Consider the following 72,089-nt stretch of genomic DNA (forward strand, 5'->3'; position numbering starts at 1 on the left):
CTGCTACAGAAGCTGTGACCTGTAGGTGTATTACACCTAAATTAATGGCAAATAATTCCAGCCATGATGGTAGTGTTTCAAACAATAAAAAAAGTTAGAAAATGGTGAACAGTTGTTACCCATGTCTAATGGAGGGTAGAAGGTAGTACTGGGTTAATCTGCACAAAAAAATGTTGAGTATCAGGAAAAACTTTCTAACTAGATAGTTAGAAAAAGAATGCTGTGAGAAACAGAATGGTAGTGGATTTATGTGGACGCTTCTCTAGAGAACAGGCTCAGTGAATGTGTCAGGAAGAATGCAGGCACACTTCATATTCCAGAAATGTAGCACTCCAACTACTTGACCTCTCCATTCTAACTGTATATTTCTATGTCTGTGTCAAGAAAACTCAGGCACAGCATGCTGCTTAGAATTATTTCACATCTATTTATGCTATGGCATAATCTGGGGTTTTTACTGTTGTGACTGATTGCAGATTTTAACTTCACGTACTCTGCCAGCACATTCAACATCTTTACTACCTAGCTTCCCTCATCTGCTCTCATCTTATGTTTTGTTATCTCCCTTATTACTTCTTCTGTCATTCTTCTGCTTTGCTGTAGGATCATCACTTCTTTTCATACTCTCTCTAGCCCTGTCTTATTGTATTTCCACTCTTTTTATTCTCCTTGCCTAAATAAATAGAGTTTATAGCATTACTCTGCTCTCCTCACTTTTGTCCTTTCTTCACAAATGATTTTGAAAAAAAAAAAAAAGCATGAAATGAAGCATGCCATCAGTCATAAGGCATAATCTGTAGCAAACCAGGTTTCATAACTTTAATGATCTCTGAATTACTGGATTTATTTTTATTTTCATAGACCCATACAGTAATGAAATTGGAAAAATCTTCTAAAGCTCATCTAGTTTATCCTCCTGCTGGTAGCATGTCCAACTAGATCTGGTTCCTCAGGGCTTTAACCAGTTGAGGTCTGAGTATCTCCAAAGGTGGAAATATTCCTCCACCTCTGTGGGCCCCTTCTGTAGTGTTTGACTATCTTCAAGGTAAATCTTTTTCTTCCTTTTATCTAGTTGGGATTTCCTGTGTTGCAACTTGTGTTTGTTGCATTTTATCCTGATGCTGTGCATATTCTAAGCTGTGTGCAGCTGCAGCACACAGGAAGGTTTAATTGCTGCTAATACTTTGTGTGGCACACAGTTTGCATGAAGCAGCACATAGCCTCCATTAAACTCCTCTCTTCCTCTGATAAATACTTCTTTCCAACAACCACGACTATGGTTATGTGTGACTGTAAATAAACAGTCCTTTAGTGCAAACAGCAACTGTAGCTTTCATTCTGGGATAGGGACACTTGGATCAGAATTTATTCCAAATGATTTTTCAGAATTTCAGAGTGATCTCTCATCATGTCCATCATTTGACACTTTATCATCAGAAATTGAAAAATAGACCCTCTTAGCTGCAGAATAAGATCTATTTATTTAGTTGAAAATATTTTTGAAGTGTTTTTTCCCCCGGTGTAATACAAGGTAAAAGTTAGAAAGATCACTAAAAGCATCATTAAGAGCTATCTGGTTACAGAAGCTGGTCATGGTTTACCAGAAGGCTCACTGATTCATGCACAGCTCAGTTATCTGCGTTAGCATCTTAGATGCTGTAATTTATTTTTAATTTGCTTATCATTACTAATAAAATCACACAAGGTATAGACATTAAATTGGAAGAAATTATGTTTGTAGCTCTTTCCTAATTCAAACTTTTCCTCACTGGAATCCACTTATCCTTCATTTTAACATGTAGTATTTACAACACTAATCTCACCTAATTGTTTAAGGGAGAAAAGATTTCCTGTGTAGTATTTTCTTCTGAGAAATACTCTTTGCTTACCAATAAATTCTTGTTTCAGTGCGAGAAGGTTCTACAAAGAAAAAAAAACAAAGAAACAGGCACAAGTTGTTTTAAGGGGTATTTTCAATGAAAGCAACCCCATTTCCTTCTCTGGGAAGGGTGGTCACAGCTGTCACTTACAAAGAGCAATCTGATCCAGTCAGATATACAGTAAATACTCAGCCTCAGACATTAGCAGCCAAGTTATCAAACCAACTAAAAGCAAGGATAATTCAGAGGCACACAAGAAACAGAAAGAAATCCTTATTATATCCTCTCTTGAAAGATTTGAATAGTTGCATTTTGCAACTTAATATACATGTTTCTACACATGGGTCTAAATTTTTATGGCCTGTTATGACACACTTAAGTATGCATCTGTGTGTGTGTGTGTGTGTGTGTGTGAAAACTATAGGTATTATAGACATACAGTGCAAGTACTAATGCGGTTTTTTTTCTAATCTATTTGCAAAACCTTCAGAGTTAAAGTTCTAGAATACCTGCATTGCCTAGAGATCAGTCCTGAATTGATTGAATGTGTTCGTATGGGCTTCAGTCTATTCTCTTACTTTCTTTCCACTTCTACTTGTACTTTTTAACTAGTAGCTGGTTGTTCTGAGGGACACACAGTATCAAGGGTCTGTTTCCCTGTTAGCTGTGCAGGCAGGCAGATCACGATGGTCCACTTTCTGTTATGCAATCCAGGAAAACTCATACTCTTTATTCTTTGGCTTATAGGTTCACAGATTTATTATTTTTTTTCCCAGTTTTCTTTATCATCCCAAGAAATAGAAGCAAAAGAGGTCTTCTAGTTGCTTCAGGACATCAAATCTGAGTATTAGATGTCAACTCTCTGGTATGAAATAAAAGGTTTCCAGGAGTCTACTCGTTCCTGCTTTCTGCTGTGAAAGAGATGAAAGATTGAAGTCCAGTCTCAGATTTCTTTCATCAAAAAGAAATTAGAGAAAGAAGCAAACCAGTTTTATAAGATCCTTGGGACTGTATTGTACCTGAGGGATTAAAGGCTTCCTATGGGGATAAAAACTACATGTACATCCAGAAAGTACTTACGCCCTGCTTTGGATCAGGGACATTTACAATGGTTGGTTAAACTTCATGTTTTGGGGAAATCCCAAGAGCTTTTATAGAGACCACGTCAGTAATGGATTTATGGCAGTACATTTCCTACATTTTCCTATTGAAGTTGGATGGAAATAAAGAAATGCTTCCCTTTCAGGTCACAGAAAAGTGCTGATATTACACGTATTATGAAAATACCTTCCAGTGTCCTTTTATCTTCTAAATTTGGTGGCTTATGCTTTTCAAGATCACATAGTTTGTAGGTTGACACATTGTGCACCTCTTACCATACAGCCCCTATTTCTCTAGACTCTTGTTTTTCACTCAATTTTTCTAACTTTTCTTACGGTTGTTATGGTTAGATAGGTTATAGAGGGGACTTCACAGCAGTTCAAATATTACTGAAAATTTACAGGCTACATTTTCCCTAAATAATCAAATAAAGCAAATTAAATAATCTGGAAAAAAGCAGAAATAGGCCTGGCAGACAGCTAGCTTACTAGTTTTCTCCTATAATTGAATAATATTTATCAAATAAGCTTTGTATATATTAAAAAACCAAGAAACATTATAGACTGTTAAAATACCTATGCCTGTTCTCCATTAAATATTTACTGCCTTGAAAAGGTAAATGGTGTGCATTAGCACTTCAAGAGCAAAACAATAATTTCACAAACATTTCTATAATAAACACTTGTATCAAGGTAGATTTTGCTAGCATGGTAAAAATAGGAATAATTATGCTTATTCTGTTTCCAGTTTATTTTTGTCTATATGTCCTGGTATCATTAAGACACTTTTGTGAAAAGAATCAATAGCAGCAGCTACAGAATCCACGTTACAGTTTAACAAATAAATGAAATAGCATGGGGGGGGTGCAAAAAGACTGCCTCCACCACTGCCTAAAGATGTGCACACAGCCATAAAAATAGACCCTCACTTTCCCATCTGCCATTTGATGATCAGAATTCCGTATGCTAATCCTTGAAAGGGAGTAAATACAGACCCTGTGAAGGCTAAAAGGAAGTGCTTCATAACCAAGACCCTAACACAACACTGAAAACCTACACATTTTGGCAGATGTCTCAGCTAGATGATGATATTCTGGGGGAAGGAGAGTGCGTTCACAAAAGGAGATTTTAGATTTCCAAGGATTTTAAAGATTGCATGTGGTATTTTGAATTAGGAAGGAAAGGTAGCTGAGCAAAGGTGGATTCGGGGGGAGGAGAAAAGTTCTTTTTTTACTTGCATACTGTCCTCTAGGCAAAAGAAAAAATGTGTTAAAAAATGGGGGTTTCGTCTACCTACTTCTAGGTAGCTGCATATGAGTTAACTCTTTTAGCACCATTACAGTTAAGAGACCTCTTCAACACAGGCATTGGAACTTAGGAGTGAAAATACATCTAACTGTATATAACTGTGTACTTCAAGATGAGAGAGTTCACTTTCTGGACCTTTCCACTGACTTTCAACTACAATGGCAGAATGAACAACTAGCTGCTATGTAACCACACCTACACTGTGGACATGGAAAGTTAGTTAGTTACCACGTTGTCAAAATCATATCTTGCAACATGCCAAATCTAGTTGCTTTATGGATAACAAGAATGCAATGCTTGGGGAAGACTTTTATGCTCCATCAGCTTTCGATTCTCTACTCTGACCTGTTTTCACCTTTACAGGAGCACTGGTTTTGGCTGGGATACGTGTCATTTTCTTCATAGTAGCTCATGTGGTCGGTAACACACCAGTGTTTCAGCTATTGCTGAGCAGTGCATACAATGCATCAAGGCTTTCTCTGTTTCTCATGTTGCCCCATGGGGGGGTCTACAAGAAGTTGGACAGGTACACAGCTGGTACAGCTGTCCTCAGCCTCAATATATGTTCAATACATTTCAGTATTCTTAATATCTGACCAGTGTGGTAGACTGCACTGGCTACCTGAATGACTTGTAAATGTAGTCTCCTTTCAAAAATTTCTGCTGGTAGTTGATATTCTGGCCCTGTGTATTATCCTGTTGGTAATATACTTACTCTTGTAAATAGAATTAGTAGACCAGTCAGCTGCTATAGGAAGCAGGCATTTACTCTCACCGATGAACTCAAGAGGTGAAATCGGACTTCAGCTGAATGTGGAGAAAGATGATGGATGAAAGATGATGAAATAAGAAATCTGAAAAGGATAATTTCACAATTTAGCTTAGAACCTTTCAAGTTTTGTGTATTAACATTAAAACAGTATCTAGAGTCCCACTGTCAAACAACCAGTAAGGACCTGATGAAATCCTTGGTCTTTTAAGAGCTAAACTTTGAGCATAAGTGGTTGGACATTTTCATTGTATACCATGGGGAAACAATGCAAGAACTTCTGCTGCCTTATTTAGTGGCAGACAGCTTCTGAATGTATTGGTAAAAATCAGACAGGTGCTTTTCATTTGCTCCCCTTCAGATAAACTGAGATGCCTCAGTTTTGCATTAGGTCACTCCAGGTTTTCACTGGGAATAAATTAACACCTCAAAAGAGGAACAGAATGGAGGAGTGATCACTTTCCCATCTGCTAAATGGCACCTATGTCTCTGATTTGCCACTACAAGTGATCATTTTTGTCCTTATTTTATTAATTTACCTTGCAAGTTAACTAAAAGTGCAACAGTGAGTAATACCTTTGGCAAAGTAATTCTGAAGAGTGTTACTGTTGATTAAATCCTATCTAATGATGAAATAGCTTCATTCAATTAAATCCTCTTTCGTTGAACTGTTTCAACTTTCAGTGTTTCAAATTTCAATCTGTGCTCATTTAAATGTGATGTTTTGCTTTTAAACTTGTAACCCAGGTTGAAAAAGTCATCTGAATGGGGTGGGGGGGGAAGCTCAAAGGTTCACAGCCTGCATAAACCAGCACAACTTGTGGCACACTAGAGCTAGTTCCTTCTATTGCAAAAGTCCTGTAGATACTGTGTGCACAATACTCATCATTACCGCAGGTTTTGCAGACTGAGAAACCCTTTGAAGAGGCAGCTCTGCCTTTTTTCTTTCCTTCTTTCTGTTCTGACCCTCAGGTATTAGGAGCAGGCAGAGAATTTTCTTTCCTGTGATTTCTGTCACCACAAAGATCTTGCCTTTGGTTTCAGAAATTGCTTCCAACTCCTTGAAGAGCCTCACATTTTTCTGTCAGTTATCGCTGTACGGCCTACAGTTAGAAAATGACATTTATAGTTTATATAAATGAAATTTACCCATTTTCTGTCTATTTATGGCTACTCTGCTTATTTTATTTGCATTTTATTCCTGCATTAACTCCTATTTGAAGAATGTATGTGATATTTAGGGAAATTTTACTGCTTTGGAAACCATTTCAATATTTAGAGGTGTCTGAAATATTTTTTTATTAGACTTCTGTAAAAGAAGACCTTTAAAATGCAATTGGTGTCAACCACCAAGCCTCGTGAGTCATTCTGGGCCATTAAGAAGCAGACTTATCATTTCTCAAGACAACATTTTTGAAACAGAGCCCTAATTCATAGATTATTCAGAAAACATTAAATAGCAAAATAGTCCTTTCATCAGCAAAATAATTCCACTGTAAGCAATGTGAATTACATTTGTTTGTGTGCACTTCCATGTATTATTATCATTCTGTTTTCTAGCTACTGTTTTATTGCTCAGTTTGGTACCTTGTATATTCTCCATATTAAGTTTTGCTGAATTAGTTCTCACCCTTTGCCTTTTTCTTTCCCTTTTATTTGCTCTGAACTTTTCCACTCCCAACCCCACCCTGCCAATGAAACTGTTCATAAAGCTCAAGGGAACTGAGCAGGACTTGGCTTAAGACTGTATTCACATTAGTTAAGTGGAAGGAGGCCTGGCAGTATTTTCCCAGTCATACATCAGCTCTTTTTAAATAACTATTACCCTTATACAAATGCAATATATGGAGGTGTTAACCATGAAGCTTCCTTATATTAAGCAGTGTTTAAATATCTTGATATTAAAAAGAAAAAAAACCCAACCAACCCCTATATGTAGGGTTCTAACTGTATTTGAATACTATAATGCATTCTTTGATTATCTGAAAATTGTAATTGGTCTCTCTGTATCAATTTGCCTGTAATATCAAATCTTCATAAATTTGTGACACTTCCTATTTCTGGCTCTGCATTTCTTTGGGATCAGACTAAAAACATCCAGATGTATATCCAACCTTATTTAGGAAACTTGCAGAGGTTTCCCGAGGAAAAAGACTTGGGGATAGTGATGAATGAAGAGAGGGACATGAGGCAACAATGTGCACTTGCAGCCCGGGTGGCCAATCAGATCCTGGGTTGCATCAATTGAAGTGTGGCCAGCAGATAGAGAGGTGACTCTCCCCCTGTAGTCTGCTCTGGTGGGACCCTGCTTAGAGTACTGAGACAAGGAGGACACAGACCTCTTGGAGTGGGTCCCAGGAAGGGCTACGAGGATGACCGGGGGGCTGGAGCAACTCTCCTATGCAGACAGGCTGAGAGAGTTGAGGTTTTTCAGCCTGGAGGAGAGATGGCTCTGGGGAGGCCTTACAGCAGCCTTCCAGTACCTGAATGGGACTCACAGGAAAGCTGAGGAGGGACTGCTAGCAAGGGCATGTAGCTTTAGGATGAAGGGCAATGGCTTCAAACTAGAACAGGGGAAGTTAAAATTGGACATTAGAGTGAAGAACTTCCTAAGGGTGGTGAGACACTGGCACAGATTGTCCAGAGAGGTGGTGGAGGCCCCACTCCTGGAGGCATTCAAGGTCAGGCCTGATGAGCAACCTGATCTAGTTAAAGGTGTCCCCGCTCACTGCAGGGGCGTTGGACTAGATGGCCTTTAAAGGTCCCTTCCAACCCAACTCATTCTGTGATTCTGTGAAACATGTTTTCACATGATAAAAAAGGAGAAAATAAGTTTGTGTGTCTTGTGCAGCTTGGAGTGTGAGTTGGTTTTTTTCTAGATACCTTTAGCCTTATTTCTGCTGTACACCTCCACAAGATTTCTTCTGCATTGCTACCACCTAATGGTCATAATATCTTGTCTTAACTTTAATGGCAGCAATTTTGTCTTGCTCATGTACAGCTTTCAGACATAAATCATACAATAGCTTTTGTCTTTTTATCAAAAAATAAAATAGTAGTAAAATACTAAAACTACTGCCAGACTTTCATCACCTAGTTTTTTCCTATTTGCATGGTAAAGTCTTTTTTCCTCAGTGTTCCTGAATTTCTAATGATAGAGGGTTATGATTAATTTGCAGATAGAATAACCCTTTTCTAAATGCACACTACTCAATAAATGAACAAGCTGCTTACAGTAATTAAAGTAATGTCATCCTGTGCTCAAATTGCTTGTGCTAATAAAGCTAATTGGCAACAGCAAGCATTAACTGTGATTAGTCATATGCATCTAATGTCATCACCAGTGCCTATAATTTTCTACACAGAGGGAATTTCACATCTGTTTTAAATCACTTGTCTGTTGTCTGCATTGGTGTTCTTCCCTATATTATTGTACCAAAGATTCTTTTACTACAATAGATGACAGAAAAGTTGATTTCCTTTTTCAAGGAACTGCACATTAGAGAAGATATGAGGCATTTCCAACTCACTTATTCTGAAATAAGTGTTTAATTTCAGCTAAATTAATACATTTTCCTTCTTTTGCATATATTCCCTCTACAGGATGTAGATTATTTGCAACAGAACATTCATCTAATCAGTTTATACCACACGCTGTATTTCACAGTTAAACAGATGAGTCACAAGATCCATTTTGTATTTGTTTTGGAAATTTGCAAGAAATCATTGTCAGGAAGACAAACTTTCCAATCTTTTTCACCATTTATTATAGACAAACTCTTAGTTGAAAGTAAAACAATAATTATTTGCTGTGTCAGTCTAAAAGGGCAGATATTATATTATCAAGAATCAGGTGGCTGAAAATGCAGCTTTAGAGACCAAAATTTACTACTTACTTTTCTGCAGCAGCCTTTTTCCTATTTGAAGATCTCCTCCTCCTTTCAGTTTTCTAGCAGCAAACCAGTAATTTATTCAAGTGTTTTTCATGTTATGTTTACTAGATCTCTCTAACTCACATAGCTTTCTATGTTCTCTGTCCAAATGAGTACACGTATTTAAACATGAGAAGGTGTTCTCAAGTTCTCCAGCTGAGTTTTTATCTTTCCTATGCTGGATGGAGTAACCATTTCACATGTCACTCTCCTTGCTACACTTCCTACTTTGCTTTTATCCACCTGCTGGGAACTACTGATCTATGTTCAGCTCTGTTTGGCCTTATGCCTCACAGCTTCATTGACTGCATAAAAATGCAGAGCTATCGTATAATCTCAGGACCAGTAAAGGCAAACAAACTGATCTCAACTTACACAGAGATGTGCATAGATAAAAGTAAAAGGAATATCTGCTCTTTGAACAGCTCTGGTAACCCCTTTTTGTTTCACAGCAATTTAGCTGGCTTTTTCCACTGCAGATTTCAGGTGTACATCCATTACTCAAAAAAGTCACCTAGTTGCTTGCAATTTTTTTTTAATCCCATTTCAGAGTACAAACAGGTCTTGACTTTTGTTCATCATTCTTCATTTTCTTAGAGTTGAGTTCCATTCTTTTGGAACTGACCACGACATAGCTCAAATGAATTATATGCATCACTCTGACCCACCCCTGTGGTTAACGTGACATTAATACCAGCAGCCTCACTCTTTCACATCTTCACAAAGTAACAGTTAGAAAAGATGTAAAGAGCCTGATCCTTACCCACAGCAAGGCACAAAATTCTTAATCAGACTGATTTCTTGGATTGGTTTTGCCTATACAGACCACAGATGGTTTTGTTGTTTGCCTTTGGGGGTTTTTTTGAGATCTGGTAGAAATCAAAGATACAAACCTGAAATCACATCTAGAACTGCAGGTATTAATTTCCATTTTACCAGCTGGTAACACAAACTTCATGATAAGTTGCTTAAGAGATGTGAGCAACTCATTTGTGAGCTCAGAGGATGGTTGTCATATTGGCTCACCTTTACATACACTTCTGGACTTCAAAAAATATTCTCCACATTTTAGATGGCTCATTTGGCAAGATCTTCCCATTTCTGAGAAGCCAGAGTGGTCCAAATAGACTCCAGAGATTTTTATGATAGCTGGGATAACTTTATGAGTACCCATCTCCTTTGTGCCAGCAGCAGTGCTTGTGTTTATAAGAAAACATCCTCCTGTTCACTCGGGCACATAGAATCGCTGTCTGTGAAAAAGTACCCCAAGTTTTACCTGCCTATAACCAGGGGTACTGTGTTTTTGCTTTTAGAGCTCATCATCACCACTAAAAACCAGTTCATCCTCTCTATTGAATATGGTGAACTCAAGAAACTTACAAGCCCTGCCCAGGGAGCAGAGTTAGGACTCCAAGAGTACTGGGCATTGAAGCTTTGCAAGAACATGCTACAATTGAAGTCTCCAGGACCCAAGTTTAGATGTTCTTTCACCTCAGTTACAGAAATACAGAGACACTACACAGTCAGTGCCACCAATGAGATGGACCATTTCCTGCCATAAGATTCAAAGAAAAATCTTTCTGAAGACAGATTAAGAGATTTGGTATGATGAAATCTGATGCAACTACAAAAACCTGTATTAAGACCTCATGACCCGATTATGAAAAACCATTTAACTTGTAACCGAAGGAGAGGCAGCAATGAAAGGAAAAAGTGAAAGTTTCTTGTGTTTGTATTGAGGGATTTTGAGTGGAGACTATGCAGCAGTTAGTAAAATATTGCTTACAGATTCACAGAACAGTCAGAGTTGGAAGGGACCTCTGGAGTTGGTATCATACAACCCCCCCTGGCAAAGCAGGATCACCTAAAGCAGGTTGCACGGGATTGTGTCCAGGCGGATACCTTACTGAAGCCAAGTAACTCTCTCCACTTCTCTCCCCTCAAGTACCCAGCCCACCATGCCATCATAGGTGGCTCTCCAATTGCAAATCCATGCAGACCAGTCCCGATAATCTTCTTTTCCTCCACATGCTTAGAGATGACAGCCAGCATAAGCCATTCCATCACCTTTCCATGGATGGAGGTGAGGCTGACTGGCCTGTAGTTTTCTGGATTATCTGCCTTGGCCTTTTTGAAGACTACAGTGACACTGGCCTTTCTCCACTCCACAGACACATCTCCTGTTCTCCATGACCTTCCAAAGCTGATGGAGAGTGGCCTGGCAATAATATCTGTCAGCTTCCTCAGGGAAGCTCTGTCACAAGTCTAAGATACTGGGTGTTGTCTAGGAAACTAATACTAACAACAAGAGTGGAAAATAAATTAAAACCTGCATTTTAAAATTAATCAGAATTTACATGCCTCAGACATTTAACTTGTATGGTGCTGCTTGAAGTTGTAGGTTACTCAGTTCCTTGGTATTTTTCCTGTGACTGTGAAGGGTAAGATCAAGAAACAGTTGTAAGTTTTGGGGGTTTGGGTCTTTTTTTTTTCGTTTAAAAGCTTTGTAATTCTTGCCCTCACTTTAGATTTTACATCCTACAGTTATCATTTGCTGGTCTAACAGCTAAGTAGAGCAGTAAGGGGCAAGGTGACCTGCCTAAGAAATGTAATACACCACTACTTACGTAACTGAAGTCCAATGTCACAGACTACCAGTTGAAATTTCATTTGTATTTATTGTTCTTCTGACTAGTATGCTAGAAATTTGCAAGTATAATTACGAAGCTGGTCTTTCTCTTGCCTTCCCCAACGCAGATACCAAATCAGTCTATGAACAAAAGGCTGGTGGGATGGGAGTACAGTGTGTTTTAAGGAAAGAAAACCCAAATCATTTTTGATAAATGCATCACTCAATTGTAGTCAACATAACTATGTGGCTACATGAACCAGCCATTTCCCTAGCCTTTCCCGATAATCACTGGAGATACAGGTTCCTCTAGAGGAACACTTGCAGCTCAGGAACGCTGCCTTCCCAAATAACCACCTCCCCAGTTAAATCACTTATTTCAGGCTGAATAAATATGAAAAGTTATTAATGGATGGGTATAGACAATCTAAGTTTTACATGCTAAAAACACAAGCTAAGCCTTATGTCGACAGCACAATACCAGCAATTTACAAAAGAGTGTTGTCATTCAAATGCATTTTCTACAGCAAATGTTTCACCCAAAGTACCCAATTCTGACTGACTCAGTTTGACAACTTAAGAGAATTTTTGCTGAGGTGCACAGAGTACATTACAAACTCCATGACAGAACATTGTGGCACTACAGATCAACCATTTTTGGTTTTGATTGGGGTATTGACCCCATTTCCAGCCCCCCCCCCCCCCCCCCCCCCCCCCCTATGGGGTAGTCTATACTAGTAAGATTATTTTTGGTGTACTGCATTAAGAATTTAAGAACTGTTAAGATAAAATTGTCCAGTTTCTCCTTCTTTCATGACTACAAGTCACAGATTTGTATTAGTGAGCACGGTGTGATGGATGCAATGTAAAGTTTTACTATGCTGTTTATTAGCTATGCTCAGATATGTGAAAAGGGGGCAGGTTTTGACCTATGCAGTTTTTGAAAGGATGGCTATGCCTTTTAGTATCATATCAACAGCTGTTTAAGAACTCCAGATCCTCTGAAGTTGTAAACCTTGATGAAAATAACAAAAGCTTTCATCTCAAACCCATTTAACCATTCATACTTTTATTTATCACCTGTAATCTATTACAAACAAGTTCGTATCTTTAAACTGAACAAATATCTTCCTTTAAAGATAGTGACAGTAGTAAAATATATTATAGGAAATGTTTTAAGAGTACTTTAAATCCTTAGGAAAGTGGGTAGAAACGCACAGTGGGAAAAAAAAAGCCACCAAACCAATTATATGGGATGGGACAAGTGGTCGCCGTTTCCCTTCTGGTTACAGTGCAAGTCGGGTGTGTAGCTTAGAAGGTTTTGAAATGTTGACTTCAAAAATGTCTTCCAAAAGGAAGATACTGAACTTTGCTGAGCCTGAACTTCTGCAGGGTGTGAGGACCCTGCAAATTAACTCATGCTGAGCATTGACAGCGATGGGGGAGGGAAACCTGGGGACACTGCCACTCCTTGAAGTATTCTGCAACATCTTGGGCATCAGATCTCAAGCCTCTTTGCACTGCCCAGATGCCAGTTCTTACCCCTCTTGCAGTAGACAGGCCTTCTTCTTGTCCTTAAACAAGCAGGCCTCAGTGTCCCGAAGAGGACAAATACATCGTATTTGGATTTCTACCATTCTGCCAGTTTTCAAGAAGGGGGCAAGGGGAGGAAGGAGAAAAAGAGTATCTGAAATTATGCTGGATATAACTCAGAGGACGAATCGAGCTATTCACATAGCATACGACAGACCCAGAGTTCAAGCTGATCTAGCATGCTTAAGCAGGTTACAGGGGGTGAAGTCCCCCCCTGAACACACAAACCCCCACAAGCCCACACCTAGGGGAACAAGATTGCACGAAGTTTGAGTCTAAAGCAGTAGATACACTTGCATTACTAGAAAAGTCCTAATCATTGCTTAGAAGTTATATTTCACATTACTACTACAAATAAAGTAAGCAGTTCTGACCTAGTTCCTCACTGTGGCAAACAAAATTAAAATGCAGCCTACTATGTGGTATCCAGTAAGTGTGATGCATCGTACTGTCGATATTGTGATAGACTTAATTTCTGCTTTTGCAAAACTGATTTCAGATGCAAGGCACAGCACTTGTATGGGTAGCTAGTAGGCTTAAGATAAGATATAAAACTTTTCTTCTTGATCATTTAACTCCTCAGATATTGAGTAAAAACAGGGCTTTGTTTTAATTTCAGTTAGATATATGCCACTTGTGAATTTTAGACCTATTATCCATTATAAATTGCACTACTAGAACAGTGTGCTTGCTTGACTGCTACTAGTAAGTTACTTTATCCTGATCTGTTAAAAGCTGTCAATAAACATAACTAGCATTCACCAGAGGCAAGTTCCTGGGCTGAAAGTGAGCTGTGGGAATGAAGTGAAATTCCAGTCACTGTTACACTGACTTGCAGAAGAGATGTTCCGAATCGCTTCAGACACACATGCTTCTTCACTTATCAGCCTTCATCCCTACTTAGCTTTTAACATCCACGAAAAAGGAACATATACTTCACAAATGTCAAGCGTGTGCAATTTCTGCAGTTCTAATAGTAGACCCAAATGTCAGTTCTGCAAAATTCTCCATGAGACATCAGGCAAAAGAGAATGCCAAATAGAACACTGCCAGTATTCTTAATGCATGGAAAGCAAGAGCTACTTGTTCTGTAAAAATAATTCCGAAATGGAATCATTTATCTGTCACCCTATTTGTAATTGTCATCTTTTGAATATAGGGGAAAAAAAAACCCCACCTTATCTCCAGTAATGATCCTTAAGGCCTGCAAGAAATTATCCTGATGATACAGCTTTTATGCAAAAGGGATACAAGCCTCTTACAATGAAGTGCATTAGGCGGCACTGACACACGTTCTGTGCTCTCCTTTGCTTCTCAGAGCAAGGGTAGCTTGTTTCAAAGTTCAAGCACTATACAGGCAGTGTAGTCACTACAGTGTTTCATCAGTTCCATCCACACCCGCTACAGAAGCTTCTACAGCAGCAGCAAAGCCTTGAGCAACCCCTGCACATATATTCATTACGCTGAAGACCTAAGAAATGCATGTTGGTTTAGTAACAAACATCATTACCTTTATTTCTCAACCAAAAAGCTGTAATTAATAGAAAAGCTTATGCTTATTTTTGAGTTTCTAAAACATTAAGAGGTTTGTAGCACATACCAAGGCCATACATTGCTTACAAATAAGAAGTCATTCTTGCCCCGTCACCCTTTCCGCTCCAAAGTCAAAAAAAGCTTTTTTTTAATACGAGAACATACATAGATTGTCAGAGGTAGTAGTATTCAATCAGAGACATAACTAGTTTGGATCAAAGCTGGAGTAAATCAGAAGTCCAGAGGCCATATTAGGTCCTACAGCTAGGTAAGAGTCAGTGGAATACCTTGACAAGATATATATATATATATATGGTTGAGTGTTAAGACAGTCTCAAAAAAATCTTAAAAATTAACCAGTTACCCTATCAAACATGCCATATTAGAGTCTGTTATTTCGTTACATGAAAGTGTAGGCTAAATCTGCAGTCCTCATAGAAAGCCTAGGTGGAGAGATGTCTCAAGACAATCCACGTCAATAGAAAACTAATAACCATGTAATTTTCATTAAGCAGCAATCAAATTTTGAGTTTCTGAATCTTCACATTACAGATGGTCAGACTTCAGTACATAACACTCAGCCCACACCATTAGCATAAATTCTGACCTCGTAACAACAGCTTATTCAGAGGATTCAGTTACTGTGTGCATCCTGCTTCTTTCTTCTAGTGCAACTCCTCCTTTTCCCCTCATGATTAACTTTTTACAGGCATCATGGTCATGAACTATTTGAAATTCTCACAGGAGCCCAAGGCCATTCAGAGGTACTTGTCTGCAGCAGTTTATTAGTGGGCAGGCAGTTAGCCAGCTAGAAAGACCGAACCTTTTTCTAGCTCACTTAAACATTACAATGACCAAAGATGGAAGCAAGCTTAAGAACTCCAAAGCCCCTTCCCCTACCCCCTCTGCTTGACCTCATTTATCTGCTTGCTTGCTTTCAAACCAGTATCTTAACAAGTGCAATAAAGATGATCTTTGTATTTTATTCTGTTGCATGTGGACATGAATTTCTTGCTCCCAGCAAGTGTTTCAGTGTAACAGAGTGATCTAGTTTCTGTATGAATCTCTCACACTAACTCAGCACCACTTTCCTTACTGCGCTCCAGACACTTGGCACAAGAATGCTTTCGGAAGCACCAGCCACCCCTCACTGAAGGAACTGGTTATTTAGTCATTTAGAACACAGTCTGTAATTTCTCATGACACAAAAGGGTACTGGGAGAACAGTTCAGATGAAAGAGCACCAGGCACCCTCATACGCTTAACATAATCACTAACCTGCACTTTGGTTTTTTACAGTGAAAAATCCTTTTTCTGACATACCCCATCCTACATCACAAATGAAAGCTCCCACTGCACATGCCTACCACATGAAGAACGTTGCAGATGACTCTACTCTGAAGGACAAGACCGTTCTGTGGAGCCTGCCCAGCTGACATGGGGATGGCTGGCAGCAGGAGGTTCTGCACGCACCATCTGTAGCCCCTGTTCTCTGCACTTAATGTGAAGTCAGGGGCAATTTGTGCCTCCAGCACAGACCAGGAAGCTCCTAATCAACAGCAGGTAACCAGCCAGACGAGTTTACTTCCTTTGGACTGTTCTGAGGATGCATGAGGCCACTCCTTGGAGTAGCTAGAGCCGTGTTCCACCACAGGAGACGCCCCACCTTTCTCACACAGGGCGTTATGATGGTTTACATCTGAGCAACACCAAATTCAAAGCTGCAGTAAATCTTTCTCTGTTCTTGAGGGCAGTACTGGTAACACTTGCTGAAGCTGATAGATGTCACCACTGAAACGCAATTAAAGCGGGACAAAGCAGCACAGTAGTTAACAGATTAACAGTACCTGTGCAAGCTTACAGAAGAACCACTTTTGGCTGAAGGAGAGAGTATTAATTCAATAATTACAAGTTCTGGCCTTGGTTTCCAGGAAGCCATAAACACATCACCAGAACGGCTCAAATATATAAAATTGTTTGACTGAGAAAAGCAGAGAAATCTTTGACCAAAGTTAAAAGTTGGCCTCAGAAACCAGAGGCACCAGTGCCTCCTGGTGTCAAATGACAGTCAGGCTGGCCAGAGACTACTGGGTCTAGATGTGCAGAGACAGGAGCTCAGAAACGCTACTTACTGGGGTGCTTCAGAATGGGCTGTACCACACGCACAGGTACACCTGTCTTCCTAGCACTCTACAGTTCACTGCATTTAGGAAACACAGCATGCATATTGTAGATGGCCATGCTAAGAGAACATACCTTGTACGTAGTTTATACAACTCAGCTAATTGCCTTTGGTCCTTGCACATGGCAATCAGCATGTGTGATTACACAGGAATCACGTAACACTTGAAACTATTTAGAAGTCACCCACTACTTCCTGAGCTCTGAGACTCGCTTTTAGAGTACTTCAAACTAGACACACAGAGTACCAGTGGAGGAAAAAGAAGAGCTGCACCCTTCTCCAGCCTTTTCAGCTTTTCAAGCTACTTATTTCTGATGGGGCTACTCAGGAAACCAGGACCCCACTGTCCCATGAAGATCCCAATTCCTTGTTACTACATTTTCTCATGAGAACGTACAACTCACTCCAAAGCAGAACTCTTCTCAATTGACAGCACATGCCACAGTGACTACTGACCAACACTCTCTAACAAACAGCATTAGTGTTTCTGTAAAAATATAGCAGGAGAGGTGCTCTGGAGAACTCCAACCACCACAAAAACAAGGTCACTTGAGTTTTAGCAGATTGTGCAGGCTTATTTTACTGCCAATCTGGTATTAGATCCAGTAGAAGATTGTCAACACTTTGTAGCTTTCACATGAAAAAACAGTAAAGAGGGATTTTCCAAATAAATCTGCCTTTTGTAAGGAAAAGCAGGTTTTTATTTGCAGTGTATGCAGTCAAGCTTCAAAGCCCAGGTCTTTATTACCCAAGATGAAATTATAACAATCTTTGACAGATAACTGGAAAGGGAATCACATCCCACCCCCTAGTTAAGACAGACAGGAAAAGTAGCACAGACTGCAAAAGCAGTTCCAACACATCTGTAACAGGTTCAGGTTCTCTCTGACAAAAACCCAAACCCATCATCTCTTTGATGCCCTTGAGAATCAGCCTATCAACCACAGACTAAAGCAGTGAGACAATCATCAATAAACTTTACCTGAGCAAATGGACAAGCTGAATCACGTGAGACATGAGCGAGAGAACTTCGTCACGCACAGCTAGGCAAGATTCAGTTCTCTTGCTATGGATGCCAGCAGCTGATGATGGGAAAGCAGCCACACCACTCAGAAGAGATCAGATTGAGAAGGTCCTTAAAATCAAAACTACAGTACCAGGCTACTGCCAGAAAGGTGAACTAAGGGGAATCCTGCCTCATTTTGCAAGGTACTCGCCAATTTAGAGAAGATAATGCAGAAAAGGTTCCCCTCTCCAATGGAAAAAGATGCATCAAACACGAAGCCCAGACTAACCTGAGAAATTCTGAAAGACCCTACTAGCAAAGAAAGCACATCTAAAGTAAGCTCTTGCTACTACTTTAGCTTGTGGTAAATGAGTAAGGAGATGCTGACTTCCCTACAATGTCAGTAAGTGTAACTGCACTCGTCACAGGCTTGGAACAATCTGAACCAGAAAACCAAACCAGGTCTGGGCAAGTCTAAAGGTTTTCAGGAACTGTTGTAGCTAAAGCAGGCAGGAAAATGCTTCTATTTTTAGTTCTGTTGCCTTCATCTTCCTCAATTCTGTAACCTTACGTATTCAAAGAGTAAATGGAGCAGAATCCTTACCTGTTAGGAAGAGACAGAAACTAAAATACCAGTTAAAAACAAAACAGAGCCATTGCTGCTGCATTAACTCTCATTTTCCATCCTGGTTTGGGAAACAGTAAGACACTTCTAATGAAGCATTTACACTACACTGGAGAAAGCGCTATTTATTCTGAGACAGCCAGTTATATACAATAAACACTTCCTGATATAACCATGTAAGACATGTCAGAAAGCAAGGTAATCTCCAAGGAAATTAAAGCCAATTTATACAGGAAGATAAGTTTATAATGAATAATAGTAACAACCTGATTCATCTTCCTCATGAGTCTTAACTCCTCAGTGGATTTCACAGAGAATGAACATCACAGTAAGTTTCCACAGGAGTATGCAGATGACAACAGAGAACTCACTGTCTTCAAGAGGTAGATACATGACTTAACAGGAACAAGGAGGTCGATTTCACCAAGAGCACAGTCAAGGTAGGTTGCATTTAAATGATACAAGATGGTTTCAACCATCCTGTTTTCTCAGTGACTACCTGTCTACTCACTGAACAGGAAAAACGCTTGCTTAATAACAGCAGCAGCAGTCAACTGCTTACACTTTCACTTAAATGGAATAACTTTGCTGTAAAATCTAGTACAAGGCATACACTTATAAATAATGGTTGGACTGGTCAAGAAGGCATGAATCATCCACTCTGACGGGTAACAGAGACAGGTCTGAAGAGATAATGAGCTACTGCATATACTGATTAACTACCCATTTTGCAACGTAGTCTTGCTTGAGTAAAAATTATTTACTGGAGAAGTCCTGAGGGTTAATTCACTGCCCTTGATATCAACTGACATCATTACTCCTAAGCTTCAAGTGACCAAGCGTCCAGCCATTTCAAAGAGCACTGTGAAATGTAGCTATGTACAGTGTACGTGCCATTCAAAGCAAGCGTATTTCATCGTAACTACTGATAAATACACTGCAGGAAGTAAAACCTGTACAGAGGTATTAGACTTCTGTCCATCTCACAAATGCACTAAAATAGCTTTTAATGAAGATGACAGATTCCACTGCATGCCAGTCAAATTGGATTAAATGGGCTGGGTAACAACCATTCGGAAGAACTCTCCAAGCATGTACAAAACCTTCATAAGCTTATGTGCGCAGTGAAGTGTTGGTAAGCACACAACCTACACCTCCTCAGAACAAGCTCACACTACATCAAATCTAGGTTAAATCCTGGGCTTAACTCACCTCCCACATAAGCTGTTAAAACTGCCAGTAGAACCCTTAAGACAACTGGAATCAACATTAGGTAAGCCAACGTAGTTTTTACCTCTACTGCACCCGTTAATTACATGGCAAACTACACTGAAGGGTTCATTCCACTTACCACCACTTCTCTCACCTCCACTCAACCAGTATCACCCATCAGAAATGGAGGAAGTGGGACAAAACCCTCCTCCCCCTTTTCAGTTTTGATCTCAGTATGAACTGGATGGCAGATTAATACGATGATTAACAGAAGGAAGGCCACCCTAATAGAAGACCTTGTTGAACTGTAAGCAACAGGGCTGAAAAACAGTTTCAACTGATTTGCTGCCAGTTATCTTCTTCACTTTTCCTGGCTATGTAGGTAGCAAGGGACAAACAGCTCCACTGGAAAGCACTGAGTGTCAAACTTCAGTAAGCCAACACACTGCTCTCCTATATTTGGGATTTCTACTTAGATTGCAATTAATGTGTTGGAATCAGTGATTGTGTTGCCAAAACACTGTTCAGTAACAGATCAGAAAGTGGTAAAGGACAGCTACCAACCTTAAAGCTTATACACAAAACATTTTTGGTCAAGCTGATCTGGAATTAGTTCTGAAGAAACAACTTAGGAACAACTTTATAAAGTACAAATAAAAGGGCAGCCACTGTTACCAATTCCACCTACAACACTGTTTTTTTTCCCCCTCCATTTTCACACAACTGACCAGCATATACCAATTAGCAATGATGAGCACCACTGAAGTTTGCTGCAGAAAATGCAAGAGGAAGCAATAAGGGCAATGCTGTTATACATGTGTGGTTTGGTTTTTTATTTCTGTATGCAATGTAATGTTTAGGCACGTTGCTTGGGACGCCTTCTAAAATAAATCATTGGCCATTGTTTAGAGTATCCTTTTGGATTTAAATACTGGTCAGGAAAACAAATGATGTAAAAAATAAATGAATAACTATTACAGAAACAAAATGGATTTGCATCTAAAAGTGCAGGAGGTGAAGTACTTTAACCCTTTCACCAGACTATGTGGCAATATACATTATATTGCTTCTGTTTGTTTGAGAAGGCTGTTGGAATTTTACACTGACATAGAAAATTATAAATTACACAGAATTAGTTTCCATAATCACTATATATATATACACACAAACCAGCTGTGAAAAAACTGGTTTAGAACATACAAATGAAAGCCTCACACAGATCAGTACAGTGAAAGTAACAATTAACATGCTCTGCTGCCAAAATTTGTATTAAAAACACTATATACCTTTAAAATGCATGTACTGTAATTACATTAGCAGCATGGGCATTTCATTTACTTGACTTGTCTAAAAGGATTATAGCATTTTAAATATGCAGATTGTTCTGAAATGTTCCATTCTATAATGCTTGGTATTAAACTAAATCTTGGTGAATGGGTTAAAAGGCAGGTGAATCACTGAAAACACAACAAGCCATGTGCACTTCAAATATTCTAGTGTTTCACCTGTAAGGTATTGTTTCAAGCAAACAAGACAACAGAACATATGGCTTTACAGTAACATCAATTTGTCAACTAAGTTGTAGCAATAAATACTTAAAATCTCTACCAATAGACTTACATTTTTGATCTGCTTTAAACAATACAGAAAACAATTACCAATTAAAAAACCTGTTGTAAAATGTTGAACACCAAAAAATTCTTATTTAAATCACTTTTGTAAGCTAAAACAACCAAAATAACATTTATAGGGCATTTCTGTTTCAGAAGAAACATGAATTAATTTTCTTTTCTTTTTACAAGGTGAAAAATGTATGAAAACTTCTAATACTTTGGTCACACTAATCAAATAGTTATGTCTCAAATACATTAGATTTGTGTATTCACTTTTTTATAAAACTATTCTTACAGCCATTTTAACTATAGTAACACTACTGTCATCATTACGTGGGCAGCAGGATCTTATTTCACAGGCCACCCATTATTTAGAACAATACAATATAAACATACGCAAAAATTATTGGTATTTCTCAATGTGCAATATTTTTACACTTATGAATTTCTGTACAATGTCTTAAAATCTAGAATATAAATGTTGCTGGTCCTGATCCCTTGCGAAATTAGTGCAGCAGTGACTGGCTTCAACAGGGTCTAGATGAAATCCTCAAGAAACACTCAAACACCTGGATATCAGTTCATTTTCTTCAGCCAAGGTAGCAGACATCACATATCATACAGGGCCATTAACAGATGCCTCTCCTAAATGGGTGTGTTGATCAGTCCTAGGAGGCCAAAAACAGATATAAGTGTACAAGAAACATGAAGGGTCCAAACCAAATACAGGTAGGTGCAAAACAACAAAACCAAACCCCACCAAAACAAAAAACCCAACTAGACCATGTGGAAAATGACCCCCAAGTTGAAGAGAGGACATTCAAGCTAACAACATGCTCATCCCATTTATTTTCTTGAGTCCAGCGTTTCTGGAGTCCTCACTAATCAAGCATAGCACTTTAACTGAACACACCACTGACATGTTTGATCTTTATTAACTGAGCAGCTAAGTGACCTCTAGAGGTGTGGTCTCCCCAAGAGAATCACTAATAAAAAGCTCATTTCTGATACTTCTCCAAATCTTAGTCTGTGAGGCAAATGAAACACTTGGGAGTATTTAAGGTTGCACTGGAAAGCAAGCAGCTGATACAACAGGAAAAACAACACTGTTTTAAACTGCTTTAGTTGCTAATCTAATCTACAAACTGCCATTTCACAAATACTTTGAATGTCAGTCCATTAGCATGAAATGTTCAGGAAGTATGGAGGAAAAACCTGCAAAAGTGAACACAGTAACACAATATGCATTTCTAGATAGGAAGTTTAGTGTACACGTGGGCTCAATTGCTCTGGACTAACACAAATCAGTAGTGCTTGAGAACATCAGGAATTGAAAGCAACAAAGGCAAAAACCCTTCACTTTCATTCACTGCAAGTCTATTGAACACATTTGAAGATTCCCTTAAAGAATATAAATACCATTTGGAACTACATATGAGAAAAGTTACCTGTAACTCCTGTTCTCTGATGGTGTACATCACAGAGAAGCCACTCTTGGGTCCGTGCTCTACATGCACATGACCAGCAGGAGTCCCCTAGCTAAGTCTTTGGCTGCTAAGCTCTAAAAACACTTTTTAAAAAAAATATGTACACATTAGACAAAAGACAGACAGCACTAGACAGAAGTAAACAGCTTTTAGAGAAACCTGAAATGTAAGAAACAAGTGCTGCATGGACAGGAAGTCTGACGGTTCGCACAGTGTTAAGTCACTTATTAACTGGAAAAAAGTCAATGACAGAACACGGCTCCTAGCAGAGATTACTACTGCTGGCCACCAGCCAAAGACCTACCTAGGGGACTCCTCCCACCAGTCATACATGCATGGAGCCCCAAAAGCACAATTACGGTTATATTGATATTTATACTGCGCTTATAGGAGGAGGATCTGCTGTGACAGCCACCTTTAGAGAAAGTACTGAGCTCTGCTGAAGCCAGCTGCATTCAATGAAAGGCGTTCCTCAGATTTCCCGTAACTCAAACGCAATCCAACAGCTAGCTCTGAGCACCCTCTGTTGGCTCAGAGAGGCATCTTTACTCAAAAGGCAATCACCTAGTACCCAAAGACTTCACTCCTATGATGCGATGCTTACTGGCATTAAAAAGATGTGTTGATAAACAGAGTCCCTACAGATAAAGAAAAGGTTGTGAAGGAGTTTCTAGGTTTCCCACTTCAGTCAAGTATACAGTTTTGGGTTGGGCTTTTTTTAAAAATTATAATTAGAACTCACTTATGGATTGAATTTATGGCATTTATGCAGAATAGAAAGTTCTGGCTTACCAAAAAAAAAAGCTATCACTGTTTTAGAGTAACAACCAGTACCACAGAGGTCAGAAAACCTGATTAAATTACTCTAAAACCCAGAATTTAATTTACCTAACATGCTTGCACCTTTTTTAATTTGCATAAAATATCACCAGAACATGCATTAGAGTGCATCGTACACAGAGCTATACTCTAAATCTCTGCTTACAAAAAGCATTTCAACTTTGTCTTCACTAGGAAGTTATACATAATGCATACACAAAGATATTAAAAATTATTACTTCTGTCACAGGGAAATACGCTTCTCTAGTAATAGTTAAAATCTATTAAAGTCAAGAAACAGTTTTTAAAGTATGAAAGGATCTAGATTCAGAAAATGTGCACGTATATGTTTGATTTTCGGAATCATATCCCTGTTTATACGAAGGAAGAGCGACTCCTGGAATTGCTTTTAATTAAGCAAAATCCTCTCCCTTCAGAGCTCAGCTCCTGAACTAGAAAGCAGCATGTACTGCTCTGACCCCTGCAGCCCTGCCCTGCAGCAAGAGAAGCAGATCCTATAGATTACTCAAGATTTAGCCAACACATATTTAGATTTTCCTTTTGCAAGGGTTTTCCTTGAGACAGCTCAGCTCCTCTGGGAACCCCTGAATTACATGTAAATCAGCAAGTGGCAGCATACCACCCTTTGCCTTTACACCATCAAGCCTGGGAGATTGTGCCTGATGTTCAACAAGCCATCAGTTCTGCTGCGAAACCAACAAACTCTTACCTAATTATTAATTTTAAAATGCTAGAGAATACGTAAGTTTTAGAGCAAGGTCTTCACTGAATACCGCCTTCAATGGAGGAATTCTTCTCAGCTACTTGAAGGCCTTCATTGTTGGAGGCTTTTAATACAGAGAGAAATCCTGCTCTGACTAAAGTCTAGAAACTAGCTCAGATATGAAACACCTGCACTGCTAATATTTGGTGATTAACGTCACCCTACATACATCTGATTTTGGTGATAGAGAGTGTGTGTGTTTCTACACCATTCTAACTTGGGAGACAAAACACCCCAATGTGTGCTTCAACAGAACATGAAACATGAAAAATGCTGTCAAATGCTGCTTTTTATTTTTTAAAAATTAATATTTATGCAAGAGTAGCTTTCTCTGTTTGGTGGTGGTCCCATCAGAACAGTGTCTTGAGAATTACCATTCTCCAAGACTGCACTAGAAACTGCCAAAGAAAAATGTCTTTTCTTCCAGGAAGTATGCTGACTAATCCAGGCTGCTCCATGTTTCATGGAAGTGGAGACAAACTACTCATTTGCTACTCCAAATCTACAAGTATTGAGATTAATACCCAATGAAGAGAAGGATACAAACAATATCTGATTCACAAGCAACTATGACTTCAGGCACTACGTCCTTTCCACACAGCTGCACTACTGGACTCCCTCCCAGTCCAGCTATTCAGCAGTGCAGAATACAGAATGAAAAAGTGGAAGACCTAGTTTATGTAAAATTTCAGGACAAAGTCAAACTTATTCCATTGAATACTTTTTTTATAAATAACCATTTTCATACATGTATCAATTCACTATTCCAACTTGGTAATATATCACAAAACAAAACAGGAATATTTACAACACCCTGCACAACAAACAGTACAAGGCAAATAACACTTTTGACAACTTAAGACTCTTAAAATCAACAGAAAAACATCACTTGTGAGACTTATAAAATAGAATCAAGCACATGTTTAGATTGAGCTAAGCTCAGAGCTGACAATCTACAGGAATTCATTAATCTCTTTAGATCAATCCTATTAGAAAAACATGCAAAACTGCTGTTTAAAGGTTTGAATGCATCTTTGAATGCAGTTACCTCTGTTCTGTACTGCTGTTAGTAGGCTGCAAAGCCGAAGAAGCCTCTTCTGCAACCTCTGCATTCTCTTCTACTACATATTTACATGAAACATCCTGCGAGGTAGACAGTTTTCCTTCCTCACTTTAAACAAAAAATAAAGAAGTTATTCAATTTTTAAGTTTACTCATAGGGAAATTTCAGGCAAGAGGAGAATATGGGGAGACGGGTCCGTATCTCACATGCAAATGGATTTAAAGTTATGATTGCAACATGAAGCTCAAGCACATGGCCCTAGACTTCACAAACACTTAATAATGCACCCGTGTTTACATCCATTAAAACTTGACTGGATAAAAGGGTGGGAAATACAGTGATTACAAATAAGATCAAAAAGGAAATAAGGAATGTGTGTGATGCCTGAAGTGGTAACAGTCAGTCATGATCCTTTACTATACATACCGATAGGATTTCAACACTCTGAAGCCACAAGTATGCAAAAATGGAAGGAAGAAAGTATAAAAGAAATTCAAGATTCCCTCAGAAACTGGCATTAATAAAGTCTGTCCATGAAACATATCAGTAGAATCATTAGCAACTTTATTAAACTCCCTAGTAAACTCCACATTAAGTATGAGTTATGCAGTACTAAGATTGCAGCTTAATCTATTTCATGAAGTTCCTCTCACACCATACCATAGTTCAGTGAAAAAGCAGCACATTCACATAAGCAAACACTTGGTCTTTTACCTGTAAAGCTTTTCTGTCTCTCTATTCCACCCCCTCCCACCTCAGCCACACCATTACAAGTGCACTAAAATACAAATTGACCATATACCTGCAAGAGACAGTTATAAGGTACCTCTGAAGTAGACACAAACATCAATGTTACACCTCTGTGGCAACACATCTATTTATGCAATGACAGGCACATTTTAAGGAGGTTTTTAATCCCCTGCTGATTTTTCTTCCTATTCTTGCAGTTCTCCTTTCAACGAATCCATCTTTTCTCCTATGCCTCCTTATATCTGCAGAGCCTGTAAAAATACTGTCTTTTGCACTGCAAGCTCTCAAAATCCATTTTCCTCATCTGACCCCAGAATCTCTTTTGCCTTGACATTATTTGTTCAAAATATAATGCGGCACCATCACCACCGGAACTAGTCTTCCAATTTGTAAGAGGGGAAGCCTCTACTGTCATCTCCCCTTCTCAGCCTCCATTCAGAACAGAGTTTCAAACCAGTATTTTTGTCTTTTGCAGCTTTCCAAAAATTAACTACCACACTTCTAATGCCCCTCTTTCCTCTCAACATTGATTTCTATGCCATCAATTTTCTAGTGGCAGAAATCTATATAAAATTTGCTATTTTAACTGTCCTTACTCTCTGCCTCAACCCCCTTCCCTGCACTGTTTCAGAAATTTAACTTTCTGCCTCCTATACTTCCTTAATTTCCCCCTTTCCAAATCAAGATCCCAGAGTCCCTATTGCTAAAGATCTCAAGACATGTTTGGAGAGGGGGCTAGAAAATTTCATCTGTGTTCCCCTTCTAACAAAAAGGTTGGGCCAGATGATCTTTTAAGGTTATTCCTGTCCTGGGTGATTCTATAATATTGCCTCCCTTTGCACCCCTGTGTCCCTTTAACTCCAAGACCTGAAGCAATTACTCCCCCACTCAAAGAGGTAATTCCACAAAGGCAGGCAGTGACTGCTACCACATGCTGCCTCATGTTAGTTTTTGCACCACTATCAGAAATCACAGAACTTTAAAGTCCATGTGAACAACAGCAGTTTAAGAAGAGGTGTAAAAACACAGATAACTAAATCCAACTCTAAACACCGATCACAATAGGAGTGCAGATCATATACAAGTGTTCCCCAAAATAAAGAATGATCTGGAGAGCAGATGCATCATTTAAGTCAGCAAAGCATTATGGCTCCATGCCACATCAGTCTGCACTAAGTCACAATCCTTCACTTTGGTTCAATCCCTGTAACACCACCACATTTCTAAGTGCTGTGCAGCCCTAAACACTCCCTAGTCTGTACTGAAAAAAACATCAGAAGGAAGGCGTCAAAAGTGTTTCAAGTTGTTACTTACTGCTTTGATAATCCAAAGTATGGAAGCAGGAGTGACTGAAAGCTGCTGCATTTCAGTTCCTCAACAATCCAAAATTAATAGCACCTATCCACTACCACTAATTGGACAAAGAAAGATGAATTTAAAAGAATGGCAGTGTAAGGACTAACACTGGCAAGTTTTTTCTACTGGAACGGACTGGGAATTTTACTGAAGCTTTCCTAGCATAGGGACACAGATTTTTCAATAATAGAGAAGAAGGTTGCATGCCAAAATTCTAGTAGTCTCTTCTGATTTGTCAAAATAGGGGGGGTGTGTATGTGGCATGACAGCAACACACCAGCTTCAATTAATGAAGTCAAAAATCACATTTGCAGGTCAGACTGATTGTAGCCTCTGCTTCTCTACATGAAGATTTGATATGAAATAAAAACACAGTTCATCATTAAAACTAAGATCATAAGACTTTAACAGAAGATACCTCAAGACCACCATCGGAATCCTGCTTTATTCCCATAAAAAGATCACAATGCTGATACATGTAACATGGAATATTAAGTCAGTTATTCCTGTATCAAACACTGTATCAGAAGATAGCAAAATTAAGCAGTGTGATCTTCTGCTTATTCTAGAAGTCTACGTGCCACCTATAGTCCAGAACAGATTTGAAGCCATCAACCATACCACCAATGGTTATCACCCCCAAATGTCTGATGGGATAGTCTCCAGAGCAGCGCTTCGCTGGCTTTATCTTCTGTTCCCCATCCTCCTGGATGAGAGGGATGGAATTCCAATCCAAATCTAACAATTCTGTGCAAAATTTTAAAAGCTTTGCTTTGATGTGCAATTAACTATGTTAAGAATTATACTTAAAAACACACAGTAATATGCATCAGTGTCAAAAGTTACAGAGTCAGTCTCCATTAATAATCTTCCACTAAAATTAAGGCTTGACAAGGAAAGTTCTGTGATATATTAACTAGCTGGAACTAAAATTTCAAAGCAATCACCTTGGAAGAGGGTTTCTAGTTCAAGCCTCAGGAATTATCGCTCGCAAAAAACTCTTTTTGATGATGTAGTGTTCCATCAGTGCTTATTTTACAAGGGTGGGAAGACAATAGGTATTCTCACCTTTTGAAAACAGCTGTTTCAGTTTTAGCATCTACAGTAAGGCTCAGTGTCTCCTTCATGCTGCCGTTCATTACTGTTTCAGTTACCTTGTCTGCATTTTCTACATCATCCTCCCCATCTGAGCTGGCCTCCATAGCAACACTTCCTGGGGCTAGATATATAAAAGTAATTTAGTACATGGATGGTTATGTTTCTATTTCATGAGCAAGCACACAAGCAAATATAACCAGAATGATATTTTCAATTTCATACACTTCTTCATTTCTTCCTCACAGGAAAGTCACCTTTCTGCAACTCCCACTATACACATATATAGAGCATAAACGTTTCTTACAGATAGAGTCCCATTCCATAACTTTTTCATTTTGTAAGCTACTTAAGGATTTAGATTGACAATGGTTACTGCAATAGAGTTCCCAGAATAACACTTCAGTAGGATTACAGTGATGTATTATTTTTCTGTAGTCAAACTCATCGCACAAACACAGTCAGCATGAGTGACAGTTCCACTGGACCAGTGTCCGCAAGTTTCACTCGTTTCCAAGTCAAGACAAGCCTTTGGGAAGTCCAGTCTCCTTGGACTTCTCATCTGCACTTTTGTTAATAATATATACCAAAAGCTAACTGGCACGTGTTTAGTCTTTAAGCAGTTCACACGCAGAAGATTGACTATGCATGTGCTGATTCTAAGTAACCTGAAAAGGAACAAGTAGGAAGGGAAAAATTTCAACCTTTTGAGTCTACTGCCCCACTACCACACAGGAAAAGACTAGAGGCTACCACTCTTCTCAGGCATCAGCTCAGCTAGGTGTCAACACAGGTGAGGATTCTCCAAACAGAACTAATTTAGCTACTTTGTTGTGGTATTTTGTTCATGATGTGCAAACTTTTAAGAGGTAACAGTAACACTAGCTCCTCTTTGAAATAGGAATAGTTCAGAAATTCTTTGACAAGCCTGACTTCAGTGTACTTACTCTCTAGCTGTGTCGCAAGAGCAGTTACATTTGCACTCAAGGGATCAATTTGGTCTGTGTTTGTTTCCATTTCCACAGGAGAATTACTTCTTAAAGAATCTTTTGAGCTTCAAATACAAAGTAAAAAAGCTTTAGAAACATTTCTGGACAGCAGAAGTCATCATAAAACTTTTTTTGTTCATTATCAAAGTTAAGAAGCCTAGAACTCTAATGAGGAAAGAGCAAATTTGTTTGTTGTCATCTTGGGAAGATGCGATGAACAGAAGTTTAGTAATGCAAAATCCACCTGCACTGAGTTATGTTTGGTGGTGGTTCTATTTTTATTTAACTAGTGTGATTACAAGTAGTAGAATACATGTCCCTGGTAAATAAGGCATACAAATATCACTGGTTCCTTGTAGTGTTTCCAACATTTTTAACTGACTTGCTAAATGCACTCTGCAACTTGGAAGACTCTTCTCTGCTGACTGCTACCCACAGTCCTCATCATCCACTATCAAAGTGTTTTTACTACTCGATTGTACGTACAATATAGCTACAAGTTTCTCATTCTGAAGGCACTCAGAAAATGTGGCCACTTGAAACACTTCTTACCATTTGTAAAATGATGTCTTTTGTACCCACTAACATGACAACTCCAGGCCTTCATTTTCTAAAGGCGTAACTTTATTCCTGATTTACCTGTCTTAAGTGTGACACGATTTACTATAGGAAAAAAAAATCACACTCTTCTATCCAAACTGTTTTAATTCCCAAACAATTGAGAACCACACATATAAAAGGAAGAGTCTTGTAACTGGAAAGGGAATCCCTTCTTGACTTCTACTATCTGGCATCTCAAAATTTACATCTTTATGATTAGGTACTTACACAGAGGACTTCAGTTGGGGTTTTTTTTATTTACAGTTGAAGCCAAGAAAGGCTCATGCATTCTCAAAATAGTGCAGAGCTGCCTATCCTAGATATCATATCTGCATAGCCATGTGAATTTAAAAAAACCCACACCAAAACTACATCTATTTCCTTTATAACATCCATAAAACAGATTCAGACATTTAATGACCTTTACATTCAACCCTTCACTGGGTTCAGTCTACATTAAAAAAATAAAACAAAGACATAATAATAATAAAAAAAAAGCACAGCAGCTCAAATTCTGGTCAGAAACCAGAATTAAAAGGACCCAAATATTATTTTAAAACCCTCTAAGTCAATGACGCACTAGTATCCACACCCATCCTACTATGAGAGAGATCATACAAAGACTTCCCGTTATAACACATAGAGCCTTACGGACACTACACGCCCTGTATTCAACCAGAACACTACCAACACAGGCTTGAGTAGAAATGGACAACCCAAGGAAACTATACAGCAGTTGCCGGTATATTTAGTAGTGAAGAACTTGCCCTGAATCACTAAGATTCTTACCTCAAAGAGGACGTGAACTCTGAAAAGGAAGCCCAGCCAGTTTCTTTCGTTGGCATAGGTTCTTCTGTACTCCACACATCAGACCCAACAGAATCCAGATTGACACCGTGTGCAGTCTCCATGGGTACATCAAAGTTAGCTGACCAGTTTGGTGCTGAAAAACCATCAACAAGGTCATTAGGAACAAATTTAAATAAAAAACTTGCATGAACATATGCCTAATACACTGATTCTCTATATTTACATTCTAAAAGACCCAGAAAAATTCATAACTAGACTTTAAAGCACATGCAGAAGAATCTTCTATGTACTGTTAAGAAAATGAATGCATTCCCTAAAAGGGAAATTCTGCTAGTAAGGCAGAATTTTAAAAAATGTAACTCAGTATTCTGCTAAATATTGACATAGCTTATCTGAGAAACAACAACCACCATAAACCATACTAGGATCATAGGCATAAACCCACTTTATTCTTTAAATTTACATTGACATGTTAAAATTTTTCAAAACTTTGTTTCCTGTGCACATTTTTTAGCACACAGGAAATGTCAGCTTCAGTACGGACAGTCTCTAAACATTCTCATGCACTAACATCACTTCTAAGTTTCAGAAAAGTTTAAGGCTTTTAACTACTTAAAAATATTTATTGGGATTTAAAATTTTGCAGCAACTGTGACTTAGCAGAACCTAATTTAGGATAGGTCAATTCGAAATACTTCACCTACCCAAGGTAAACATGTTTTTCATTAACACTTACATACAAAAAAACAGGCTGAAAAGGAAGCTCTGACTAGCAATTAGAAATTCCAACCCAGGCAGATATGGGAGGAGACCCACATGGATCAAAACTTGTTTGACACACAGATGCCAACGACACCAATCTGACAAAAGAAAAGAAAACCCTTAACTTTTCCTTCTATTTAACTTAATTCCTTACAGTCTAGATAAAAACAGGGCTTTTACCTACAGATACTGCCAGTGTAACTAAAGCCAGTTTAATCTAGTGTGACTTGAATGTGAGAACTTTTTAATCAATTAAGTTTCCACGTAGGAGTCTACCAATGAACATCTTCCATTCACACATGAAACCAGACCAGTACAAATTAGCTTGACTTCTCTAGGAAGTCCTTTTAAAAGAGCATCGTTACATGAAAAGTTGGTCTGAATGGCTTCCAGTAAAGATAACCTTATTTTACGTTAGGAGATAAACAAACTATTAGTTTTGCAGGCACTCAAGATCTATAAATGAATGTATTTCATCCTTCCCTGATTCCTCCTCCTTTTCCTCTTCAGGAGTAGAAACATGAATTTTAGAGCGACTAACTTCACTCAAGACATGCAAAGAATTCAAGAACTTCCATATGTTTGCATTCTTTTGCATATTTACAGTGGGAAAGACTACTTTATTAAGACAGCTGGAGTAAGTATGGCAAATGAGGAAGACTTCTATGAAATATAACTGCAAGATTTAACTTTCCTGTAATTCAAAGCAGCTGGGAGAAAAGCTACGTACGTTCACTTAAGTCTACTTCCATTTTGTCCTCTGTATTGGTGTGCGATTCAAACAAGTCTTGTTTTGTTCCATCCTCCTCTTCAGAATCCGTACTTTCTTCGCTGTCCGTACTGCCCGAACTTAAAATACAAAGAGATAGTTGACACTGTGTTTAGTATCAGACCCTGAGCACAATGAAATACTAGAGAGTTTGAGGCTAAAGAGAATTACAACAGCTATCATTTCTGACAGCTTGAGATATAATTTGAGAGCTGTTAGTATTTTGTATTTCTCTCATTTCTCTCTCAAACACAAGGTTTAAGCAATCACAATATCATCAAGAGAAGTAACTGGCTTCGTACAGAAGGTATTAGCAACATGCACTTCAAAGGTTGCAAGAAAGCAAGAGACAGGGTTCATGACTCAAGCCGCAAGAAGGTCAGAAAAGCCAACGCTACCCTAGGACAAAATTCAGTATGAAGGGAAGCTGCATAGTCCTAACAGTTGGGGACCAGATACTCCTTCCCCTCAATGCAGCTTCCTATGCCACTTTGTCCACAACCACACTGATACCGTAGAGAGGACAGCAAGGTCTACAGAGGTGTGTGGAGCTGGACAGCCTTGTCCAAGGCAAGAATGCCTTAGCAGGTAACGATAAACAAGAAGAAAAAAACATGCTACTAAAGCTGAAGTGCAGGAAGAAGCAAGTAGGCAGGGGAACTGTTGCCATCTTCTCCAAGTTATGGGTGGAAGACATTAAAGCATCCCCCTACTCATTTCTCCACAGATTGGAAACACTGGACCACCTGTGCTAACAGCTACATACCCAGTATTGAGGGCTCACTATACTGCTATTTGAATGAAAACCACATTTTCTTACCTGGAACGCCTCTGGGACTCTGGTGTAAATGTAATATGTTTTTCTTCCCAAATGTCTTCTTCGTCAGAGCCACCATCATCAAACTGCTGTATTCGTTCCTTACAGCATGCCTCAAACAAGGCTATATTGCCCTAAATACATCAAAAATACAAAATGTGTATTGTTGATTAATCATTCTACCTCCATTAGTAAACTTTTTGGGCATACAGGACTATTATGAAGAGAATCTTAAATCAGTGCTGAAAAAAAAGCATCTTTAAGAGAAGCAGAAAACCAGAATGCCTTAACTTAGAGCTTGTCAAGAATGACACCAAAGAGCTTTTCACACAACCAGACCACCAAGTACTGCAGCTTTATTTTCTGCAGTGGGATTCATTTCAGCTAAGCTGAAGTGTAATATCTGGGGTTAAAATCTCTGTTGTTATTGAAAGTTGCAGGGGAGCAAGGGGAGTGTGTGTAGGCACTGCAGGAGTGGCTTCTGTGGGGTCACTTCTGTGAGAAGCTGCTAGAAGTTACTCCTAGGTCCAACAGAGCTAGTACCAGCTGGCTCCAAGACAGACCTGCCACTGACCGAGGCCAAGCCAACCAGTGACAGCAGCAGTGCCTCTGGGATAGCATATTTAAGGCAGGAAAAAAACAAAACATCTTTTTGCCACCAGACAGAGGAGCAAGATGATGTGAGAAACTTTGCAGACACCAAGGTCAGTGAAGGAGTGGGAGGAGGTGCTCCAGGTGCCAGAGTAGAGATTTGACCTGCAGCCTGGGGAGGCCTGACTACAGCAGGTGGTGACACCTGAAGGAGGCTGTGACCCCACAGAAAGCCCATGCTGAAACAAGGTCCTGCCAGGAGCTGTATCCTGTGGAGAGAGAAGCCCTTGTTGGAGCAGTTTTTCTGGCAACACCTGTGACCCTGTGGAGGACCCACACTGGAGCAATCTGGTCCTGAAGGTCTGCACTCCGTGGAAGATAACCATATTGGGGAAGTTCGTGAAGAACAGCCCATGGGAAGGGCTCACATTGGAGAAGTTCATGGAGGACTGTCTCCCAAGACAGGGACCCCATGCTGGAGCAGTGGAAGAATAAGGAGTCCTCCCCTGAGGAGGAAGGAGTGGCAAGATGATGTGTGATCAATTGACCCCAAACCCCACTCCCTGTGTCCCCTGCGCTGCTTGGAGGGAGGAGATACAAGATATTGGGAATAGAGCTGAGCCTGGGAAGCTGTGTCTGTTTTGCCCATGACAGTAATTGGTGAGTGACCTTTCTCTGTCCTTATCTTGACCCACAAGCCCTTCCTTCTATCTTCTCTCCCCTGTCCAGTTGGGGGGGAGCAGGGGGCTAGTAATAGACCAGTTTTGGTGGGCATCTGGCCTCCAAACAAGGTCAACTCACCATACCTTGCCTTCCTGTCACCATAATCTCACTGGAAGATTGAAATAACTTCTACTCACAACTGAAGTATGTACAAATCAGATCCAACCCTGTTCTTGAGCCTGGCTTAAGAAATCAGAAGCATTTCTGTTTAATATTCATCAGAAAGAACAACAGTGCCTTTCAATTTGAAGATCTCAAGACACAGCAAGAAGGCAGGGTTGTTATTTTCCACAGATTACAAACCAAAGGTGTGAACATAACCACCACCAAAAAGCCTCTGAGGTCACATCAAAGTTTAAGACAGTAACTATTATGACAGTACAGGAAGACATACTTACACTTTCATTTGTGTTGAGGGTAAAGTTGATGTCTGATACTCGATCAAAAGAAACACTACAAAAGAGCAGATGTATGCAATAAAACAAGATGTTTTGTTATGACACAAAGACATTTCTCTTAGATTTCTCATTACTCTGAAGAGGCCTGGCATTCATGTGATTTTTCTAACTGGAAAATATTTTTAAAAATACAAAGCAATGCCATGTCTACCCTAGAGTTCGGGTAGTTAGCTGTGAATATGCAACAAGCCCAAGCAAGCCAAACTGAAATACTCTACTGTTACGCACCAGAAAAAAAGTAGGCCTGAAGAACACCTAATCTGACTACAGTCTGCAATTATACAGCTCAGAATCCTAGAGAGATGTGTGCTAGTGGTTCTTATTCCTTCTAACTGATTTTACTATTCCATAAGAGGACCTGCTCATAAGGAAGGTGAAAAACATCATAGCAACTTCTGTTTCCTAAAGATACAGAAACACATCTTCACGTATTAAGCTATCAAACAGTTTCACTGAAGTAATTACAAACATGCCTTAGACTAAAATATAGCTTAAAAAATATAATCTCTTGGGGAAGCAAAACAGAGGAGAAAGATGGGAAACACTATCAGGCTCAATGCATTTCCCCCCCCCCGCCCCTTCAGGCATATCTAGTGGTTAACTCAAAGCATTCTTGCAATCCTCACTGCACTACGAAGTAGGGGACAAGATAAGTGGTCTAAAGGAGCACAAATTTTAAGTATGACAATTACTGTGCAAGTTGCCATCTGAATTACTGTACAACAGTAAGCAACTGTAATTCCTGCTCAAACAGTATATCTTTAAAATTATTTTAATCTACTTCTTCATTCAACTCATAAATACATCATCATTCCACCAATCACAAACCTCAAGATACCAGTTACACAAGCAGTTACCATCTTCTCATTAGGACCAGAGTACCAAAGACATGATCTTAAAGGAATTCCAGGTCCTACCCTTGCCAAACTCCACTTGATTGTAGCAAAGTTAAAGATTATCTTAAATTGCTTCCTCTCCCATTGTAACTTAATGTATAATTTTAGGAGATTGTGGTGTAAAAAGGCAGCAATACTTCTTAGCACATGCAAGCTTCAGTCAACCATTACTTACTAAGCATGCCTTACAGAGGAGCACTGAGACACTTTATTATATATTACCCTTCAGTAAGGCATATAGCTCCTTCAGCAAGGCATTTTACTCTTACCTGCATGTTCTTGCATCCCAAACAATGAATTCTTATAAAAAACCAAATAAATTATATTTTCAGCAAGAACTCCTTTCTCTTTCCCGTTATGGCATCAGTTTACTTAGAAGACAGGTATCAGTTGTTATCTGAGGTGGGTTTTTTTTTGTTGTGGGGGTTTTTTGGTGGGTGGTTTGTGTGTGGTGTGTCTCCTGCTGTTTGGATTTTTTTTCTTTAACCTGATGACAATTTTTCTCATTTCCTCATCACTTACCGTATTTGTAGAAGCAAGTCTTAACTGCCTTGACCTTGGGAAAAAACTGGCAGATTTACAATGCCCTTCTTTACCCTCCCCCACAGAAAAATACACTCACAGACATGTTGTTCCTGTCATCTTTTCCAGGAAAGTTTAGAAGTATAGCTATTACCCAGTCTGGTACATAGATTCAGCAGGGAAAATAATGAAAGAACAAAAGCTACTTTGAAGCTCAGAGAAAGTGCACGTGCCCCCCAAGAATGTCATGTCACTGGACAGATACAACTTTCAAAATCAGAATAATTCAGATATTTATTCAGAAGAACTTCATTCTCATGTTTGTACAGCCAGGACATTAGGAATGGAAGACAGGCTGCTGCTTTTCTCTGTGAACTGTTCAGAGAGGCTTCTATCAATGCACACAGATGGTACAACACAGGACTGGCAATTGCCTCACAATCCTTTACTTGTATTTATCATCAGCAAACAGCCAAATACACAGTAAAAAAGGAAATTCCCGAGACCATGTCAGAGCCAGGGTAACGTTATACTCACTTGCCGATGTCATCTTGATCAGCAAACTTCTCATCGTTGAAGCCAAACTGGTCAATAAAATTGGACGTCATTTGTTGCATCTGATAATCAGAAAAGGCCTGGCAACCCCAGGACCAATGACAGTGATATAATGATTCTAATAATACTCTAAATCCTATTTGCCCATTTTGATTCAAAGAAATATAACTGTCTCTAATCTAAAACATAAAGGACAAGAAAAGGATTCGATTTACACTCTGAAAACTGACTACACACCTACTTACATTTATTGACTTGAAAGCCTGTCCAATAGCAACCCTAAATAAGAAAGTTAAATCTCTAGTTTAACCCCATTAATAATCAACACCTTTCTGAATACACCCCAAGGAAACAGTGAAACACAGTATACTAGATAAAATAAAAAGCTGTCTTAAAAACTGTCTTTGTTCAAAATATGAAGTTAGAAAGTGGTAAGAACTAGAAGAGTACACTAGATATAGATACTAAAGCACAGTTCCATGTTATCATGTAGTTATCACTAGAAACATCAATATCTAGTAGAGAAACTATTACACATTTTACATCTCAATGCAGCACCACTGACTCAACTATGTTGTTTTGGTTTTTTTTTTAAAAGAAAGATGCCAGCAGATTGGTATACACACATTAAACATATACATGGGTATTTTCTTCTATCACAGAATGGTATGGTTTGGAAGTGATCTCTGGAGATCATCTAGTCCAACCCCTGGGATAAGCAGGATCACCCAGAGCACAGGACCACATCCACAAAGGTTTTTACTATCTCCAGAGGAGACTCCACAACCTCTGTGGGCAGTTCGTTCCAGTGCTGTTATTCTCAAAATAAAGAAGTTTTTCATCAGATTAAGGTGAAGCATCTGTAACAATAGTTTCTGACCCTTATTTACCTGGAATAGAATTTAATTATCACACATTTTCTAGGGAATCTCAATAATGTTATTTCCATGAGTAAAGTCAGCTAATGCTAAGATAGAAACACAGCTGTCACATCAACTCTCATGTTTTCTTACCCAGGTAGCTAAAAGGACTATAAAGACAAAACCTTTTGACAAAGGAGGTAACACTGAAAAAAATTAAGATGGAAAGAAAACATGAGAATGTCTTTGATTGAGACATTATGAAAACTGAAGAGAAAAGAAAGAAGATACAGGATACATACAGCAAGACAGTTTCAGGACTGGGTCTGAGAAACCCACTATGCTAATCCAGGCCATAGCAAGAACTCTCTACATTTTGATCCTAAATTTTAAAATCTGATAGTTAATTCTGAAAGAATTCTGGATTTGATATTAACACAATTAGCATATCAACTTTACTGACTGTCACCTCTAGTAAATACTCTTCTTTACATTGGTTACTGTGACATATTCTCACTATTACAGATATTAAAAAGCACCTGCAACTGAAAGACATTACTTAATTACTTCCATGAGAATAAAAAACAAAGTTAAGCAGACTTGTTAGTTTTACAGAAGGTGCAACCATTAAGAACACCACCAGGATAAACAGAAAGTTAAGAGGTGAGATTTTTGAAATCAGCTAGCTATGAAACTAGCGTGAAATCTTGTCATTACATAAAAATTGTCTACAAGTATATAAAATGCAGTTATAAACTGCTAGTGTCTCAGACCCTAGACAGTTCTATCCAATTCTCCAATGTATTTTCGGTAGGCTTAAGAGAGACAAAAAGCAATCCTAAGCTGTGGAGAACACACCACCAGCACCACAGAGTAAAAGTTTCCAGAGCCACAGCAAGACAGCATATTATACACTGCTGGCACGAGAAACCTTAAAATCTGGACCTAAGTGATGGTACCATTTTTCAAGCATGTTTGGATTATTACTCAGAAATTTCTATAAACAGCACTTCTGAGAAAAAAAAAAAAAAAGAGGAAAAAAAAGAGAAAGCTTCCCTTCTGGAAAAAAGGGTCTTCACTAGAAAAAACTGAGCCAGGTTTAGATACCAGAAGAAAGAAATCATAGCAAATATGATTCTCCACAGGCAGAAGTTAAATTTGAGAAAAAGAAACCAAAGATAGGTTCCCTAGTATTTTCCTCCTTTATTAATTCCAAATGGGTCCACTTGTATTTTGGAAATTTGCTTCCTTTAACTGGTCTAGAATAGCTTATTCTAGTTGAAGCCAGAGACACCTTTATGAATACATTTGTGCAGGTGGAGAGTGCTTTAAGTAACTTCAATGCCTTTCCTGTGAGTGATTTACCTTGCCTAGTACCCTGCTTTCCTTACAAGACCACTTTAGAAAGTATAGTTCACTATGTTAGGAAAAAAAATATTAGCAAATGATAAAAAGCCTGAAAACCGGATAACCTGCATTTCCCCAGATTACTGGCCTGAAACTGCTGGGATTACCTAGGCACAGCAAGTAAATAAGGAGATGCATGAAAAGCAGAGATATCTGAAGATCTTACTTTCTTACTAGAGCTGCTGACCATAGCACTCCACTTAGCAAGTTTGTATTCAGGTGCACGAAATCAATGAACCAGATAAGCATGCATCAGATTCTTAAAATCTGAGGCACCACCCGTAACTCAAACTTAAAACAACCAATTACTAGTAAAAAACATAGAAGATGTACTGAAGCCAGCCTTAGACTAGACAGTTACTATGTAACTGTTGGTGCAGGCTGAAAGTTTTTGGCTAATGAGCCAGGTAAGTAATGCACATCAGGGATCTATCAGCAGTCTTGTACTGCATGGGTCCCACTCTTTCACCACCAGTGAAAGAACTGCAAGATGCATGTTTCAGGTAGCACAGTGCTACTACAGAAACGCTGTCATTCTTCATCAAAGCGGCACCCATGCTCTCCATAATCAGTCGTTGCAAAAATATTTGAATACCATAACCATATTAACCACTGTACCTTATCAATCAGTCAGCTATGAAAGCATTAAACTTCAAGGTGGACACAGCTTTGACTTAAGCATTCAGCCTGGTTAATATGGAAATTCCTTAAGCATTTCCTCTCCATTAAACCAAATGATAATTATCTTTGAAACACTCACAAATGAATTGTCAAAAGCATATATTAAATTTAAAAGTAAGCGGTCAAGCCCACTGGAAATTTACTTCACAAAGATGGCTACGTACACTGGCCAGGTAACAAGGGTCTATAAAGTTAAAAGGATATGAGCTGCTAGAACTATCTGTTACAGGAGCATACTTAGCTCTTCTCTTATATCATGGTGACAGCTGTAGAGCTTGACGTTTTGCCAAAAACTAGAAGCATGTAACAAACAGCCAACCCTCTTTTGTTTCCTTATCAAAATGAGGGTCAACATTTAAAAAATAATCTATTAGCAAAATCAAACAGATACTCATGTTTGCTTTCATAGCAATTCACACTTGCCAGAAAACACAATTATGAGCCACCACTGCAAATGTCTGTATCTAATAAGAACTACGGTTATCACAGAAACTCTGTTCAACTCTGCCAGACAGCTGGCATATAAAATGTGCTTTTAAGGTAATGAGTAGGTATCTGCCCACACACAACATAATCAAGGACTTAAAACTGGAAGGCATACCAAGATACTGCGACTTGTGTTAAAAAACATAGCTTTGGGTTTCATAAAACAGTTGTGTCCATGGATAGACCTAAGTTTTATTTTGAATTTTCTCAATTCATATTTGCCTATGAGAGAAGTACAAGTTCCAAGGCTATTTTAAAATTTCTTATTTATTTTTCACACAGACAAGTTATGCTGTTGAAAGAATTCAACTCACCTGCTGCAAAGAAGAATCCTGTGAGAAGCCTGTTTCTTTAAAGTCAATTTCATCATCACTGGAAGAATGAATGTGGCAGGTAGTAACCTAAACAAAGAATTCTGTCACTTGCATAGTACATGACAGTCATTCAAGTATACTCATACTATCTGTCTGAATGTTCAGTTTCATATCAAAACAAGAAATCGAATAGTTTTTAGTTTTCCCATCTGCTGTACCAGGTAAACCAGTCCCTGAAATATTTCCACAGTTTTAATACATAAATGAGTATCAGATACCCCCAAAAAGCCAAAGCTTTTGACTCCTTCAGAATGACTATGTAAGATTAAAAAGCCAGTCCTACAGTTATCTAAAGCAAAATGAGACAAAAACTTGCATTGTCTTTGTACTGCACAGAATATACTGAACAGCAAGAAAAGTAGTAGCTGCCAAAATACCAGCTATACACAAAGATTTTCCTCCAACATAGAAGCATTAGGGAAAACATCTTCAGTAGATACAGCATTTACAAAAAGACAAAAGAATTAAACTTCAGAAATTCATAACTGGTGTGTACTTGCAGAAACAAAGGTGGAGATGTTGCCATAGCAAAAGCAGTTTAAAACATTACCCTTGAATGCTGACATTTTTAATGACCCAGCACTAGACTAGCAGGAATAGTTTACTCAATGACACAGCTATGAAAGCAACCTGGTTCTTGGAAGTACTCATCTTCAATCAGAACAGCCCTCCAAAAAGTAACTTTAGCCAGGAGTGTAATTGTCTTAAGTAACAGTAGCAACAGTTCATCCTTAAGACATTCTATGAAGGATCACTAGTATAAAACAAATCTAAAGATGACAGTTTATACTGCATTATAATATATTTCATTGTTCTACATCCACCTAGAACTCCATGTTACAGACTCTCAAGTGATCTCTGGTAGCACATGGATTCTTTATTTTTGAAGAAAATACAAAAGGAGTACTGGAAAACATATAAGGCTTTATACATATCACACATGTTTTTATGCTCCCACAAATACCACAGGGCAATTCTACAAGTCAGGACACATGTGCAAGAGAAAAACTAAGACTATTCTTAGCCATGTGCTTTTATGCTTTTTCCTTTTTTAGTAGAACACTTACTTTGAAATTAAATAATTGGGAGTGCTTTATTCTTGCACATCTACCATTCAACACTGCACTGCAATTTGCATACTAGAAGCACACTGAATTCAAGTTAGTGAATTTATGAAAGAAACCTGACCTACAAACACTAAAACTATCAGTAAGTGTGAAGAAGAGTAATTTATCAAATAATCTCTGGGTTTGTGTCTGCATATGAACTGTTACATCAAATGAGAGACCAAGTCCATCAAAGGTTGTACTCACTGTACATGTATGAAAATATTCTTGCCAAGTATGCACACTTCAAGGCAATTATATGGCATTCCAAACCACAACTTGAGGTGCCCTAGATACTGGATACCATTCCCCCTCTCATGGGCACGTTATGAGGGGACAGAAGCTAATATACCTGCTCCTACAGCTGCAACTTGTTGGGGGGGTGAGGATGGGGTGGGGGGTGAAGACACACAAACCCAAGAACTTGTTTATTTTACTTTAATTAGAGCCAGCGAACAAGTTCATCCCTGGTTCATCCCTTACTGCTGTAACAGAAGCTAGCTCCAGGACACTGGAGCTTAGAATATTCTGCTTCTTTAGGTGACTTTTCTGGACCTTAACAAGTAGCAGTTTCTAACACAAGGAATGAATTCACAGGGTCTTGGAAAAGATACCTACCATCTGTACGTCATTTGTTCCAGCCTACAAGCAGCACAGTTTCAGATTATATTCCCTATTGCTTTTATTGCCACATACATCATGTTAGCATTATGTTCCAAATATATCATGTTGAAATAGCAAAGTTTAACAGTCTTACAGGTCAATTAATGCAGTACCAGCACAAGTTAATGAAGCCACATGCAAAGCACTGCATTCCTGGAAAAGTCAGGTATATCAGAATTTATTTACTGTTCTGTTGACATTGAAAACAGCCTCTACTTAAAAGTCTCCAAGTGATTACTCTTGAACCGTACATTTAACATTACTAACAAAGCCTCTTCATACTTCTACTTGTTTTGCTTTTTTCTAAAAGTAATTACTACTGCTGTGTGCAGAAGTGACAGGTGCATGACAGGTGCAACAACAGCATACAAGTTACTTAACTTCAAGTGCAGCAACACATACAGGAGGGGATGCAAGGTGGCATTTTCCTATTACACAGGCTTATTTACATGCTGAAGTTAAAGGAATTAATACCAGCTCCCACAGTTTTAGTTTGTACTCTTCAGGCAGGAGCTTTCAAGGACACTAATTTGGAAGCGTAAAGAAATCTTCCTCCTCAGTGGCAGTCTAGGATGATCTACACAGATTGAGCAATTGCAAGATTCCAGTAGAAAATATGATGATATGGCTTTAGCTGAAAACTAACCAGTTCCATAGCTTAGCAACTAGATGTACTTCTGACACAAGTACTAGGTAGTTGGAAAGACTGGATGTGCTGCTGTCAAAAAGAAACTGGGGCCCAAGTAAACAGCTGCAATTTTTGATACCTTACTCATCATTACTTACCAAGTCCACTGTATTCCTCTTGTTAGTTTCTCCTAAGGAGCTTGCACAGAATGTCTCCCATCGCTCCCTGACCTCCTCTGGAAGCTCTAGCATAGGAAACAAAAACATCCCATCCCAATTTGATACTATTAACAATGGACCATCACTTAACTTTTAATTGTTCTCTCCTGCTTTACCAGAAATACTGCAAAGAATATATACACTCTCCTAAATCAGTAAGGACTATCACATCTAAGTTATTTCAGGGGTCTTTGATACTGTGGGGGAAAAAAACAAAACACCCTTAAGCATGTTTAAGGATCTCTGGCTTTAAGTGGTATGCATCAGAAATAATCAGTATTTTCTTTTATCTAACAGCTACCTTTTAATTTGATTCATTTCCTCAAAACTTAACAATGAAAGCCATGAAGACAAACTTAAGAACATTACCTTTAATGAGCTGTTGGACTAGTGTACTGTTTGGCCCCTTATCAGTACTATGCACAATACAGTTTGCTATCCTTGTCAGATGACCCATGTAGCCATGCCGTCTTCCTCCTTCAGCCCTGCAGGAGGAAACAGGAATTCCAATGCCCACATTCAGAGCTACTGTATTTTGTCACAAAATGCTACCAAAATCAAGTAGTACACAAGACCAATGACATAGGGGTTCCTAGCATCTTAAAAACAAAGGTTCACAAAAATAATCAAGATGCCAGTTTAGAAGCCCTAAACACAAACTACCAAGAAGGAAGTGCAGAGTATCTGAATGTATTATTTCTGTTTTCACATTTGTGTTGAGAGAAAAGCATTATCAAGACAAAGACCAAAATTAAGAGATCCACAGTTTTCAGGAAATTTCTGTTCCTGAGAGTGCTTTTTAAACCCCAATACACCAAACATTCTTTTAGAGCTTTGAGCCCATGATCAAACAGAATTTCTTAAATCCCAAGTGTGCTCTAGTACTGCAGTTTCTTAACTGTGTTTAACAGAGCTGGAAGGGTATACGATCAACTGAAATTCAAATTAGGAACATTACTCTCCTAAAGTTCAGGAATGACGCTTACATATATACTAAAGGTACAATTAGAAGGCAGTCCCAGTACTTTTTACTGTGAAAGAACTTAATTGTAGAAACAGGAATTACCAGTTTGACTAGTGCTTTGAGGAGTAGCTACAATCAGCTGAAACTGTTCTAGATTGGAGCGGAAGAGCTAAAGCAAGAATTGTGACCTGGACTGAATTTCTAGCATTCAGCTACAAGCCAACCAGATAGTTGCTGATTCCTATTTTTCCCATTTAGAAAGCACAAAACAAAGTCACAACAGACCCTCTCAATTCACTAGAGAAGCCTCCCATGAACTCGATTCAAATCTCTGTGAAGTGACAGCAGTTCAGGAAGTTACTTACGTTACGCAAACACAGATCACATTACATGATTTTCCACCATCATCAACGTGAGTTAACGAAAACTATGTTACGTCAATGCAGGATGTCATGAAATATCACACTGTTTACAGGAGCGACTTGAGAGAGATTCCTGTCTTGTTTCCTTGACCACTTAACTTACAAACACATCCAAAACTACCAACATAGGATGGGAAAGGTTCTGATTTCTAACATGGGTATGCCATGAAGAGCACTTGTAATTGACAAAGTGGACTGACTTGCCATTGCCTTGCGAAAACATCTAGAAAACAATTTTATCTTCTGCTATCAAATTCTTATTAATCCCAGTGAATCAAACAGCTTTTTACTTTTGGCAGATGTTTACCAGCAGAGAGCAGTCACCCTCAAGCTTCTAGAGATGCATGAAATGAGTGACAATATAAAAAGCATTAAAAATAATCCACTTTCTGAAGCAGCTAAACTAAAAATACGTTTAGATTCTCTTAAAGACTTATATCTTATATTTGGAGTCGTAACTGTGTAAAATTGGGTTAAGGGGTGAATTACTCATTTCTCACAAATAAAAATTAATTCTTTCCAGACAGAAGCATGATCTGAGGTTTACAGCAATGCTTTCCACATTAGTATTTGTGAACATGAGACTAAATATTCAATTCTTCTATAGGGTCAGCATTGGATCAAGAGCATTGCTTTCCAACCAAATAATCTGAAATTGGATCTAGAGAAGTAAACTTTCCATATTTTTCTCTAATAAGAGTTTAACTGCTGATTAAGTTAGCAGTTCTCTCTATATGAACTAGGGATCATATGAGAGAGCACATTTTCCCAAATGAAGTCACATGTCTTCACTCACTTCTCATCCTCATTTTCAAGCCAGTTAACATTAGCCATATATTTGCTATCTGATTCACATCAAACAGGAAGAGGAATACTTTTGGGATTAGAGCTTTCTCAATACACCAGCAACACTATCCCAATCAGCTATTTCAGTATTTTGACTCTACTGCGTTAAGCTTACTTACAAGCCTTCCAAGAGCTGTTTTACCACCCCAGGTGAAGACTGAGGGTTTCTCTTCCCACTATGAACGCAGTTGCAGACAGCATCAGCTTGAAACTTCCATCCTTTCAAACACATACTTTTAGAAGGCATTCCATTGCCTTTTACTGCCTACAAGTCTGTAGCTCCCTAATATGCTTTGATGTGTTTATGAATAATTTTCAATTGCTTATTAGAAAAAAGTATTTACTGTCCTCTCAAAACTTATAGTATGTTTCTGTACTTGAAGATGGGTAAACTTTAAAGATCATAGCAATACCTTATACAAGGCAAGAATGACAAACTTGTGTTCTCAAATGGTCATCGGAAAAAGCATTAGAATACTCCCAAAAAAACAGTAGGAGAGAAAGCCTGAATGCAAATATTAACACACAAGTGTTTTTAGAACTGGTCACTGTTGCAGTTTTGCGAGGCTGGGCCACTGAGACGGTTTTTGTAAGCAGCAGTTACAGTTTTCTGCCAGCTTCACAAGTGTAAACTTTGGACAATTCAAGCCCAAAGTCATGGCTAGAGACAGTCATAGTGCCTCTGAGAATCACATATAGGAGAAAACAATCCAGAAGTAGCTGCATTTTGCCACCGGAGAAGGGAGTGCGAAGATGTAACGAGCTGTGCAGACACCAAGGCCGGGAAAGGGCAGGGGAGGAGGCAGCCCAGGTGCCAGAGAGAAAGATGCCCCTGCGGCCCATGGAGAAACCCATGGAAAAGGCTGAGACCCCACCTGCAGCCCGTGGAGGGGCTCCACGCTGGATGGAGCAGGTGGAGACATAGAGAAGATGCTGTGACCCTACACTAGGATAAGCCCCTGCCAGCACTTGCAGCCATGAGAAGAATCAGAGACACAGAGATGAGCAAGAGAGAGTTTTGCGTCAGAACAGGTTTGCTGGGGGAGGCTTATAACCCTGTAGAGGACTGGAGAGACACTGTGATGAAGAGATAAAGCCCTGCGGGAAAAGATTCATGTTGGAGAAGTCCGTGGAGGACTGTCTCCTGTGGGTGAGACCCCACGGTGCAGCAGGGGGAGGGGGTGTGGAATGAATGCCCTTCCCCCGCCCCCAGCCAAGGAGGAAACCAACTTGCAAGGGACTGACTGAAGCCCCCATCTCCCAGTCCCTGCGAACGGGGGGGAAGAAGGGAGCAAAATTCTGACTAGAGTCTGCTAAGAAGGGAGTGGTGGGGGGAAAGCGTTTTAAGATCTGGTCACGTTTCTGATTCTGGTTTTCACTGTTCTTTGTAGTGTAGTATAATAAATCAGATAGTTTTCTTTCCTTCACTCTGTGTTGAGTCTGTTTTGCCCATGTCATTCGATGACAGGATGATCTCTCCCTGTCCTTATTTTGACTCCTGAGCCTCTTAATATATATTTTTTCCCTGTCCAACTAAGAAGGGGAGTAACAGACTGATTTTGGTGGGCATCTGGCCTCCAGCCAGGGCTAAACCACCACAGTCACTCATTCATTTTACAATTCAAAGTCTCATGTAGACAACTGCAAGGAATAAGAACACCAGTTACTTACTGTTTCTTCTCATTCATCTCCCAAGCTTCAAGTATCCGTTCTATTAATTGGCACTTAAGGAAGAGCTATCAGAAAAGCAAAATATGCTTAGTAGCAGAAAAGTGGAACACCAGTATACATTATAGAGTTCGTTTTGACAAATTTAAGTCTTAACACAACTAATTTCAGGTTCAAGATAAATATTTTCATGAAAGGGTTTAAAGTTCAGAAGCAGCAGTCAGATCTCAACTAGAAACCTAAACACTAAATCTACTCCTCTCTACAGCTGTTGAGTTACTCAAATAGAAATTTTAATTCTTAGAAATAAGAGGAACTTCTTCAAGGAAAATAAATACTTGCAGCTCTGCACATATGCTCACTTTGGGCCATCAAAATCTATCCTATGGCACTTTAAGGTTTAACACCCTGAACTGATATTAAGAAAAAACAGGAAAATATTCCTATTCATTCTATACACAAAGTACAATGGGGATGAATTTTATGTAATAGTAACTGCTACGACAGCCTGGAAACCCAAAAAATTCAAGAGATTCAAAATAAACCACAACTTACATGTTTTAGTAAGAGATTGTCCCCAGTGGAATCCTGATCTGTAATTGTGCCATTATCTGTGCTTTCAAGAGGACTTGCAAGAATCAATGCAATGCAGATTTCTACTTGAGTATGCAAAAAGTTATTCCACGTATACTTAAAGAACATGTCCTGGAAAACAAATTCAACAAGGTTTATGCAATTCTTTCATTAAACATTAACAACAGTCTCAGTCCAGCACATCATTTGAATGACTACATTGAAACAAATTCCTCAAGTTGTAGAGTAAGTATTACTGTACAAGAGAATCTTTGACCTACAAAAAAGTTAATTCTTGTGCTTGATATTATCTGAACACAAGGACTATCATATTGGATCCGAACAAAAACTCAACTGTAACTGAGGGTTAACCAATAATGCACTTTCAGAGAACTAAATATGGAATGACATTCCCCACTTCCATTCTTTCTGCCAGCTGCAGACCAATGTCCCAGATTCAGAAGCATTATTTATGACTCTCAGTAGCCCCCAACTCACCTTCCAGCATCTACTATACTGTTTATAATTTGCTCCTCACTACAGTGAGATTCCATACAAAAAAAGCTGGTTTTAACCTGTCATATCTACTGCTTTTATTCTTTTATTGCAGAAAGCTACCTCAGATTATGTAGATGCAGTTTAAGACAAGACATGAACAAATACTGAGGTTAAGACACAATAACCAGTGTTTAATCAGTCACGTTCCTGGTTCTCTACATTTTTCCTCTTATATATAGGAAAGTTTTTGTCAAGCTTTATGTCCAGTTACTTTAGAGTACTGCTTCCTACAAAACTGAAATGATTGCTGCCAGAGGTAAAATTAAATTAGTTATGGAAATACATACAGCAATCGGAACATTATTAAAGCAATTTAAGTTGCATACAAAATACAGCTAAAGATCTCTAATTTTCCCTTCAGTCCTCCTAAACTCCTGACATCCTACCATAAAGATATGCTACTGGAACTACACAATTACTTTTCCTAACAGTCAAGCCTGCACAATAAAACATGTGCTGTTCCTGTGAATGACACAAAGCATCAAAAAGTTTATATGGCTATAATTACTTTTTTCCCTATTGTAGGGAAAACCTGCAGCAGAAAAATCATTTTCAAATCTCACTGAATTTAGTTTACAAATCAATCTACTTGCAAGTGTTCATACCAAGTATATTCCCTTAGCCAACAGCTCTAGGAAAAGCTTCAATTACAGTGAAGTTAGCTATTTTTATAGAAATTAGCACCTGTCTACAAGCCTAAGTTGTGCATGGATATTAGAGATGAAAACACTGCAACCATAGCTGTATTGATTAGTTGAAGGAAAAAGGAATTTTAGACTGAAACAATTTTGGGCAGGTAAAATATTTTTCAATTGCCTGCTTAGAGAAGCAGACGTTTACTTGTATTCAGAAACTGTAGTATGAAGTCTAGCATGCTTTGCTATTTTTTTAAACAGATAGCAACACTTTAATTCTTTTGTCAAACTAAACACAAAGAAGGCATACAAGCTACCAAGAATAACTGGCCCTTTACAGGACAGTGCTGAAGTAACATTTGGTGTGCCATGTGCTACTGAGAGAGAAAACGGGGTTTTTGTTAATGAAAACAGCAGGGCAATCTTGGAACCTGGTTGAAAGTTTGAGAACAAGCAAGATGAAAAAATAAGCTTAAGAAAACCTCTACACCTTTGTAAGTATATGAAGTAAGAACTATTCAGATGATCAGAGAAAAATAAAAGGGCAGCATAGAGTTCTTACCAGTATTACTCCTATGCTGTTAAGCTCTATAAGCTCCTGATTCACACTGCTCGTATTCGTCTGTAAAAGGCTAGATATTAATCTAATCACATTTAAACGTGTGTTTCCCACAGGTGGGTCCAATACACCCCAGGTTGTCTTCATGACACTTTTCTGGAAAAGGTACATACATAGCACATTAAAATACCTTAAAAAAAACCAGCTCCTCATTATTATGCACAATGGTAGAGCAATGCTTAAAAGTATATACAATCAGTCCTTGAACAGTCACACTGCCACTGCAAAAAAGTAATTTTTAGTTTAAAAAACTACAGTTTAACTCCATAGACAGGAATCACTAAAAGCAGTCACATGAAACCAATGACATTGTAAAAGCATACTGTTAACTCAAGGATTCTAAAAGTAGGTGCAGTCTACCCAGCCTTGAAAGGAATTAGTAGATTCTTCCTAGGAAATGCTTCTCACAGGTTAACCTATGAACAGCTATAATCTACATTGTTACCATATACACAAACAGCTAGGTGGACAGGCTCTAAATGCATTATAATACCTCAACAATTCTAACTTCATATACTTAAAAACAGTTCCACTAAGGAATGAGCTTCTCTGGTGTCTCCATCTAATATTACACATGAAGTAAGCTCTATCTGTAGTCTCTGAAGGAGTTACTTCCAACAGAGCAAGAATCTCTTTCCATGCACCAATTAGTACCCGTGCTACAGTCATAAGCTTCACAGTTCTTACATTGAACTCGCAGTTAGTTAACAAACCAGAACCCTTTCACTTAACTAAGTGCCAGCCAACAGGAAAAATATAGTATTAGGTAACCTAAAAGCTAAAATTCTAGTAGCAAACACACAATGAACAGGGAATTTCACAATGAAAATGTCTTCCTACCTTAAGGCACAAACACATTTTGACAAGGAGACCACTACTGCCTTCTCTAACATCAGACATTTTACCTGACCAGCACCACCATCCCATCAGAAAAATGACTGACATCATGCTAGTTCATTTAGTCCTTTCCTTACATAAAGCAAAAAACTAAGTATGCTCATTTAAATAGTGCTCAAAATGAGCAATAGATTCTATAGCTTCACTAGATGACTATTCAAATGCTAAGTATGTCCAAACAACAAAAAATACTCAAGGATCTCAATGTGCCCCTTTGGTTTATCCCTAGTCTAAGCTGAGCACTATATGGCCACTTGCTCACTGCTTTCCCCTCAGCAGGATGGGGAGGAGAATGAGACAAAGGCAAACCCTGTGGGTTGGGATAACGACAGTTTGCTGGGCAGGTGATACACAATACAGTTTCTCACCCAAGTTGCCAGATTGTCCCTGAGCAATACCACCACTCCCCACACTAGCCTCCTTTTATGCCAAGTATGACATCATATGGTATGAAATACCCCTTTAGCTAGTTTGGGTCTCTTGTCCTGGCTGTGTCCCATTTCAGCTTCCGGTGAAAATTAACCCTGTCCTAGCTGAACCTGTGACATCCTGGTTTTACTGTAATACATACCTGCCTCTAGCTACTTTGTTCTAATAGTTTCTCAGCATTTATTACCTCTTTTGAATTAGGAAGTCTTGAGGTGTCATCTTCTCCAAGCTAAAATAAAACTATGATACCCCTCCCACCCCCAAGCTGGTATTTTATACACCTCTGGTCTTTATTATCACTTTGGCCCACAGCTCCTCCACTCCTATGCGCTGTGGGAGGGTTCAGGGTACAGTCCTCCAGGTAAAATTCTGCCAGTGAAAATTTGAGTGAAGATATATAAGTGAATCCTAGATAAATCCCTATTTATACATCTTGTATTTATGTGTGTCGTTTTGATGCAAAAGATCAGTGGCTCAAGTTAAAAACCTGAAGAATTTAACATGCCTGGAGTGCAGCGTGCATACTGCGGAACTGTTCTCCCTGAGCAAGTCTACAGGAACCATGCAAGTCTCAAGTGGGCCATGACAAAGTTACAAACAACTGAAGCGTAGTTCATATTTCTTATCCAGATAGGGTACTCAAGCCAAAAAAAGGACCCGCCTTGAGAATATGTAACAAATATCTTTCCAGTGCTTTAAGAAGCAACTGCTTCTAGACTGTTCTGCCAATTAAACAAAATTTAAGCTGGAAAAGTGTATCGATTAGCACACTACATTGGCTCAGGGATAACAATAATCAACAGCAAAGCTCACATGAGCCTGGGAAAGAGCACGGGCACTTGCTCAGAAGTTGTTAAACTGGGGTTTGTTTGTTATTATAACCTGCCTAAAACACAGTCACACAGTGACAGTCTTGTTTCAATTAACTTATTAACACAAGGTTTCACTTACTTTTGGAGGCTCAAGTAAGAGTTCATGGAAGGATGAAAGTCGTGCTTTTATGGCTTCTAAAACACTTTTGTTGACCGAATAGGTTGAATTGGTCATGCCTGGAGGACAGATCTCTATATGGCCTTCAAATCTAAAACACACAAGCAAAATCTGATAATTAATATCAAAACCGGTTGTAAAACATCTTTAAGAGAGTTCTGAAGGCATGTGAAAAGAAGAGACAAGTGAAAACCTAAGTGCGAAGTAATGGTTCAACAAGGTTCTGCCAAACACCAGCCTCAGTATTTTCAGGTTTATTGTGCTTGAAACCTCCAATAGGGTTTTGAAATTATTACAGCTGTTCTTTCTCTTTTGAGGCAGATAAAGCGCTTCACTCAATTCATTTACCTTGAGCAATGTAAGCTGACATACCAGAGATGTGCTCAGTGGTTTTTCAAAGTTAAGCTGTAATCAAATTCCAAATAGTGTTTTTAAAAGTCCATAGCCACTTACTGCACTACATATTTACCCTATTTCCTTGTATCCAGAAGCAAACTGATGAAGTGTAAATAGTTTGATCTGCCAAGCGGCACTTAAACTAGCTTCCACAAAAAGCTGCAGAAAGACTGGTGAAAACATAATAAAGCCAGCCACCATCACCTGGTTTGCTCTTTTACTTTTTCAACTACAACAGGCCACAAAAATGGTTCAGTCATAAGCACACTGGAGATACTTGCTATTACTGAACAGTGGACTAGTTAAATTGTTAAATTATGCAGGCATAATTAAAGCAAAATAAGAACACTTACGTCTGTCGTCTTGTCTCAAGTAAGGTTAATAGTATTTGGATTGCACTGACTATTGCTGATTCATTTTTTTCTTTATGAAAAATATTGGACAGCAGCTGCTCTATAATTTCTTGTCTGAAAAGAAAAGCATTAGCATCAGATATAACACTACTTAAATATAACCCGTTAAACAGAAGCAGCTAGCATTTGCCCATGAAAAATTAGTAAGGGGATAACTCGGCAGTAGCTATTTCAGGCTACCAGGTACCACTAGAACAATCACTCTGCTACTCACTGCCCCAATCACATTCTCCTATCCCTTACACTGATGTAGTTATTTGGTCTAACAATCAGTGCTACAAAAACGGAGTTTTAAGTCACATCAAAAACCGTAAGGGACATGCAAACCTAGATGCATAACTGGAAAAAGGGAATAAAGAAGAATCTTCTCCGGCAGAAAAAGACACTTAGATTAACTTAAACCAAAGTACAGATCAAAGCCAAACCCTCCCATGTGTACTCTGCACATTATCAAACTGACCTCCACATGTCTAATCCCACAGACTTTGGCAACACATGAAATATTTTAATGAGACGCCCTCCCCCACCAAAAAAAAAATCACCTGAAAAGCAGAGCTTGAAATTTCTATAAGGTTTCCGTGGTCAAAAGTTAAAAATTGTAAGGTTTTTTATGAACTGGAAATAAGATCAGAAATTCAAACCAACTTACTTCTCTAGGCTTGCAAGCAGTGGATCTGGTTCCGAACTGTTCTGTACTTGCAACATCTGGTCTCTGCTTAAACGAATAATTTCACAGAGTGACTGTGATGCATTTGAATGCCTCTGGAACATAAAAACATAACTTTTCACTGTAAGAGTAATAACATGCTGTACTGTAATTCTTCATTTACAAAACGGCAAAGTTTCAAAGGGGAAGAGTAAGCAGGGGCAGAAACAATACACCCTCCCTCAAGTAAACACACTTAAATACTCAGAAAAGCGCAAGCAAAAAAACGTTAACATTAAGAATTTTAACACTACATTGTACAACTTGCGGAACAGATGGAACCAGAAGATTGTCAGACCAGTACTCACATCTTCATCTTGAGATGGGTGTACAATTTCCACAAGCCGCTGGATAATTCTCTCTTCATTTAGCCACTGTGAAAGTATTTGAGAGTGTTATTAACAATGTGTTTTCAAAGAGAGTGAATTAAATGAAATGAAATTAACAAAGTAATTCGACACTTGCCACAAGTCATACTGTTAGTATTTCCAAACAAGAACTAACAACACTTCAGAAAAAAAGCAAACAAGTAAAAACAGTGTTTCTGAGCAACTGTGAGATAGCCTTTAGGTGTGATTTTTAAGTAAACATTCTGACGGCAAAAAAAGTGTTCAGTAAGGTCCAAAACATTTTAAAATAGTTTCTGGCATTTGTGAGTTAGGTATCTAAAGACCAGGGGAAGAAACCAGAGACTCCGTTTCTAAGTTGTGCCCACCACCGCTGTGACTCCACACCAAAAGTATTGGCAGCTCCAAGCAAAAAAGACACCCCACACATCTGATATCAGCACATATAAAAAATAAATATATTGAAACCAGCAGATAATAAGCCATCTCACAGTTCACACATCATACAAATCCCATGAGGCATTTTACTTACATTTAACACTTCTTGCCGGGGCTGTGGAGGTTCTATGCAAGTCAGTAGCCGGAGCAACAAGTCCATGATAGCAGATGTTCCTATGTGCTTAATAATGAGGTCTACAAAATCATGTTTCCTCTTTAAAAAATCCACAATCTAGAAATTAAAAAGAAGTAATCTTACATTTGCTTACCTGTATTCTAGATGGTAAATTACACTAACCAGTTTCAGTTTCTCTCTGCTACCAAACAAAGACAATAAATGAGAACTTGAACACTTCCGCCACTTAAAGCTTGCAGGACAAGGCAAGCCAAAGAGTAATACACACTATTACTATTAGGGTATCAAAAGTGGCACAGGACAGATCCGTATCATATGCCTCTGGCCTCCTCTAAAGCTGAACTTGCTGACCATAAACTACTTACAACCCAATGCACAGTCAGCTTTCCTTTACGGTATGAATTACTCTTATCCCTTCTTCCTGAGCAAAGTTCAACACGACACAACCTTAACATAATACAAATAAAGAGCTAGCTAAATTAAGAGATACAGAACAGAGTAACAAACTTAATTTGCTCAGGTACAAGAGCCAGTCATTGCAACTGTTTACACTACTGGGCCACATGAACACAGTATATTATCATTCCTGAACAAGAACTCCAAATTACTCTCACCATGTTCTGTAACAATTCCTCACAACTTACCAAACCCACTTCCACTGTTTCACTTCACTCAATTTCACCTCTAACAGCTATTAATGCAAGTATCACCATATAAAATACTAATCTAAGCCAAAAGGTAAGTACTCACACACTGATAGCACAAATACCTCAGGCAAATCTGAATCAAATACATCTTACTCATCCAGATAAATTTTTCCATTTTTTTAATAGTATCATTTTTAAAAAGTGCCTTCAGCTAGTACAGAAGTTGAAAGCTCCTTTCTGATTCTGCTTTTACCTCTCAAGCATGTAGTCTTCAAGCAGAATTGCTGCACACTACAACTTTATTAGTTCACTTGTTAAACTGGGGAGCTTATGTATCTATTTACCTGTTCCGGTTTTCTGCTTATAAGAATACTTAGCACCTTGCTGAAGAAACTGGCCAGTAAAGGGTTTAGAGGAGATTCATTTAAGAGGAAACTGTAGAGTTTCATAAGTAAGGATTCTTCTTCTCCCAGCCTATCATTGATCTGTGAGACATCTGATGTAAGCAGCTCACATGATATGTTTGGGTATCTGGGAAAAAGAAAAAAAATATTATCCACCTCTCATACTTCAAATCTGTCATACTTCCAGCATTGAACTCAGAACCGTTACACTTCTGACCAAGCTTTCAAGCAGGTTTGGTCTGCAGTAATTAAGGTGGTAAACTACTGCAAGGTAACATAACTGCATATTCAGCCTACAAGCTGTTCTTTCATTTAAGAAATGGGCTACTCTGTCTTCAGTAGCAGCAGGACATCACAAGGGAAGCAGCAAAGGAAAGGGCAAGGTTTTATTATTTTATGAAATATTTTTAAATCTACCAGCCCAAGGACTGATCTCTTATTTCAGAAGCCCATTTTTTAAAAGGAAAAGTTAGTTGCAGAGAAGTTAATCTGACTGATAGTACTGGACTGATACTGGAGAAGGAGCAGTGTGTTCACCCCTTTCTCCGGTAACAGTCATTTTATTAAAAAGGTCAAAAGGAAGAGCTTCAGGATTTTTACATATATAAATATATATACTGCAATTACATAGAACCTCAGTAAACTAGTCAATGTCTGACACAGCCTGCAAAACTCGCTAGTACTGCTTCATGACAGTCAGAAGTTCAGTCCAGAACAGTGAATAATTAAACTAAGAGGCTATCAAGACCAGTAAGTTCCTGCACTTGACAGTACTATCACCCACTCACCTAAAGGCAATTTTGACAGCATTCAGCAGCTTAAGTTTTTACTAACGTACACACTTGACCCTTACTTCACCAGAAATGGTGAAGTGCTGCAAATAAGTCTGATGCTTTTTTTTTTTTTTACATACTCTTATGAAAAAAACAGCTTTCTACATAGGCCACTAAAACAGCCAAAAACAGCCAAAGTGATTTTATACAAATAGCTAGGTTGACTTTTGAGTTTGAACCTCCTCAGCAACCTAGCTCAAGTTGTGGCTATACCCAGTTCTTACAGGATAGGTCTGCAAAAGAAAAGACCAGCAATTAGACCTTAAGTACACTCTCCCAAAGAGTACTAGAGACCTTCTAATAAGCTTCTTCGAAACATCTTACCAATCATCCATAAAACAAAGCTAAGCACTTAACTATACTACCCAAGTATGGATTTTCATTAAGCTATTCTCTTAATCACAACTACAAAATTATCCATTTGAGGTTTGATTTTTTTAAGCCTCCTTTGTGCAGCAATTGGTTTTGGAAGCATTTGTGAATAAGGGGCTTCCATTTGAAAAACAAACAAAAAAATCTTATTATTTGCCTAAGTTCTACAAAGACTCTTAGGAAAAAAGCTTACTCTATAAAGATACTAGGATTGTAGTACAACACTAGCAAGCAGGGATTCAAAACACACTAGAAAATAAAGTTCTCCCACTTTCCACCTTCCCAAGCGTCCCCAATCCCCAGAAGATTTCCTACTTATATCGAATTTTTTCATCCATTTCTTGAGGTGGCTCTTCAATAATAAATGAAACTAAGTCTTCCAAGCATTCTGACTTCAGCAGAAACTCTATAAGTTTGCGATTCTGCGCTTTGCACTCTTGCAGAACATCCTCTTCATCCATCAGTTCCTTCAGTGTTACATCTTCTCTCTCTAGAAGTGTATCTATGTGGGACGACGAATGGAGATCAAATTTCCAAAACATGCTGGTCTGGATAAGAAGAATATACACAAAGCATTAAGTTAACAAATCTAATTAAGCAGTATTTGTAGTAGCAGTTCATAATTGTATTTAACAGCTTCTAACCCCGAAGGTACCTCCATGCACAGAAAATCAGTAGATGCTGACAATCAAGAGCTACAAAATCAGGCTTGATTAAAGATGACTGAATACTTCACTGTGATTTTTATAACTTTTACAATAGCCAACATTCTAACTTCCACAGTTAAAGTTAAGCAGCTCCACAGTTTTACTTACATGAAAGAAACATACTAAGCTATATTAAAGATAAGAGATTAACTTTGTCAATTTATTGAATTTGCTCTTCCACATCTTTGTTTTTTAATCTATACATCAAGTCTCAGATTCAGAACAGCTTGCTCAAGCCATTAACGGAGCTGAGAGAAGATAAAATGGGCACTGCAAAGATGCAGTAGAGTACCACCCCTGCTGTTGAAAAACACCTATAAAGGTCAAGGAATTATAATAATTTTAGCTTGCAGGCAGCACACATCAAAGTGTGTGCTACTCTCTCACTGTACCTCCGTCCACAAGCGTGACACAGGAGGAAGAACAAGGGACAATGAAATATCTTATGCAAACACATGCAGAGCAGTAGCCCAAACCACTGAAACATTGTAAAAGGCCATAGCAGAAACATGTAAGGATAACAATCTTAACCTTTCCTTATAAAATGCTTTGGCACCTCAGTATTTATTCTGTTCACAGCACCCTGCATACAGTTACTACTGAGATCGCCTCTTCTGCTAGCACAGTTATCTCAGTCTGTGATAGATCACACTCCTGCTTTCTCCTCTCATTAAACTCAATACACTCACTCCATTCCCCTCTCTCCAAAGCAGTTCTTATATGGCATTTAACCTGTGACAGTGTCAGTTGATCTCATGCGAATGCAGAATTTAAGTGGATTGAGATACTACAGAACAGTAAGAGAAACTTTTCTTTCCTTAAAATTTGAAGTAGCATAGCTTTGAGCAGTACCCATTTAAATAAGGAAAGAAATACTCCTTTAGTAAGTGCCTTCCAAGTGTGAAGGATTAATTCAAAAAGTTAATCACTGCTGTACACTAGCAACATCAGTTGCAAGGACATGTAGTTACTCTGCAGAGAATGTAGGTGAATAACACATTTTTAGCAAGAACACTCCTAAGGTGCAGGGTGTATGCAAGAGCAAGCTCAGAGAGAAGGAAACTATGCTTTGTCACACATTCTTCGAAAAATCTTCAAAATCTAAAATAGAAATCTCTCATTCTTATGCAAACTAAGGTGTAGACAGCTTTAAGCATTTTTTTCCAAGTTAAAAAGGATTCAGCAGGCACACTACAGTTACTTAGAACATCAAAATTAGTACCTGAGCAGTTTAGAACACAGATACAAGTCCAAGGATCCGGCAAAACCCCTATTTGGCTTCTTCATTAGCAAGGCTTTCAGTATTTGGCCTATATATTGAAAAGTCTGGTATACTCACTATGGAGTTTTAATTGCTTCTAGGGTTTTCATTGTTGCTTTAAACCATTTTGCACTGATCACATAATACCACCTCACTTCACTTAACCTTTTGTCAGGTTATAAGCATACTAAATGCCCCTAAAAATACACAGCTTTTTTTAAAGATCTGGGAGACAAAAATCATCAAGAAAAGATACAGCTAATTTAAATTGCACTATCAGTACTTATAATCATCTCAGATCCCATGCAAGGATTAAATTGTTAAAAAAACAGAAAAAAACCTTTCCTATAAAAAATATTAGTAAGCTTACAAGCACAATTCAAAACACCTGATCACACAGATTAGCTTACAATTATGACAAGTTACTAAAAATAGTAATTCAGGCTGCACACAGACTTACAAATGAAACCAGTGCATTATTAACAGGATAAATTTATTTTTTGATTGGTTGGTTGGGTCTTTTTAAGCCTCTAGAAAGTAGATCAAATACATCCCCTTACTCCAATTAGTGAAAGCAGTATCTTTGCAGGTAACCACTATCAATGCTAATTCCAAATGTAAATCCCTCAACTGCAGTGATTAAAGCTCATTTCAGTAGCTTTAATGTATTTCTCATTTATTCAAGAGAAATGCAAGAACAGAAAATAGCAACAAGAAAAAGAGGCATACTACTGCAAACATGTTACTGCGTTATTTCACAAACTGTATCCCAGGCAAGCTCTTTTAGGGGGTGCTCCCTCAACATGTCAGGTGCCGGCCAGAGATTATTCCATCACTTTTCAACAGGAGCCCAGGTCCTTTGAAATAAGGAAAAATAAACAACATAAAACGTGCCAAAGAGAAAGTCCAGAAACCCTGAAGAGAATTTTCTTAGGTGATAATCAAGAATCAGTCTACTATAGTTCTGAATGGAAGCCTTAAAAACAAAATGTTGTTGATGTTGTCCCACACAGACTGCTCTACCCTCCCTCCCAAACCTACCAATTCTGAAATCCTGAATTATCTTCCCACTTTTCCAAAAGTTAGTTCCACTAACAGAGCCAGAATTAGGCCTTATGTCCACAAATCAGGAGTACTCCTCCCAAAATTTCACAATCTGCCAATTTACAATGAACTCCACAAGTCAAATGGATTGTATTACTCCTGGTGTTCAACACCCTTGCCAGTACAAGTGGAAAAATCACAACATTTGGATTCAAGGCAAGATGCAAAAGACTGACAAATAAAAGGCATGCTCAAGATGAGATACTACAAGTAGCAAAATAATCCAGGATAATACTAAAAACTCTTAGATGTTGACAGAAAAATTGTTACAGGTGGTAAAACTGCTGCTGATACCTGACTGTCTTTTGTGACTTGAGCTGGCTTTCCATAATCTCTGGAAGTTCCCAACAAGGACTAACATATTTCATGTAAACAGTACTTCTCAAAGTTTACACCAAGGTGCTAACCTCTAAGTTATAACAATTCAAGATCCTACAGAATGCCTAGCAATCAGAAAAATAGTTTTGTTTTCTTAGTGAATATTGTTAGCATATTCTTCTCTCAATGCATGGTGAAATAACATTGGATGTAGTAAACACCTGATTTAAACCTGAAAGGAAGCAAGTAGTTCATCAAAATTAGGAAACCCTGTCAGCTGCCCTGAAAAGCAGGTAACTGAAATTCTCACTTAAACTGTTTGCTACAGGGAAGCTTAAAAGCAATCCTTTCAGACCTGAAAAAGTCTTCTGCTCATTACAGCTGAAAACCACATTCTGTGTAGTTTAACAGCTACTAGTCTGTGGTTCTTTCTACAGTCTGAATGCTTAATCATCTAAAAATAATGCTGGTAACAATATTACCAGTGACTTTCTCTGTAGCTTCCAGCTGACATAGCTGTCCAATCTTTCCTGAAAACAGACACTCCTGCTTTCAAGCTATAAACAAAGACACGAACTCCAGTCAGACAAGTATACAGGTTAATTTTGGACAATGTCTCCTATATCGAATCTTCTACAAAATAGACTTGTTACTTTAAAGCATCCAGAAGTCCCTTCAGTGAACCAGGAAGAGATTCAAGCACACTGCTAATTTAATTTTAAGCATCATACTTCGGTAAAATGAACATGATATACATACTTTGTACAGGGTTACTTCCAACTTGGTACCTCTTACTTCTAGCAGTTTCATCCTGATAGCTACAAGCAGATACGGGGATTTGGAGCAGCGCAAAATGAAAAAATAAAGGGACCTCAGCTAACCAGCTGCAGGCTGTTTTATCTGACAAAAGGATGTTAAAAGTATATACACAGAGCTTCCAGTAGGAACTTCACAGATTTTACAGAAATACTGGCTTTATTTTTCAAGCAAGTCATCTTTAAACAAAGGCATTATCAGTGTCAAGCTGAAGATTCTGTTATATATGAAAGTCTGAGAAGTGCACAGATCAAACAACAGATCAAAATCAGTTACTTTTGCACCAAACTTTCCCATGATTCAAACATACTCTAAATTATGTAGCCTACTTTAGCAAAGCAGGGTTTTACCTCCTGTGTAGTAACAAGAAAAAAACCCCAGCTTGGTTGTTGAAAGAAGGAGAGAAACCACCAACAGAATCCTTGGTGCCACCATCAGCTTTCAAGGTTTTGCATTTCTTAGAGATAAAAGCATTTCCAATGCAAACAATCCATTGCCTTCTAAAAACCTAATAGGTAGGTAGGTTTGGGGAAGGACAAAGTAATGATAAATGTTTTTATCATTAAAAGAAAATTTACCAATATTAAGACCTTTAAATTGAGCAGTTTCTTTAAATGCTAAGCACACCCTTCTGCTGGCTTCACATAATTTCAACCAGCTAGTCAGTAGGTATATTTAATTATGTTTGAGTCTGGAAGGTTTTTTTCCTTTCTCCAAACAACGGACAGTAATTAGACACCATACCAGCATTTATAAAGTACTTATTTTGACACTGGAATTGGACTGTCTGCTCAAAACATCTAAGTAATGACTGCAAGTCAAAAACCATTTTAGAGCTAAACAGAGTTACCAGTCATCCAAATTGACAGAGTCACTCTAGCAGCTACTTTCTAAAATACAGAGCATCACCCATTGCAAACATGCTGCAACTGCCTGTCCTTTGTAGGCTGGAACCCAATTCCTCAAAGCACTAATCTCAAAACCTATTAAAGGGGAAAATTAAACACTTGCAGTTGAGCCTGGGATACAGTGCAATGTAAACAAAGTAATATTAAAAAATAAGACATCTGCATTCTAGCTTGAAGAGCTAGACCAAAGCAATTTTTTTCTATAAAGTAAGCTACAGCAATACAGTTCTAACTGAATTCCACACTTTTTCCACTTGATGAATGCAAGAGTCTCTCATATATGGCACCACTGCTGTTTTTGCGCTGAGTTCAGCAGAAAATTAAGGAACTTTGTCTTCTAGCCTACTAAAATAGTATGTTTTTAAAGTAGTGTAAAAACTCTGCTCTTAACTATTCCTGAACTTTATTTCTTCATACTTCAAATAGTATTCATACTTACCCAATAGCCTACTAGAAAATTAATTTTCAGTTGAAGCAGTGAGGTTTGTTGTGTTGTTATTCAGAAAGACCTAAGTTACTGTTCCAAGCCCCTAGATTTAACTACATTATTCTACATTACACATAGCAATCACAAATAAAGTTTTTTAAAAGGCAGTAATGCAGGAGTTTTCATGGTACAGTTTCTACATTTCCTAAACAAAATGTCAGATCACTTTGATGTAGAATAAAAATCTCATGTGAACACAAAGCTAGATGTAGCAGTCTCTTCAGTGTCAGAGTAGCATGTTTGGGCCACAAATGCAAGCCCCAGTGAAAATTAATTTTTGAAAAATACTCCATTACTTACATTAACAGACTTCTATGAATATAACCTAGTGACATTTTATGAAATTTTGTGGAGGAGGGAGCCAATAGATTGTTTCAAATTAAAAGGAATGAAAGAGATCATGAAATTCAAACAATATGCAACCATGTTTCACAGAACAGTGCACAGCCCTAGTCCTCCAATTTCCAAAAGAAAACTGCAGTCTAGAAAAGATACTGAATAGAAAACAAAATCTATCACCAATTTTTACAGTGATGGGAGACCCTGCACAAGCTGGCTGTGCCTCCCTTTCCCACCAGCAGTGTTTGGATGGTTTGCGTCCTCCCAGCACTGTCAAGCACAAGGGCCTGTGCTACTTACAGGGATCTAGCTCAGTGGGAAGTCACTGAGGAACCCCAACCCTCCTTCGGCACTGTCATCTCTATCTCTACCAAGGGACTCCAAGGCACAGGATACAGAAGGAGCCTGGAGTCAAGGCACACAAGTGAGGAAAAGTAGTCCCCATGCCCCAGTAATCCCCAGGAACAACTGACCCTCCTCTTACTCCCACATAAGGGCATCTTTCAGGCCACAGCCCACTCTGCTCTAGAACACCCATATTTAGCCACAGGCATTGCCATCACAGTGGCCTCCTGATACCATGAGTCTACCTTGTGCCTTTTATTCCTATAAATAGCCCCTACAAATACAGGGACCACAGGCTGGTCCACAATTCACTGAGCTTCAAGGCCCTCCTATTCCAAGGATTGTGAAACAAAGAAGTCCCACAGCAGCAAGGCAAGCGTCTGTCCACTTTTGTGTGGCAAGGCAGACAGGTGACAAGAGACATGGAGGAAGAGGAGGCAGAGTCAGAGGAGGTACACCATCAGCCACAAGCTAGCTATGGCTGTCACTCACATTGCTGATAGTGTGAAGCCCATGAAGACAGACTCATCCAAAGATCAAGAAGAACTGACAGAAGTAGATCTACCTCTTCCATCATGGTTCCACTGGCACCGCTACTGTTCAGTGGACATGAATTGGCTGGATAGCCACATACAGGAGAGATGGCTCAGTATCTGATGGAGATCAGTGACAAGTGGTGCCCCTCAGGGGTCTGTATCAGGACCAGTACTGTTTAGTATCTTCCACGGTGAAACAGGCAGTGGGATCAAGCATGCCCTCAGCAAATTTGCAGATGACACCAAGCTGAGTGGTGCAGTTGACACCTGAGGGACATGATGCTGTTCAGAGGGACCCAGACAAAAATCAGTAAGCAGGGCCATAGGAACCATATCATGTTCCACAAGGCCAAGTGCAAGGTCCTGCACCTGGATCAGGGAAATCCTCAGTATCAATACCAACTGGGGGATGAAAGAATTGACAGCAGCCCTGCAGAGAAAGACTACAGGGTATTAGTGGATGAAAAAAGCTGGACATGAGGCGACAATGCACACTCACAGCCTAGAGAGCCAACCATATCCTGGGCTGCATCAAAAGAATCATGGCCAGCAGGTGAAGGGAAGTGATTCTTCCCCTCTATTTTGCCCTTGTGAAACTGTACCTAGAGGGCTCAGGTAGTTCATCTCTGAGGCTCCCAGTACACAATAGACATGGAGCTCCTGGGGCAGGTCCAGAGGAAGGGCACAAAAGTTATCAGAGGCCTGGAACACCTCTCCTATGAGGAAAGGCTAAAAGCGTTGGAGTTGTTTGGCCTGGAGAAGAGAAGGCTTCAGGGAGACTTTATTGTGACCTTTGAATACCTAAACGGGGCTTAGAACAGATGGGAACATACTTGTTAGTAGTGCCTATAGAATTGTAAGACAAGGGACAGTGGTTTTAAAATGTAAGATAGGAGATTCAGACTACATCTCATGAAGAAGTTTTTGTATGGTGGGGTAGCAAAACACTAGAAGAGCTTGCCCAGAGATGTGGTAAATGCCCCATCCCTGGAAATATTCAAGGTCAGACTGGATGGGGCTCTCAGCATCCCTGATCTAGCTGAAGATGTCCCTGCTTCATTACAGAAGGGGTGGACTAGGTAACCATTAAAGGTTCCTTCCAACCCAAACCATTCTATGATTCTGTAATTGTCTTAATGAGACTTCACTATTATATTGTAAGATTTGTGAATTGTCAGGTAGCATCCCTTGTACATAGCTAGCAACACTTCAGTGTTTTTAAATATTTACAGGCAAAGTTTCACTTAGGTAGTTAAACCAAAATACTGCACCTTCTTCCAAACACTTAAGTATTCCTGCATAATCAATGTTTCTGAATACAAAAGTAACACTTGAGTGTGTTCACTGAATACTGTACAATTTAAGCTATCATACAATTTATTCCAACTAATTTGCAGTACAAATGCTCCTAAACTAGCTACTATACTTTTGAAGGGTAACTACATACTCAAGTGAAATACAAGTAGCAGAAACAACATGATAATCCCTTTCTGACTGGAAGAGAAGCATCAGAAGAGAGACAGTAATTTTCATAGCATCCTTTTAACATGTTATGCTTGTTAGAGGCCTCCTCCAAACAATCTAGTAAGCAGGGACTTCCATCTCTCTATTAGACAAGGGAAGAAGTAGCCTGCTATGACTGCAACACAATTAAGAACTGAGATAAAAGAATATGAAAGTGATTTCACTTCTATTACACTAACCTCCCTTATTTATGTAGTTGGACTTCGATATGGATCAGAACTTTTCTTTTTATTACATATCATACAGATAATACATATCCAACACGTGCACATAGACACCACATGACTGAATGTCCCAATTTCTCTGGCATGCTTAAGTACACAAACAAGTCCAAACTTGTTAATGTTTACTCAGACACCAATCCCTCAAACCTCAAGAGGTCTTAACTATCCAGCAAAAGTACAAAAATCAGCTGGAATCTAGTTTGCAATGAAGTTGCAAGAGCAATTTTATAGCAAGCAACATGTATATCTTTATTGATTCCTACACTGTATCTCAAGCCACAGGTTAATAAATATAGATCTTAATTACCAGCAATAACTACAAACTAGACAGCTATCTCCCCTGCCCAAGTAGAAAAAGATGAATCACTTTCTAGTAACTCCAACCACCATTTACACATTTCAGTCATTCACTGGTCACAGAGTTAAAATTCTTCATATTTTTAATTCTCCCAATTACCTTCAAAATGGAAACAAAGTTATCTCCTGAGAAAAGCAGATGGGTACATATTATAAAAAGCAAGCTAAACAATGCTTCACTAACCAAAAGACAATTTTAAACAGAAGCATGCAGCTTAGTACCAACAAAATTCAACTGTAAGACAGTATTACCATATTTCAATATAATAACCTACAGCACTAAACATCATTTATACCTAATATATGTCAGTTCATGAACACATTTGCTTTGAAACCCTTTCAAAGAATTAGAGGCTGGACAGCAGATACACCTCTGGCACAAAACCAAAACACTTTAAAACATGTTCCCTGTAAAACAAATAGAATAAGCACAACAGTGTCATCTCTAGATGACCCTTGTTTCTTATTGTAAGGCCAAAGCAGGGCATAGAAAAAAAGATAGCGAAACAGCATCATAGGTTAAAAGAGAAAGTTTAAAACGGCCAGCTAGAAAGCAGTCAGAAAAGCTGCAAGGAAAGAGAATGAATGGCCACAAAGTCTGAACTACAGGATGGGGAGTGGCTTTGAAGGTGGTAAATGCAACCCTAGAGTAGAGGTAAATAAGCCTTTAGTGGACATCGGAGACATGAAAAACTTAAAGCATTCAGGAACCACTTAAATTTTAAGACAAGGCTTTAAAGATGCAGAAACTATATCTACTGCTGTAGGTGAAGTTTAATAGTTTCTTACCTGTTAAACACAATAGTTTTTTAAAAATTAAAAAAACAGAACGATTTGTATTCTCTCAGGCTCCTTGCCCATTACAGGGTATCCTGGCAACAGCAAAAAATTTTTCAATCTACAGTATTAGCAGATTAGCTGGACTGAATTAGGATTGAATTAGATGAAGCAGATTTCTTCCTACAACGACAAAAAAAAATTTTATAATTTAAATATGTTAGCAGGTTCTATTCAACAGCTGCATGAATACTATGCATTGCTTTGCAGGGAATGAGACATACGAACTGAAGGAAACAACTCGCTAGGAATTGTTAGTTCAGTGCAGCATGCTAGCATGCTTTTCAATTTATTCTCAAGTATCGTCTGAAAGACTTAATTTGTTTTAATTTAAAACAACTATAATTAAACATCTCCCTTACTTCTGGGAGACAAAGGAAGCAGCTTCATTGCCTCACTGGAATAAAACCTGCCTTTAACACCTGCATTTGACAGTGGAATCTAGTCTTTTTTCTTTTTTTATAAACTACTAGGAATTTCACATAGAGGTATATCTAGAAGATCTGAAATACCCATTACTAGTGTTTTTCAGCATATGTTTATACTCACAATTATTCTCTTGCTACCTTAAGATCTGATTTGTATACAAACTTACAGAGATATAAATGTACAAGCTTCAAGAACGCCAGTTGTTTTAGCATGTCTGTATAAACAGTTCAGCCAATTTCAATTTATAACAGAAAAAAACAATACAGTCTGCATACAAAATAACCAGCTGTTTTAAGACAGCATTTGATCATCTATAATTCATCATTAAATTTAATTCTTTCAACGTGAAGCAAATTGGGTATCCATAACTGGCTTCAGAGTCACACTTACCTGTCTGTTGGTTAATACCAAATAGGCAAGAAAAAGCATCCTATCAATTAACACTTCTTTCAGATGTAGCTGCTTCTAGCAGCTGTAAGAAGGATGAATTTCTAATACAAAAATTTAGCTTCCCTGTCTTCCAGTCAGAGGGCTTTTTGATTTTGAATTTTTTAATGCAGGCTTCTAGAAAGACAAGACTTTTGGGGTTTTAGGGGAACAAGGGTAATGTTGTTCATGGAAAAAAAAAGGGCTGGCAAATAAGAAAGGTAGCCAATCCAGTAGCACGTTCATTATTCCTTTCAGTGACTACCTAGGAAAGCTTTTCAGACAAATATTATCAGAGTTTGTCACAAATTTATCTTCAGCTAAAAAAACTCATCCAAACACCAAAACACCCAAAACCACACACCTCAAGAACATTTCAAGTATTCTGCCAAAAAGAATGATTTAGCTTTACACCGTCCGTGCTAAAGATAAGAAGCTGTGTATTCAAAAGCTGTTTCTTGATCTTTGCAGGCAACATAACAGATTGTCTCTGTCAACCTAAAGTCATATACTACAAATAATTTCCTCCTAACTAAAAGAAACTCTTGCATTCTAGGTTAAACATCATTCAATGAAAGTGGTGTTTTTTTCTTAGATTTGTTAGGGCTCGTAAGTTTTGCAGCTTGAAATACCACCTTGTTTGTTATCTCCAACAGTTCTGGAAACAAAAGCCATAACATTTGCTTTTTATCCACAACAGCACAAAGACTCCAAGCCTTAACATACCCAAACACTAACTACAATTTTTTCTAAGACTATTTTAGCAATCAACATACACTTTAACTGAAGGTCAATGCAATACACTGACCACAATTATTTTCAAGTGTTATGTGTGGTTTTAATCCTTAAACCTTCAGGTCTGTACATCAAGTAGATTTGCCAATCCTTTGAGTCAAGTGATTAACTAGAGCAGAAAAAGTAAATGAGTTTACTGGACTTAGTTCGCTTTGCTGAAGTTTCCCTGGTTATCATTTCTGTATTTTAAATGCACACCTATGTTCCTCAATTATGTCATGCAGGAGCAAAGTAAGATGCCTGCTCAGTTTAAAACACTTCCAGAAGAGTTTACAAATCCTTAAGACATTGTGCACAGATATTTCAAATCGCCAGGAAAAATATCCAAATGAAAACCACTATTACTACTCCCCTTACAAGAATGTTTTTCTGATATTGCCCAATTCCTCTTTCTGTTTGAAAACTTTAGTGCCCAAATACCATTCTTTAGCACCAAAACAGCCACATTAGTGTGGTACTTCCATCAGGAAGAAGTGGGGCCACGATGGAAAGTATCAAACATTAAATCTGAAGCTAACATACACATGTTTATCTGATATAACTGAAAAATAAAACTAGACATAACTATCTAGGGCAGTACCCATCTTCTTATGATGTTCAAGAGTATGGCAATGTTCTACAGTCTTACTTGATTAACTTTATTTACACTTTTTGGAATTGTGAGCAGCTGCCCTAAGCAGGTTTAGATAAGTTTTACCAATGCTGCGTAGATTTAGATGCATCCCAATCCAAAGCCATTCCCAAATATCTTTTCTAAATAAAGCTCTTTGCTCACAGAAACCAATGCAACATTTATGCATCCGGGTAAAAAGGTATAACAGTTATTACAGTTAAGTACTGAAGAGTGCTGTTCTGATTCATTCAAAACAGAAACTTTTATAACCTGCTATAAAAGATTCATTTTTTGCAATTTAATAAATTTCAGTGAAAAAATTCCAGTTTCATTTTCTAGCCTGCACATGCCCATCACGGAGGCAATCAGTTCACCAAATCACTAGCACACTATTCAGGACCAACAGAAGTGTCTGTTAATGGAAAGCACAGGCCACATCTGACAAGACATTCTTGAGTGAAAAAGCATACTTGAAGAGGTACAAACATAGTTGGTGGAAAAGGCAGCAAGGAGTTTTTCTAGTAAGTCCACACGTTGAAACATCTCAAAGGGTCTGTCAATCACCAGGGCCAGCACGGCCAAGAAGTAACACACCATAAGGGACAGGGCAACCAGGATTTCACTCTTCCACCTTTGCCCCAAATTATACTTCCTTAGGCCTGCTGCAGCTCTGCAGAGTGAAAGTTCTCCTCAATCTGATAGATAAGCACAAGACATGTAAGACTGAATTTGGACAATTCAGTATTAGTCCAACTATTGCCTCTGCCACAGAATAATCTGTGAGTTCAACAGAGTCCCAAATTGCTGTACTACTACTCTAGAAACATGAAAACCACTAATGCTGAATGACTGCTAAAGGTGGGTTGACCCTGGCTGGAGGCTAGATGCTCAAAGCTGCTCTACTGCTCCTCCTCTTCAGTTGGACAAGGGAAAGAAGATAAAATGAAAATCTCCCAAGTGGAGATAAGGACAGGGAGAGAACATTCACCAACAATTACCATCACAGGCAAAAGACAGGTAACTAGGAAAAAAAATTATATTTACTACCCCAGTCAAACCAGAACAGGGTAATTAGAAACAAAATGAAATTTAAAACCACCTCCCCTGCCATGTCTCTTCTTCCGAAGTTTTGACCACTACACATCTTCACAGTGTCAGGCAGGACTGTCCTTTTACTTAGGATATCAAGAACCAAGTCACTAAATATATTACATACAATTTTTGTGCTACCATGCCCAGTGAAAAAGACACAGTACAAATCAACCCACCCTGCATGCACACACAGGCTAATATTCCTCTAATACAACACTACTGCAAACTCATTTTGGTTTTCAAACGGAAAGTTAAAATCCCTAACACTATTTAGAGAACATACAGGTCCAGTAGCATGAAAAAACAAACTGAAAGTATTTCTTCTTTTAATCTTTAAACAGGTTAAAAATAAATCTTTGACCTTGATTTACTCTTGGAGAAAGATTACTAATTTGACTTCGCCTACCAAAAGGTTTAATCCCCATCTATACTTATTTCTACAATCATTACATTTTAATGTTTATCAATACAGCCCCTAGGATAAAACTTGAAAAGTTATTCCAATGTCAAGCAAGAGAAATAAAATACAACAACAGCACTGCATACAAGGTAAGTGATTCTACTTTACCATACATGCTTAGCTAAAAGTTGGTAAATGCACTGTAGACAATTGCTTTAGTGCCATCTGGGATCTTTCTTAGTTCAATGCCAACATTATGGCTTTATATGAGTCTTTAACCACATAACACCACTCTCCACAGAACATACTCCCCATAGTTCACCACTGGCAACTATGTCAATTAAGTACCAGACGCCAACAGTTGGGTTGGCTTAATCTTTGAGTAATAGGTAACTGAGTAGAGATTCAGTATTCTCCATAAGCATTTTACCACCATTCTTTTTGTAATAAAGTACTATAAAGCCCACTGCCCCATGTTACCTAAGCAATGAGCACTTAGCACTACATAGTAAAACTACAGCTAGATGCACAACTAGCTTTACTTTTGAGACTCAGCTTTACAAAACTAAGGCAAAACTGCTTAGAATGAGATTTCATCATGTCTCACCTACATAAATGTAATGAACTACCACGATTTTTATTCAGTTATATACAAAAGTAATTTCTAGAAATCAGAAACCCAGCAAAATAATGAAAGATGACTGAGAAAGCATTTTTTACATAATAGCTTGAAGTGGCTATTAAGTTAGCATTATCTTTCTTTCTCCTCCCTCCACCCCCTAGGCAATTTATACCCTGGAGCAAATCACCCCAGTAATGAGTTTTGCCATGCTGTGCTTTTACAAATCACACACACTGCAATTACACCAGGTTTTTCAGGTACAGATGCCTCTGGTGCCTCCACTTAGCACAAGTATGCCTTCCCCATGAAACTCTATTGTGATGGTCAACACTAGAAAATTCAAGATTGCCTAACACAATAAGCCACAATCTTTCAACTGCAACACACACTCTTACTTAGAAAGCAAAATCTAATGTTTTATATGGAAATGCCAAACCTACTCTGTTTTCTCTGTAATCTTCAAAATAATCTTTTTAACGCTTCAGTGCTTCTCCCCAGAGCATCAGAGCACATTTGTTGCACAGTCCTTCAAAACTCTATCATACTTACATGTGGCAAACTATAGGGTCAATCTTCCTCAGATTTAGTAGCATTTCTTGAGAAAACTGTTCTAAAAGGAAGATTACTTTCATATTCTACATCTTTACACTGAAGCGATCAGCAGCTGTGCAATAAGTGCACTAATATATATATGCTAAGAGTTTTAAAAAGCCATTCAAACAACATGCCATAGTTTGTGTATTCCACTTCAATTTGCTATGTCTCCTCTCTCATGCCCTTTCAAGACAGGGCTACACCATAATAATTCATCAAAATATTTCTAACACACATTCCTTCTCCAGCTACCAATACATCTGTCAACAGCTTACTCCCACTGCAAGGAGAAGTCTCAACTCTCACCAACAAATGTTACTTTACTAACTGGGAATTATTGAAACAACAACATTAATCCAAATGCAAGACAAATAGTTACCGAAAACTGCACTGATACTTCGGTGCCATATG

At 38.5% G+C, this 72,089-nt stretch overlaps 1 protein-coding gene across 2 annotated transcripts; it reads right to left on the reverse strand.

Annotated features, from left to right (window-relative positions):
- Positions 1-20,402: 20,402 nt before the first annotated feature.
- Positions 20,403-57,489, reverse strand: PPP6R3 (protein phosphatase 6 regulatory subunit 3; the record flags this gene model as incomplete). Of its 2 annotated transcripts, none has more annotated exons than XM_084263304.1 (22): positions 20,403-22,050; positions 25,521-25,643; positions 28,710-28,860; positions 29,684-29,790; positions 31,115-31,268; positions 32,628-32,746; positions 33,487-33,617; positions 35,196-35,250; positions 37,211-37,308; positions 40,977-41,063; positions 43,592-43,677; positions 44,021-44,136; positions 47,555-47,619; positions 48,107-48,256; positions 49,880-50,032; positions 52,214-52,343; positions 53,002-53,115; positions 53,711-53,823; positions 54,076-54,141; positions 54,647-54,784; positions 55,680-55,866; positions 57,260-57,489. In XM_084263304.1, the coding sequence occupies 22 exons, from the start codon at positions 57,484-57,486 to the stop codon at positions 21,999-22,001; spliced, it is 2,622 nt and encodes an 873-aa protein (XP_084119430.1). In that variant the 3' UTR covers positions 20,403-21,998. The 2 variants fall into 2 exon arrangements, with proteins under 2 accessions (XP_084119430.1, XP_084119431.1); XM_084263305.1 differs by having other exon boundaries at positions 37,211-37,257; positions 57,260-57,486.
- Positions 57,490-72,089: the final 14,600 nt, after the last annotated feature.

The sequence above is a fragment of the Gallinula chloropus genome (assembly GCF_964237585.1).
Source record: "Gallinula chloropus genome assembly, chromosome: 4".
NCBI classification, from domain to species: domain Eukaryota; kingdom Metazoa; phylum Chordata; class Aves; order Gruiformes; family Rallidae; genus Gallinula; species Gallinula chloropus.